Here is a 62,092-nt window from a genome sequence, read left to right on the forward strand (position 1 = left end):
CTTTTGTGGAAGTACTTTATCTATATTTTTTCTAGCATGTTATAGTGATGATTGTATTTTTGTACTGCACATTTTAGTAAAGAAATAAACTTATATAATAATGATAATTGTCAAGTTCGGACGGAACGCCGGTGGCACGAAGCCTACACGTTATACACTCAGGGCTCGGTCACGAAAAAACCGGGAACCGAGCCCAAACACCCCTGCACTATCCACTAGCATAGTGTTGGCATACACAGCACGGCCCCGGCCATGCGTTATAGACCCCTAGGTGATCGTTAACAGAACGACCCAGTAAAAATTGCAATTAATCGCGAAGGAAATATACATAGAGTCGCGCAATCACGAAGCCAAGAAAAAACTTAAAGCATCGCAACACCGTAACCCACCGTCAAAAATCCGAACCCCGAACCCCACTATAAGACCACCGGAATGATTCATTCCATGATAACGGCCTTCAGCGGGAAAGCGAAAACTCGGACCTCCAACAATATGCTCCAACATCGCCTCGAGCCCCTGGCCCCGCAATGGTGGGACGTATATTTGACAAAAGGACCCAGTTTAACTCCAGAATAGGTCAAAATAGTTCCATCGTGGATGGTTTTCTTAAATGAGGTGAGTGGTCCGGTTTTAAATTGCCGACAGAAACCTGATATTCGACCAGTTTTCACGTCGACAATCGGCAATCAGAAACCTGATTGTCGACAATTTTTTGAGTAGACAATCGGCAATCAGAAACGGCCGATTGTCGACCAGCTTTCTATTCGACAATCGGCAACCATAAACCAGATTGTCGTCCACACAATCAAAATCGCAGCGTAAGAATCCAAGAATTCTTACACTCTTGGAAGAATTCTTACTTTCTTACTCGTACGTCTAGTACATAGATATATAATTTAGTTTTTATAATTTGAATTATATAATGTTTCAAATTTTATTTCATAAATTTATAAAATTGATAAAATAACTTAAAATCAAACTCGTACTGTTTTTTTCAATAAAAAACATATATAAATTATATATTATCACACCCGTACCATTCGTACACTCATACACTTATACACATTCTAAATTCTAACATATTCATATTTTTTAACTAATATATTTCTTATTTTCAGCTAATGTAATTTATATTTTCTACCAATATATTTTATATTTCAACACTGGAAATGTATAAATTATATTCAAATATGTATTTATTTTCATAGTAATATATAAAATCTATCAGATGAATATCATATTCATTACACAGCACTAGAATATGATATTTATCTTTAAAATGATACTAGTTATTGTTTCTAATTGCTAACTGGGTTAAATAATATTTTGAATAGATTCAATAAGAAAAACAATAACTTAAATAATTAAGTTTTAGTTATAGAAACCTATTGTTTTTCTAATGTTTTTCTATTAATTCTTATTAATACTAAATTTCTTTACATTTGACTAAAATAATACTAGAAAAACAATAAACTAACTAACTAAGTATCACTCATATTATTCTAGTACTGCCTAAATATACTACCAATATCATATTTGAATTAATTACTTCTGAGACTTCAATATTTCAGAAATAAAGCGTAATTTGTATAAGGTACGTATTTAATACGTATTAGATACCATTAATACCTATAACCCCTTTTTAATGAAATATTATTTTTACACTATTCTATACATTTTCGCCCAATATATTTTATTTTTTCAACCAATTTAACAGTCTATTTCTTATTTTGATTCATATAATTCATCATTAAGTTCGTGAATATATTTATTATTTCTTAATGTTTTTTTTCATTTTTATACTTTTTATTACAAATTTCACAACACTTAATATTATTCAATCTATCTGATAGATAAAATTTATATTATCTTTCAATTATGTATATTTAATCTTGCAATTATCATAGAAATCCAATAACTGTTTCAAACTATAAACTGAAAATGAAACCATTCCAGAAACCATAATGATTAACTTAATGCGCTCTTGATTACTAATAAAATTTAATAAATTTAATATATTTTCACTCATTTTTATAGTTAAATTTTTGTAGTTAAAATATATAAAATAAATTAAATTAAACGATTCTGTCTTAATCCTCTAAATCATTTTCTAAATTAACTTTTTTATTCTTTTTATTTTTATTATTATTTCCATTTAACTTCTTTAATTTCTTACTTAATATCATATTTTCATTCATTAGATCCTTACTGATATTTTCATAATAAAAGTATAATACGGCCAATATTAAACCTCCAGCAACTAAATAATGTTTCAAATCACTACTTCCGGTTGGAATGAAACCATCCATTTATCTAAGAAAAAAAATGAAAAAATAAAAAAAATATTTACTAGTTTTTGATTTAATATTTTATAACCATTTTTGAAGTATTAAACTTTAAGATGATTAAATCTAATAACAATTAAACAGTTATTCGTTAACTAATTTCACAATATTTTAACTATTATATATTTGAAACATACAGCTTAATCTTATTTCAATATATAATTATTATTCTTTTCATATTTGATATGTTTATTGGTTTGATAATGTTTTGATTTATGTGATTTTTAAATATTTACCTCCGCAATAACAATATATTTTTTCATTAGGATTGAATTTTCTAAAATGTTCATTTTATAACAAAACTGTTATTAAAACTCATTCAAATATAAATATTCAATGTTAAAATATGAATTATTTCTCACACTTTACTCACACTTTTATGTTAAAAAATCTAATTTTAATCAACTCGTTAATTACTCGTTAATTTCACACTTTACTCACACTTTGCTCACATTTTCATGATTAATACAAAAATAATTTATAATTTATTTTAAAATATATGAAATTCATGTAAATAATGTTCATATATATATGAATATTATTAGAGTAATAGGGAATAAGTTGTTTCATATCAAAGGTTGAAGGGGAGAGTGAGCTCGACCCTTCGACCTTTGGTATGAAACAACTTATTCCCTATTACTTATTGCATCTTTTTTCTATTTCATGGTCGACTATCAGGTTTCTGATTGCCGATTGCCGATTTCTCAATTCACTTCACCGTCTATCGATCAGCGCGTAGTAATTCTTTTCTCGGTGAAATGATGAGCCCGCATATCTACCTTAACCTGTTCTGGGGCCAGTTGCTCAAAGTTTGGTTAAAGATAACCGGCCGTTAAATACCATAGTAACAATGAAATTTCAATTGTCACCATATCAACTATCCACTGGTTGCTCTAACCAACCTTTGAGCAACTGGCCCCTGGAGTTGAGCCATTTCGTTTATAAACGAAGAAACGGACACGTCCCCCTGAGTAGGGTAATCGGTCCACCCACGGGGTGTAGTTTGGTCACGGTTTTGGTTTCGAATAATGATGGTTCAAGGCAACCAAGGATGTCGCACGATGTTGGTCTACAATTTACGCACTGACCTGCAGTCCGGTTACACAATGACCCCAACGCAAGACTTGGGCGCGCGATATAGCTAGAAGTCAGTGGGGAAAACAACTAATTATCGATATTCGGCTGATGACAAATCGTGCACAGGGCCAGTAATGTGCATTTACCAGTTTTCAATCAACGACTAGATGTGATCACGTGCTCGAACGAAATGGCTCGGAAAAACAAACTGATATTACTAGAAATTACCGAGAACAATAATCGTTATAACCGTGCGTCAATTATCGTGCGTCATTATAGGTATATGATACATGCATGATATTGGAGGAGTTTAGAAGTATGCGTCTTCATCGGTCTTCATCTCTGTGACGTAACGCGTAGGATTAGCAGATAAAAATACCAATCACACCCAGTCCCCTGATCGTGCGCTGATATGAGCGGGCGTAGGTTTAGCCAGCCCGATTTGGAGCTCATGGACGCATAAACAATATTTACCAACGTACTTTTTCTGTACACGGCCCCGTAGTGAGTAAATGCCGACCTAGAAAAGTAATCCATTAAAAAAAAACTAGAACCATGGAACCAGATCTCGGTTCCTTTCTTCTGCGATAGGGTTTACTTCTAGAGTTACACCGACCATTCGTGAAGCTCGATGTCCGTGTTGTAATGATTATATAAACTCCCAGAGTAAGAATGAACAAGAAGTCTATGGAGCATGAGATTTCGTCGAAAAATCGGAAGTTCCGCCGATGGATTTGATCGATTTCCAAATAACTTTTGTGATACACTTGAATTAATCAATGATACCGGACGGCAATGGTTATAATGAATTCGATCGCAAATTATCGTTTATGCGACAGAGATTATAGGAGAAAATTGTGTTGCGACCATCCAAATACACGTCTAAACTAGCATGATACAAGATACTGCACGATTACACGTCATCACCGATGAGAGCAACATAATACCGATTGTTTTGTTTGTTTATTATTACTACGTTATAATTGGAATGTTTTGCGTAAATAGTATCTCAATATTTCATCTATTTTCTACCTCAACCCACTGAGCGTCAAACATTAACGGGAGCGATATTTCTTTTTCCCAACTTATTAGGGAGAGACCAGAGAAGAATCGTCGACCAAGAACCAGGATTCGAGCACATAAACACTGGATTGGCGAAATGCTTCCTCTTTGATTGGTAAAGATTTAAAAGGCAATGATCGCGCAATAGAAATTTCACGGTACACAAGAATATCGATACCCACCATTTTGTGTGCAAGTTATTTCTGCACAGGTCTGTAAGGAAGTCATATTAGAGTTCGAAAGGTTTCCTAGAAACTGGTACCAATTCAAAGTTTCAATGTACCCTATAAAATCGGAAATGATATCGTTGTAACAAAATGGTCAAAACAATATAATTAGTTTTGTTACAACATAATCATTCCTTAACTTAAGATGACTATTAGAATAAAGTGTAAACGTTGAATGAACGTTTAGGAAATATTTCAGATTCGATTTTCATTCATGGTGGGAGTTTTTATTTCAATAATTGCTTGATGAAGTGTGTATAGTAAAGTTTTAACTCAAAACTGTACGTACTGGATCAGATATTCCAAGACTTATCTATGTTTCTTAAATAAGAGTTAAATGTGACACTAGAATTTGGCAATTGGGTTCCGTCGATCAGCGAATTGCGTAAAAGGGGCTCATTTCCTATTTCTCATTTCACTTTTTACGCTCACGATGAAACGTTTGTCAGAATTAGCATATAATAATTGCACCGAATATTCTGCGAAAATAAATAGACTATTTCACTGACGATGTCGCTGGCCTTTACCCAATGAAGTTAATTAATTTTATCTTTCCAAAGCGGAAAGGTCAGTAATAATCAAGTGAGATCCGTGAGCCGTATATGAAATAAAAAGTATGTAGGCCTTCTCTCCCTGACGCTCTGATTATTTGAATGCGTCGGAAAGATTCTTCCCAACAAACTATGCAGATATTTGAGCTGTGTTGAATTTGACTGATAATTATTCCAGGGTACCGAAATCAGTTATTGTAATTTTGTTTGATGTTACAGCATCAGTTCCACAAACGTGTATCTTTACATGTCGAACATTGAGAATGCGATTCTGGTTAGTATGATATAATTCCGATATTTCGACGATCGTGTGAATCCCGGCTATTTGCTCGTTAAATCTAAAGAACGTCTGCAAGTGCGACCCTTCCCTGTATTTATCCTGAATACTTTTAAATCATACTAGGGGATATACTTGCAACACAGCTTTTGCTCCGAAAACTCTCCCAGATCTTACTATTGAGGTTCGACAGTACCATAAAGCAGGATTAAGTGGGTGAAGTTTGGTTAAAAAGGCGTTACTATTGTAAACTAATTGAAACCGAATATCAGTTAGTCAGAAAATAGCGAACCATTCGATTGTGAACGGCCGCTAGATTTTGGACCAAATTCCAAGATGGCTGTTATACTGCGAAATACGTAAGGCCGAATATTATAGTGCGTTCCATTGTAAGATCCGACCACTAGTCGACTACTTCAGAAAACCAAAGTTTGCCCTAGGTGAAAATCGATCGACTATTAGCGGATAAGTGAAACCGAATGTCATTATAGTTCGAAAATGGTCACGCAATATTGTGTGCGGTCATTCTAGTTCAGACGTGGTTCATAGTTTCGGGCACTGGGGGAAATTTACATGATAACATATGTATACGTATAATAACTATAGTGCGTCGATGAACACTAGTCAACTATCCACGAAATGCCGATGTTAATTTAACAACACTAAATGTCCATGATAATTGTTGTATACATTTCATCTATATTCTAAATTCCTTTAATGTTTAAATGTTTACGTGTAATAGCTCTTTGTTTCTTGAGACAGTTTGTCTGTGTCTAACGCGTTAATTGTTGTTTGTCTCACTGTCATGTCACTACTCGTCACCTTTGTTTTTGTATCATTTTCCAAGTCTCCACCTGTCTCGTATCTCAATGTATATAAATAGTTTGTGTGTAAAAATAAATCAGTTCCAGTTTCGGTATTCCAAATTGATAGTTCGCTCGTTACTCTTTCGCTCTGTTCCGGATTTCTGACGTCGACCTTTCTTCGAGAATAGGACAGAATATAGCTTTGCTAATTTAACTCGCTGATCCTGAAAAATGATAGTGGTTAGAATCCTGCAGTTTTAAAGAGGAAAGGATGTTTACGTTGAACGGATAGTTTTACTGGAAGGCTTGTGGACTGTAAACCTGTTCGGTTGAGGGTCTGATGATGCTCACATGCAGTGAATATCCTAATATCAAATTTCAAGCACCAATCACATCCATAAATGCGTATGATGCAAATACGCATTTAGCCATTTATTTACAATATTGTTATCAATACGGCAGTCATACGAGAATGGAACCTCGCCCAATCGCGAGTGCAGTAGACAGTTAAACTGTCATTTACATGAACTGAATACACCCTACGCAAACTCACTTCGCAACCAAATCCAAACGGTATTGAATTCCCTCTTGACAGCCGTCACCGTTGGTGTCAGCAAAGAATTTGTACGCCTCGGTGATTATCTGAACTTGTCCCCGTCTCGTCTCTGATTACTGATCAGAATTTTAATAGCCGAATGCATTAATATTTAAACAGAATCCCTGAGGGGTTTTCGTTAAAAATTGCTCATTAAAAATTGAAGATTGCCTTTGAAATGCTTTTGTTTCTAATGTATATGGAATGAAAGGTGATGGTTTAATAGATCGAGCATATAGAACTGAGCTTATAGAATAGAAATGATGGTACTCCGTATTTACACCAAATTCCCCCATCACTAAAAGTCTGGCTCTGAACGGTTCAGTTACCGACCCCGAATTGTCCCACCAGGTCAGAATTTCGCATTCACAGGCATGTTCGGAGAAGAGAAGGGAATCTAATGTTTCTAATCTGAGGAAAAAGACACCTGATGTTTGTGTCTTCTAAGAATAATTTCAAACTCTCAAACCGTGCCACACGCAAACGTGAAAATACAGCGTGGGGGAAAATTGGGGATTCTGATCCAGTCCCCTCTTAACACGTCCACCGCCCAGAGCTGCCTTTAACAACACACACAAATCCAAAAAAAATCTAAAAACTACTTAAAGCTAACCAAAACGGAACCCAAAACACTAAAAATCTATCTTTCATCCAGCTGTAGATAACTATTTAGATTTTTAACACGACGTAACTTTCTTCTTGACTAGTGCTCTTAGTGCTCTGTATTTCTTACAACGGTAGAAAATAAAGGCACGCAAATGACAATAGATAATAGAACATAGAAAAACTTTGCCGTAGATATACTGTAAATTATGACATCATTTTGACACGCCACACCATTTACTTGAAACTATCTTTAACGTGTCAAATGTTTCCTTAAACTATTTCCCGTTTTGACAAAATAGTTCGACGGTTCGACGCGCCAAAACTAAAAAACAGTTTCAGGCGGCAAGAATGCTAGCGTGGATATAGGCCTGCTGTTGAAACCGAATATAATTTTTCACCTGTTGTCAACATGAAAGCTCCCATTGTCCTTCGGACAGGAAAACAATCAAAGGCTTCGGATATTCAGTCATGCAAATCAATGTTGTCTTTTCATTCACTAAATAGTCATTCATAGGCCTATAACGCGTCAAATTTGATGTGACGCAGGCATACTCTTTCATTCTATTCCGTTGCAGGTGATGCATGTACAAGCGTATGCCTGCGGGATGCTTCGAAACCCAAACCCGATGAACATCAGTTTGTTAAGGGGCTGTCCATAAAAGAAGCCTATAAAAACCCTCTCCCATTGTCCTTCGGACAGGAAAACAATCAAAGGCTTCGAATATTCAGTCATGCAAATCAATGTTGTCTTTTCATTCACTTAATCATTTACATGTATTATACATTCTGGACTACAGTTTCCAGGCCACAAATGATACCATTCTCAAAATCCCTGAAAATGACCAAGCAGACAGGTATTTATCCTTATCTATTAAAAAAACATGATTCTTTGGAAATATTGACTAGGCGGGAAGCATTTTTATTTTCAATGAAAATATATGGGCTCAACCTATGTTTGTTTTTTCTTAAAGACTAATATACCCAGCTTTTACAAGTAAAATGTGTCGTAAAAAGGTCAACCGAAAATCACTACAAATACTCCCACTGAATGAAAACATTGTCAAAAATATCTTTTACAGTTTTCAACATGCCTTGAATATCATATTGATTTATTGGCATGAAGGGAGCGCTTGTAAAAACGACTGTGGAATTTCCCGTAAAATGGACCAATCGCCGAACATTTCAGCAAGCAAGGAAGTATTTCGCAAATTGATGTATGACTTGAGCGAAGTCCACAGTACTGACTTTACTATGCCCAGTAATAAAGTCACAAAGCACCTTGTTCGAGGTATTTTTGTGTGAACTGGTATATACTCACGCATATAAGGGGATTCAAGCAGATGGATATGGAGCAATATCATTACGTTGGTGCTACGATAGCAATACAATGGACTGAAGAATTAGTCGCACCTACGAGCAATTATCTCAATCGTTGAGATGATTGCTCGTTGGTCGCACACACGCAAGTGTCGATTGTCTGTTCGGTCACCAAGAAGTGAGTTGCATTTCGCTCGCTGGTAAAATCAGTTGAATCTTACTGTAGATGCACCTAACGATATGCGAAGATTCACATTCTGGAGAACCAGGACCGACTTCCCATTATGATTAAATAAATGGTTTTCAACGCCGTCAAAACAATCACCATTCATCTTGATTTAGCATTACATCAAAGCAAGTTGCACAGTCGTGACTATAAGTATGGTATCAAATCTTGGAACAGGTATGAAGTTACCCCATTTCTATCGACCCATATATATTAGTATTGCCTGAACGATATAACTTAGCTGTGCCATGGATGTATAAACTAGATTATAGTTTGTACGTCCATGGTTTTACATGCTTGATCATCGGCATGGCATACGTGGCGACATTTTCAAATCGAGTGAATTACGTATCTATTGATACAGAGAGATAGCAAGGCGAGGAGCGGACGTTTTTGTTTATATCGGTCTCTCAGAAGTGGTGGTGGCGAATCCGTATAACTTTTTCTTCGATCGTATGTTACAAGAGGATATCAAAGGTCATCAGTTAAATGAACCATACTGTCGCGTTAATTAAACTATTGCGACTGTCGTAAAAGAAGACTTTAAACGACCGGTTTACGGTACATGTCGTTAATTGCCTAGTTACTCAGGTAATATCCGGTTCAATTATCGTTTAGTTGCAGCAATGCGCCGCAGACGGAATTTTCCGAAAAAAGACTTTCTCCTTGATCCCGAATTCACCCGATCTTTTCGCTTGCTTGAATTAAACTGAATTCAACCTACACTAGTTCTTATTCGTATTACGGTGTCTGTTTGAACGTATAACTATGATTATATGGACCTTCTTTACTTAACTAAACCAAACCAATGTCAACTCAACGAGGGAAATCAATATTAACGTTAACATTAAGTACATGTAACACAAATTAGATCCCTAATGAACATATCCAGTCCCCTCCCTCCATAACCTATAATAATACTAATAATAATAATACTAATAATAATAATAATAATAATATGATAATACAGCACGGGTATCTTATCATCAATGTCAGATCAAGCTACTCGACGATAAAAAATCAGAAATGTATTAATCATAACGGCAACGTACGATATCGACACCGAATACGAGAATAACATAACCAAATACCAAAATAGGAACAGTTGACGAGTTTTTTAAGAGGCCGTCATCGAACAGTAAGACCGTGACTTTCCTCGACAATTTATTTGCATTTTGTCGAAGCATGAATTAAGCGACTTTAAGACTTCCATAAACATTCTGTCGTAGGTTGAAAAGACATTTTGTGGATTTACGTGTTTTAACGATTACAAAATTCACTGCATACTGAAATACATGTAGTTTACTTTAAAATTGTAAAGGCAACAGATCGATTGGAGGATTCAAATTCTGTGCGTCGTCAAACGTTAATTTCATAAACCCAAGTGACACATCTGAATCGTCGAAAAACAGACTCATAACAGAATATGATCTGGAGCAACAGGTTTCCGGGCGCGTGTACCTAGTTCTTAAACCACATTCGTGGTATCCGTAACGATAGTAAACCTGTCTCCAAGAAAATCTCGCCTTTTTAACGTTTCTTCACGCATAGGAAGACTGTTCCCTTCTTTATATCCGGACACATTTCTGAATGATTAGAATCGTTATCGATATGAAATGCTCGATAGAAAATATAACTTAGAAGTGAAAATCGATGTCGCTCAGTTTTACGACATTGTACCCGAATTCACACGAGAATCGCTCTAATTCCGTAGGAGGATGTAAAATAAGTGGCATTCGTTCGTATAAAACAAACGTTAAATCTAATACACAATAAAAAATGTCTAGGGTTTAAAAACAGGCAGCATAGTTATTAAAATTAAAGAAATCAGCAAAATGCGGAGGTTGACACTAGAGACTATGTTGGTAAAATAAATCTTTTCAACTGCTTGTGGGTTCTAAAATGTGCCAACCCATGATTTGGTGATTTTGGTAATAGGTTAAAATGAAATTGATTTTATAGAAATAAACATTTCTATTATATAGTATAGGATCATTCATTTATTACGTACGCATAAAATTTGAATTGTTCAACCCCCCCTTCCCTTGTGTACGCAAAATCGGCCATTTTTTCATATACATTAATCATTACAGTACGCTGACCCTTCCCCTCCCACCGTTGTATTGACAACAGCCCCAGGGACGTCACACGCATGAAAATTAAACAATCGTCTCATTGGACACGCGAAAGGCCATGGGTCAACTCCAGAATAGGTCAATATAGTTCCATCGTAAAGGGTTTTCTTTAATGAAGTGAGCGGTTCGGTTTCAAATTGCCGACCTTATTTTACTTGTCGACAATTCCAACGATTTCAAATTACTGACCAATTCTAATTGTCGACAATTCCGACGATTTCAAATTGTTGAAGGGAAGATACATTTTCAAGCAAAGACACGGCCCCTCGATCCCACCATCCACTTTGAATCTATAATCTACGGACACACCCGGCCCCTCGATTCCAGCCACTTCATATAGAGGTAATCTACGGAAAAACACAGCCCCTTTAGGGTAATCCACACACACACCCCCTCGATCCCTGCAGCCACTTTATATAAGGGTAATACACGCAAACACACAGCCCCTCGATCCCAACCACTTCATTTAAGGGTAATACACGCAAACACACAGCCCCTCGATCCCAGCCACTTTATCTAAGGGTAATACACGCAAACACACAGCCCCTCGATCCCAGCCACTTTATATCAGGGTAAATCTAAATCGACGATCTAAATATAAGGGTAATCCACGCACACACACAGCCCTCGATCCCAGCCACTTCATTTAAGGGTAATACACGCACACACACAGCCCCTCGATCCCAGCCACTTTATTTAAGGGTAATACACGCAAACACACAGCCCCTCGATCCCAGCCACTTTATTTAAGGGTAATACACGCAAACACACAGCCCCTCGATCCCAGCCACTTTATCTAAGGGTAATACACGCAAACACACAGCCCCTCGATCCCAGCCACTTTATTTAAGGGTAATACACGCAAACACACAGCCCCTCGATCCCAGCCACTTTATATCAGGGTAAATCTAAATCGACGATCTAAATATAAGGGTAATCCACGCACACACACAGCCCTCGATCCCAGCCACTTCATTTAAGGGTAATACACGCACACACACAGCCCCTCGATCCCAGCCACTTTATTTAAGGGTAATACACGCAAACACACAGCCCCTCGATCCCAGCCACTTTATTTAAGGGTAATACACGCAAACACACAGCCCCTCGATCCCAGCCACTTTATTTAAGGGTAATACACGCAAACACACAGCCCCTCGATCCCAGCCACTTTATTTAAGGGTAATACACGCAAACACACAGCCCCTCGATCCCAGCCACTTTATTTAAGGGTAATACACGCAAACACACAGCCCCTCGATCCCAGCCACTTTATTTAAGGGTAATACACGCGCACACACACACGGTCCCTCGATCCCAGCCACTTTATATCAGGGTAAATCTAAATCGTCGGAATTGTCGACAAGTAAAACAGGGCGGCTACGCTCATTGATTTCCCTACTCGCGGAAGAATACGTGTTATGTACTCAGCCTGGATGGATCTACTTTTACCTGTTCTGGAGTTCGAACCGTCTTGGAAATGGGGTGGCATACATAACTGAATTCATTGTTGGCTTGGGAAAGGAAATCACAATGGCGTCGTACATTTGGCCCTACTTGTTTGGTACTTCCGACTCGGTGTCTACCACGCATCAAAATCAAGCTCGTATAGCAGCAGACAGAACAGCAACTAAGCCTTACTTCATATGTTTTACGTACAGTGATGGCGGTTACGAAGAACACGTTTTTCCAGTGATAAATATGTGTTTACTTGGCCGACAAAATGAGAGGTCATGCAGTTTGAATGCGAGATTAGTTTACTTCGAATTTGATAGAAACGGCCGCGAAATTCGGAGGCGATACAAACTACTTGCGGAGACAAGCGGTAAAAGAAGCGAAAACGAGAATGAGACTTTCCCAATCTACGACAAACTCCTGACTGCTGTCGTCAATGATTGTGGTAAATCTCGATATCTCGGGCCATCGCTTAACGCGAACGACAAACGACCTCTTGTAAACTACACCCTCCGGTGTTTTCATTTCTACATACAACATCTAGTAATCAGAAGAACCTGGCCGCCACATGGGCTACGTACAAGCGGCGAAGAGAATATAAGTCATTTCAAAAAGTCCACGCGCATAAAATCGAGTCGACGATTTTGTCGTAAGCATCGGAAAGTGGAAACTAAAAAATCAAACAGTGATGAAATGCTTCGACGTCGAACAGGCAGTGGCACATACATCCCCGTAACAGAAAATGTTTCGAAACTAGTTTCTCTAGAAAGATTTGAATTCCAAAAATGTCGGGAAAGTGTAGTCGGGGCAGTTTTAAAAGATCCGCAGTTTCGTTTAGATATTGTGATCGAACGTCAGTCAGACGACTCTCCGGAATTACGCGCATTGAAGTCTGACTTCGTCGGTCATGCGTTAGAGATATTTTTCTTTCCCTGGTCACAAGTGCGCGTATCTTGGGTAGAATCGATCGGTCCCGAAGTCGCTCGAACTTTCACCTGCTACGATGCGTTTACAATTGATCACGGCAACATCTTCGACGCCAAGGCCGTTTTGACGTCGTCCGTCGACGCAAGTGGTTTACTACGTCACGGGAACATGTGCTTCTACGAAATCATAGCTTCCACGTTAGAATTACGCCGCGAACAACTATTGGTGATACAAATGTCTGAATAGCGAAACAATCTGACTGGCGATCGACATTTTTCGACACAAAATACCGTACTGCAATAATTGATTTTAAACTAAGGTACACCGTACGTACCTTGACAGAATATACAATTCGGTAGTTGTATTTTCATCTTTGAATAAAAAACTAGTTTACACCCTTTAAGATATTTTTTTTCTTATTTTTCATACGCATCCATATTGCTATTATGAATTCTACCTTCTGGTCTCACTACTTCCATCAAATTTGTCAATGTTGCCTACAACAATTCACCCAGTTTATGGTAGGCCTAGTTGGATCCGATGATATTTGTGGCACCAAAGGTACCACGGTAAGTGGTTTTTTGGTACTTCCTAAACACGATTGAAATGACGCGCACCCGACACTTGACTTCAACGGTATGCAGTGCGAGTCATGTGGTCTCCATTGTGACCAACCAACCCAGGCCAAAAACTGAATTCAAAGCCAGGCTCAAACGATATTTGAATTTTCACTCTGATTTGATTCGTTGTCATAAATGATAGAGTTGTTACCCGATAAATTCATCCAGGAATGAAGCTTCATTGAAAATCACTGATACGTACCTTAAGGCAACAGAACCAGTCATCCAAGAAATGTCAAATTGGTCAAAGCCAAATCGAACTTTAATTATGAATAAAGTCGCAGACTGGGGATATACCATACGTTGAAACTTAAACGATTATATTCCAAATCTTAAGTACTAAAATAATTACCGGCCTTCATTTTGGACACATAATTCAGAGTGTAACCATCAGCCATTGGCATTGCCTTGCAGTATCATTGTCTATTTAGCTGAAATGCCATTACTATCTCGTCTCTAAGATCCAAATGAGGGTTTTTGAAAGCTAAGTTGGCGATTATAAATCTATGTACTATTTGTTGTGAAGTTTCGAAAATAAAAGATGGTAAAGATTCGTGGGTGTGTAACGTATGGTTTGTTTCAATCGGTGACTCTTTTCAAGTGCAAGTCGGTCAAATGACCAATAAGACTGGTTTTGTTCCCTTTATGCATCAGTGATTTTTCATGAAAGTTTAACAGTACCGTATGAATGAAATATCCAATTGCTTCACTTTAAAGAAATATATGAAATGAGTGACATTTTTTCGGGAAACCCTAGGCCTTGGAGATCTACCACTAAGCATGTCATGTTGACAATGTTATGGTCTCTAACCTCATGGATCTCTAGAGACATTTAGCATCGTTTGAACTTAAGGCCAAAAATTATCCTTCGTAACGAGACTTCAGATGTTCTACACATGCACGGTATATGACTTATGGTAATAACACGACTTTTCTGTTTTTTGAAGCTCGTGTTTTTACCAGATCCCACAATTATAGACCGACGCTTGAAAACCAATTTCTTTTTAGAAATTAACGTTTAATTGAAATAATATACCATTAGCCTAACAAACATCTCAAAAATTTCATAAATAAATTATCACACATTCTCTCAAATAACAACTAAGACTGAAAACATTTTCAGAAAATTGCCTTATTTAGAAACTCATTCGTTACAAGCGGTTACACGATGTAGAAAGTTATCCATACGTTTGTTAGAGATTTCAATTTCTCTAGTCTCTCACTCGTCGAGTTTTAATTAATGATTAACTAAGGCTTCGTGTTTTCCGTCGTAAGACCCGCGACCTTGAACTACGAGTTTGACGGGACTTTCACCTAGCATTCCTCGAATAACGAACGTACTAGAATAATCTTCGTTATGTCTAAAAAATAAGAATATCACACGATAGGAACCATTGGAATCTAAAAAACAATTCACGCGAAAAGTTCATTGTGAAGCAAATAAAAGTATGATTTGTGCAAATAATTAGTCGATAATGAAGTACTTACTTTGCAGTGAAATATATCTTGATCAAGACATTACTGTTTGAAACGTGTGTGATGTAGGCATCCAGTAGACCACTACTGGGAATGAGTCTAAATGTCTCGGGTGTACATGTATCGCTCATTACTTCTGTAATTAGTTAATTAATGAGCGTTATTTCATGATACCAATTATAACCATTTCTTTTCTGCCATTTAAAACTGACCGACAGTTGTCGTCCAATAGCTGTTGGATGAAGTGCGGTTTGACAATTCCACTTCAAGCGAACGTTCCTGTCCAACTAGACACGTTCCAAAATCCAAATGTGATTTCGTCAGTTGCAAACTAGGTATCGTCAATAATGCCTCTAATGGAACGATCTGTGAATACAAAAATAGAAATTAATATAAAACTTCATAAAACATTCAAATATTGTCAAAACTAGGGGTTCAGGGAAATCATGAGCAGTTTTTGAAAATGGCCCATAGAATCGATTTGAATTGAATTATTGTGTGTATCGTAGAAGATAGGGATTGTCTGACAATCATTCCAAACGTTCCTTCGCCTGCCCTCATGACACTGTATCACCTTAAAACTCAGTACTGGCACTAGATATATCAAAATCAATATTGAGATTATGACGAGGTGCATCTTTTATTTGATTACGACAAAATGTTTCGTCCTTCAAGCCTTCATCATTTGAGAAATAAATTCGACGGTTGCAGCAACAATACCTTGTTGATAAGGAGACATTAATGTTTAATGTCTTGAAGGCCAAAACGTTTTGTAGTAATCATATAAAAGATTCACCTCCTCACATCTCTATATTCATTTTAATACATCTTAGCGGAGGCGAAGGGAACAAGATAATTATCACATCATCAAACTGGCACTAGATATTCGACTTTGGATGAATCGTGTTAGAAATTTTGGAAATACAGTTCTCACGAGGAAAAGAATGCTGGGCATAATTTTCGTTATTTGGCCATTGAAAAAAACTTATATAACAGTACCTGCTCAGTGCCGTTGTTAAATTTAATTTCTAGATTCTGTTTAAACTGTAACTGACGACATCCATCATCACCAGCTCTCAGCAGAGATACACCTTCAACCTCAGCTTCGTTGTGTTCTTCAGATTCCAATAATTCTACATACTTCAGTAAATCTAACGTCATATAGAAACCAAGCTCGACCTGTGAATAAGAATTGATGATTAAAAATTAAACTAGGGGTCTAGGGATACCATGGTAGCTCGAAATGCCCAACAATCAAATTACAATGTTCAATGTCCCTGGTGAACATATGAAAAAACAATGACCTTGAAACTCACCAAAATCATAGAACATGTCATGAGCTACAGCCTCGCATTTGATAGCGGTTACAGAATATCAACATGTAACAATATAAACAGACAATTTGTACATATAATTTAATATCTAACTCCCCTGGTATTGATGTATTAGATGCATGGTTACTGTGAGTACTCAGTACAACTGGAAGTTGTCATGATGTGGTATTATGTGGCATTGTTTATGAATACTATGGCTATTGAATAAGAGTTCAATTCTCATCCGTGCAAATCAACTGTGTTTTGTACGCCATCTCCTGATTCTAAGGACATCCTCAACATGGTGGCAGCGGTATTCAAGGACTGCACATTCTAAATTCAACGGTGAGCTATTGATTGATTGATTGAATGATGAAAAATGGCTGAAAACGTAGACGTGTCACTAAGGCCATCGCTGGGTGTGTTTTGCTCACCGCCGCAGCTGAATCTAGCAGACGGCGATGTCGCAGATAATTTCAGAAGATGGAAACGTCAAATGGAGATTTACCCGAGTATTGCAGTGGCACCGGGTATGAGTGACGAAACGAAGGTAGCGATTATATTGCACTGTGCTGAGCCGAAGGTAATCGAGATTTATGATCAAGTTCAGTGGAACGAGGACCATGATGATAAAAAGTCGGACAAGCTGCTTGAGAAATTGGAGAAGTAGCTTACTATGACGCAGGAAAAGATCTTGTGCTACAAGCCGATAGTTTGCGTACTGGGATGGGCGATGTATTACTCCAAGATGGTCGACCGATCGAGTATGCGTCACGTACGCTGACCAGTTCGAAGTGAAACTGGGCGCAGATAGCATATCGAGCGAAATTAGACAAATGACAGATACGCGTGAACCATGCCAAGATCTGAGGCCGCAGAACCAGCGAGAAACGTTGTGACAGCATCCCGATGGAAGCGAACCATTCGAAAAGATTGCCTATGACTTTTTCGAGATCGAGGGGTCCAACTACCTTGTTACAGTAGATTATTTCTCGAGCTGGATAGAAATTGCATATGCCTACTACGAAATGTGTATCAGTCCTCAAACAGCAATTTGAGCGTTATGGGATTCCGAAGCAAATCGTGACCGATCCGGGTAATCAGTTCACTAGTCGTGAATGCAAGGAATTCTTGCACGTATGGAGAATTAACCATATTGAAGCGTCTCCATTTCACCATAGTGCGAATGGCAAAGCCGAAACCGCTGTAAAAACAATCAGACATCTGATCATTAAATCGATGAAAAGTGGTACCGATTTGCTACAGGCTCTACTAGAGCGCTGCAATACACCACGTCAGGATACCGGTTTGAGCCCGGCCGAACTGATGCTCGGAGGTAATGCGCTCATTCATCCCGATGCAAAACCACGCGAAACGCCTGACAGATGTTTGTCGAAAAATTACAATTTTTGGAACTAAAATTTGTATTTCCGAGTAGTACTTACCCTTTCCTATGGTTTTTGCCAATATTTTCTAAATTTGGATTTATCGCCAATGGTTTTTCTATACGACCCGGCCCTGCGGTATTGCATTTAGCCACCGGCGAAATCCGCCATCTTTTTTCGTCATAGCAGACCAAAAAAAAAAACAGCTATGCGGGGCAGGTGGGCGGGATTCCCACCATAGGAAAGGGTAAGTACTACTCGGAAATACAAATTTTAGTTCCAAAAATTGTAATATTTCCATCGAGTACTGTACCCTTTCCTATGGTTTTTGCTAGACTAGCCTAGCACAAGGATGGTGGGAAAGGTAGATAGAAAAACCACCGCTCAAACGCAAGGTAAGAGGGAAAAAGAGAGCACTTACCCAAGCACGGAATGGAGCACTGTAGCACAGGGAAGACCGGTTGGCCACAGTGAGTCCGTCCAGCTCAGGAGCCCCCCCAGAATTTTGCGAAATTAATACTTGCAGATATGAGCCCAAACTATGTACAAGGATACACCCCCTGTGATCCTGATAATGCTACATAAATATTCTACACTAAAGGGTCCGATCGGAAAGAACGGACACCTTGAGCCATGACAACAGGACCAAGTGAAGCTAATGAGCCTAACTGGCCTGAAACATCCCGTAAATAAAATGACGTGAATGTCGACGGTGAATTCCAAAAGGCGGCCCGACAGACTTCCTCCAACGGAGCACCCGAAAAGGCTGCGCAGGAAGTAGCCATAGACCTCACTTGATGAGAAACGACTCCCTCCGAGGAAAGATTCTCCTTCAATAAAATGTCCTTGATCATTGAAGAGACCCATCGGGCTACTGTGTCCCGCGAAATATCACCCTTTAGGTGATCCAGCAGCGGAATAAATAACCGCTCCCGTGAACCCCTCCGTGAAGCAGAGCGATCTAAATAGAAACACAACGCCCGCACAGGACATAAAGTCCTGTCCGGGATGCCCGGTTCCACTCGATGTTTTAGGGCTTCAATTCGCCATTGACGCCCAACCGAGCCTGGTCGTTGGTTCTTTGCCAAAAATTCCAAAGCAGGCCGCAGCGAAACAAATTCATTCGCTGGCCCAAAGACAATGTGACCTTGTCGGACTGAAAGCGCATGAATCTCAGAGCGACGGGCCGAGCAAGCCAAGAACAGCAAAAATACAGTCTTTTTTGACAAATTTGCAAAAGACGCTGCCGAAAGAGGTTCAAATGGAGCCTCCATTAACTTCTTCAAAATTACAGACAGATCCCATGGTGGAACTGTCCTTGTTACCCGAGGCCGGGAAATAGAAAACCCAGCAACCAGCTGGGAGATCCCCTGCTACATTTGGCCATCCAGAAGCACGCAATGTATGAGAAATCGCGGAGCGGTAACCTTTAATAGTTATGACCTGTAAACCTTTTGCTACAAATAGGTGCAGTAAAAAATCTGCCAATTGAGCTACAGAGGGTGAGCATGGATCAATTTCCCCTGCAGCACACCAATCCGCAAAATGACTCCATTTGGCATCGTAAATGGTACTTGTTGATGGCCGCTTAGATCCTGCGATAAAGGAGGCAGCCTGTTCTGAAAAGCCTGAAGCTGACAAGGATCGCTGGACAATGGCCAGGCGAGCAGATTTAACCACTGGCTGTTTGGATGATGCCGAAAGATCCCCTGAGACAGAAGCGATGGGAAATTCGGAAGAATCCTGGGGTTGTCGCACAGTAGGTTGAGAAGTGGTAGGAACCATTTCTGAGCCGGCCAACATGGTGCTACCAGAACTATGTTGCAATTGACTGATCTCTCTATTTGATCCAGTAGGCGCGGCAGGACTGGTGTGGGCGGGAACGCATACGCATGCATCCCCGACCAGTCCAGAGAGAAGGCATCGACCCCCCACGCTTCCGCGTCTGGAAACGGGGACACAAACAGAGGACACCTCCGATTGAACCGGGTGGCAAACAGATCCAGCAGCGGATTGCCAAAAATGCCCCGAACCCGATCGGCTACTTCTTGGTGGAGAACCCATTCTGTCGCAATAGCCTGACCTCGACGAGACAGAGCATCGGCCATCACGTTCCTTTTCCCTGCTAAATGTGCCACAGTCAGGGACACGCCCTTTGTCTGGCACCAAAGAAGAATTTTGGCCGACAGACCTGTGAGGGTTTCTGAGTGAGTGCCCCCTTGGTTCTGAAGGTAAGCCCTCACTGTTGAATTGTCTGTGGCTAACCAAACGTGGTGGCCCTCCACTCTCCTGTGAAAGAACTTCAGGGCCTTCCACACGGCCAGCATTTCTAGGAAATTTATGTGGTTGGTGGCCTCGTAGCGAGACCATTTCCCGGCTTTGACTCGGTTCTCCAGATGTGCCCCCCAACCTTGGTGACTGGCATCCGTGAATACACGAACTGGAGCCTCTAACGGGGCTAGTGACACCCCGAGCCGAAGATTCGTAGTGGCCGCCCACCACTGAAGATCCGAACTTAGATCGGTTGGAGGTACGGGAATCAAGGCCTCCCAGTTGCCCTTCGACTGAGACCAGAAGACCTTCCAATATTGTTGCAAGCGCCTGCTTCTGAGGCGGCCTAAGGGCACCACCAGACCCATGGAGCTGATGGAGCCTAGAAGCCGTGACCAGTAACGAGCTGTTCTCGGGGTTGTGGACACTCCCGCTACAGCTTCTTGAAGTTTGGCCACTCGAACCATAGACGGAAAGACTTTGCCGATTCGGAGATCGAAGTCCATGCCGAGATAAGTGAACTGTTGGGCCGGCGTCAACTGAGATTTTTCCCTGTTTACGCGGAACCCTAGCTGATGGACTAAGTCCAAGACTGAGGTCATTGCCTCCCGACATTCCTGAGCCGAATTCGCGACTATTAACCAGTCGTCGAGGTAAACGAACAGTCGAACACCCCTTGACTGAAGTACCTTCTGAACTGACTTGACCAACTTGGTGAAAACCCACGGGGCCGTACTGAGGCCAAATGGAAGAGACCTGAATTGGAACTGGCGGCCTTTCCACTTTATCCTGAGAAATCGCCGAGATTTTGGGTGAATTGGAACCTGAAAGTAAGCATCCTTCAGGTCCAATGAAGCCGCCCATTGACCCGGACGGAGCCCTTGAATCACGTCCTTGGGCTTGGTCATCCGGAACCTTGGAATGTCTAGGTGCCGATTGAGGGATGACAGATCTATCACTGTCCGTTGACCCCCTGTGGCCTTTGGTACCATGAATATTCGAGAAAACCAGCCGGGAGAAGTTTCGTTGCAAACTGGTTCTATCGCTCCCTTCTCTGCCAGTTCCTTGAGAGCCGGAGAGATTAAGGCCTCCTGACCTGGTTTTGGCCGCATGTCGGGAGGTGACCTCATCAGGCGCGGTCGCCTTAGGAAACGGAGACGGTAGCCCCGAGAGACGACCCGGGAGGGCCAACCGTCTCCAAAGAGGTCGGACCAGTGGGTTGCTGCCTGCTGCAGACAACCTCCCACTGGTCCCAAGAATTCATTTCGAGTTTTTCCGAAAGGAAGAGCCCCTTTTTGGAGCCTTCCCCTTGCCTCGATACGAACCGGAACTGTTACGACCGGACGAGGCTTGACACGATTGTTGAAGTTGCGCGCTAGTTCTCCAACCGGCATCCGAAGCCGCCTGAGAAAGCGCTGAAGTTTGAGATGGTCCTGTTTGCATCCGTGCCGAACCTTGCGCCGCCGGCGTCGGACCAGAACGCTTTTTCCACGGAGTTCGGGGGTTGGACTTGGCCTGAACCTCCCGAATCTTCCTCAGCTCTGCGGAAACCGGAGCGCACCAACCGGAGAAGAGACGTGAAGACATCCCCAATGGGGCTCTCAGCAAAGCATTGGACACCATATCCGGTAGACGAGTTTTGGCACTGGAGTCCATCACTGACTGACGGGAGGCTAACACCAGATTAGCCTGACCCCGAACCGACAACGGAATTACATGCGAAACAGACCGAGCCAAAGATTGGATAATCCGGTCCATTCCCTCCAGTTTTAGGGCAACTGACTCTGGGTCGGAGCCCGCATGAACGGCGGCGTGAGTCTCGCGAAGCTCACCCGTCAACACCTTAAGTGCCATATCTTGAAACGAACCAACCCTGGAAAGATTGTCCAGGATTGACGTCATGGCCACCAAACCGGACTTAGGCAAACGAATACCCGACTGTGCTGTAACAGTATCCGAGCTGATCAAAGTATAATCAGCATCCAGGCAGTTATGACTGTGATCCACAGCACCTGGAGTTGCGTAATACGCCGAGCGAAATGCGCCTAAAGGTGGATCGGTTGAACTAAAATATTTCCCAGATTTCATACCCCGTTCTGGAGGGGGTAATGAAAAAGTTCCAGGCCGACATTCACCCCATAATTGCGTATCCAATCGAGCCCATTCTCTTGAAACCGCTGACGATTCCCGTAAAACGTTAAGATCGGAGTCCGGAGGGCGATAAGCTTCCATCGACCAGAGGAGCTGCTGTGGGCTTAGCGCGAGTTGCCCCGTGCTTGACAAAGAACTCACTTATCATCGCTCTAAATGGCATGTCCCCCGCTGGTTCGGATAAAACTGAACGGGACGGAGATACATTGCGAGCCAGGGAAGCCCCCATCGTCTGGGGCAACCCACAATTGCTTGCGACAGGAACGACCCCAGAAGGAATTGCCGCCTCTGGGACCGGATCCTCATTGAAATCAGTCAGAATTCCGAAAAACTGAGTGGGCTGGTGAACTTCTAACCGGACAATCAGGAATAGGCTTACCTGTTGTAGAAGTTGCAGCGACTTGTTGCGACGAAGATAACAAGTTTAAAATTTTCTCCTCAAATACATGGAAATCCTTCTGAGTCAGGTATTTTCCAGTATCCCGACGATCATGCCGACTTCGGTGACGGTCCCTCGAACGGGATCGCGACCTACTAGAAGAATCGCTTTCATCGCTAACCGACGTCGACCAACGATGAGAAGACCGACGGCGAAACTTCCGACAATAACGATCGTAGTCCCTCTCGCGATCAAACCTTGATCTGCGAGAAGGAGATCTTGCTCGTTTATTACGCTCACGGCGTCTAAATCTAGTGGGAGAGCGAGCTCTATCCCCGGAGCGACGATCAGAATCAGACGATGAACGTACCGGATGTTTTGAACCGGACGTCTGGACCGGACCGGTGGCCGAACCGGACCCATGCCCGACCCGGACCGGACCGGTACCGACCGAACCGGTGCGGGCCGTTTGCGACTACCGCGGCGCGCGCTCGGTTCCGAACATGTAGTCTGAACCGGCCGAACCGGTGAACGACCAGAGACCGGTGAATGACCGGAGACCGGTGCCGGTGAACGACCAGAGACCGGTGAATGACCGGAGACCGGTGCCGGTGAACCAGCGTTCCTCCCCGGTGAACGGAGTTGGGAAGCCGATCGTACCTGAACGACCGGCGACCGCTCCGCTTTACGATAAGAAACAGGATTAGAAACGTCGGTTGGCACATCGGCCGAAACCGACGAATCCCTGCTAACTCGACGACGATCTCTTAGTTTAAGAGCCTTATCGGCCCGAAACCAAAGGTCCTCGGACCACACGACGCAAATATTGCAAGGATTGCTCCTTGCACATATTTGACCGGATTTGCGCCTGCACGACGCACATGAATCGTGGTTGTCCCAGGCGCCAAACAAATGCCCGCATCCCTCCCCGCCACGATGCTGACCCTTAGGAGGGGGTGGCATAATTATCCTGTTACAAATCAAAACAATTCAATTCAATTCAATCAAATTATATTTGTAAATAAAATTCTTACGGAAAAAAAGAAATCAGGGATAACCCCCAAACCGAACGGACTCACCGTTACGAGAGTGAAAACTCCCTAATATCCTAATTCCCAGATTTTTACGGCGAAAAAATCCAACGCGTTCTACTGCGAGAACGCCAAGAAAAAAGATGTCGGATTTCGCCGGTGGCTAAATGCAATACCGCAGGGCCGGGTCGTATAGAAAAACCATTGGCGATAAATCCAAATTTAGAAAATATTGGCATAAACCATAGGAAAGGGTACAGTACTCGATGGAAATACATCAGAGGCAAAAGGGATCCGTACAAAGGTGCGTTAATCGAAGAATGCTGGATTTACGGAAACTAATGACTGGAGAACGTGTTTATTTCGAACATTACGAGAAACGACCGTGGATAAAAGGCGATGTTGTCGATATCCTGGGAATTCATGGGGATAAGGCCTTTTTTTTAAAATTAGTTGGAGTACGGATTTTTTTGGGGGAAAGTGGAAGGGCAAAGGGAAAAAAAAATTTTTTTTTTAAACCAGTGCCAGGATCTTCGAAGGGCAAAGGACAAAATATAAAAAATAAATTTTCTTTTTGTTTGTTTCGATTTTGTACTTATTTTAGGAAAGGCAAAAAATGTTTTTGCATAAATTTTCTAAAGGATTAGAAATAAAAAAATAATTTTCTTACATTTCAAGCGCCTTTCACATTGATTTTCCTATTTAAATGACTGTTCGAAAGAAATTAAGTTATAGGGATGCAATTTGTAAGGTACAAGTAGATTCGGTTCCGATTAGAGAAATGAGCCGAATCGTGGACCCAAGACAGAGCCTCGATACCACGCCAGCCACTTTACCGACGATTCCATCGCGCATACCAAGCTTGGTCAATATCAGATAATAATACCAAATTTCGTCAAGATTGGATAATAATTGTAGGACAAGTTGGGATTTGAAGATTATACAAGCGCCACCCGTACAGCGCCCCCTAGAGATTAAATTTGGAAAACCGCTCTATTAGTTTTTAGTCCTTGGCCCATAGTATCTACATAGTATCTACATAAGTTTTGTCAACATCCGACTAGAATTGTAGGACGAATAGCGATTCAAAGATTTTACAAGTGTGGCCTGCACAGCGCCTCCTAAAGGTCAAATTGGGAAAACGGCTCTATTTCATTTTGTCTTTTGGCCTGTAGTATTTATATACCAAGTTTTGTCAAGATTGGTTATAATTTTAGGGCAAGTTGCGATTTAAAGATTTTACAAGCACCACCCGTACAGCGCCCCCCAGAGATCAAATTGGAAAACGTCTCTATAACTTTTTAGCCCTTGGCCCATAGTATCTACATGCCAAGTTTCGTCAACATCTGACAATAATTGTAGGACAAGTAGCGATTTAAAGATGTTACAAGCGCCACCCGTACAGTGCCCCCTAGAGATCAAATTGGGAAAAACGGCTCTATAACTTTTTAGCCCTTGGCTTGTAGTATCTACATACTAAGTTTCGTCAACATCGGATAATAATTGTAGGACAAGTAGCGATTTAAAGATTTTGCAAGCGCCACCCGTACAGCGCCCCTAGCAATCAAATTGGGAAAACGGCTCTATATCTTTTTAGCCCTTGGCCCATATTGGCTTCACACCAAGTCTGGTCAAGATTAGAAAAGAACTGTAGCACTAGTAGCAAATTGAAGCAAAAGTTGGCGGACGGACGGACACTATGACAGACGACGACGGATAATCACTCTCACCCATCAGCTCCGCTGACCTCCAGTCACAGCGGAGCTAAAAATGTCACGAGCTACAAGACATGAATGCAATAGCTTGCTGGGACTTGAGTCCCAAGTGGGCTAAAAACTTGGTCACTGATAAATATACTTACAAATATACTTTTATGCATTTGCAGTAAAAGCGATTGTGAAGTTTGATCTCCACTGAATCCATTTTGAGCAGGCGGACTAACCAGAATAAATGGACCGTCTGTCTGTAGTTTAAATGAGATCGCTGTCTCATTGAAATTGCTGAGCTTTACTCTACGAATCTGAACTGATTCAGCTAATACCTGCCAATTGATAAACAAATCAAATAAATTGATAATCAAATCAAAAACAATTCGATGAATGATTGATGAATTATATCAATTGGTAAGTGAATCAAAATAATCCAATGACTTTGTACTTTGTGTAGTAGCTATGGCACATACATTTTTAACCCATTAGCACTCAGGAGTTTCACTATGCAGTGTCAATTACTCCTCAGAAAAATTAAGGGAAAATCCAAGTTCATCGCGATACTGAATAGCTCATTTGCTGTTTATTTTCATGCATTACAAGTTTGCGTTATTTTGGAGTAAATAGTCAAGGCTTTCATATGATGTAAGATTTGATGAGGTGGGCCACCAAAATCGTGTCCTTTTTGCCCCCTGAAATTCACCCAAACTTAGTTGGATTTTAAGTGAGCGCTCAGATCTGTCAAGTTCTTACTCCTACTACTGGAGAATTTCAAGTAGGAAGATATTGATTCCTGTATGGTATTTTGAGGACATGGGTGTCTAGTTTATCATAAGATATCGGGTTCGAATCCCGCTATAGGGCCTAACCATTTATGTGCAGCATACGAAAAAAGTGTCAGGGCAGATTCCGGCGGCTTGAGGAGTAATAGGCAGTGCGGATACGGGCGGCATGAGTGCTAAATGGGGTAATATCAAATCTACACTATAATACCCATAGAATAAAAATTAGTCCCATGGATAAATCCCAATAGTGGTCTAGTCCCAATGGATCAATACAACTTTCTAGAAACGATGCAGAAAGAGCTTCAGTCTCCATAAATCTCGATATGACATCATCAAATCATTCAATCTAAAGCCAGGTGGACACTAGGCAATTTTTAGTTGCCAATAGAAAGATTTTATATCGACGGCAATTTTTACAAAATCGGAGTCCGTCATCAGCGACCACACATTAGACAGTTTCTATCACCGAATCGCTGACATCCTTGCTTGCCAGGGCTTGATTCCCGTCCACTGAACCTCACGCTAACACAAACCCTGGCCGCAAACCCTTCATATGGTCTATTACATTGCCCATTTCTTGGCCAGATAGCATCCACCAGTCTGTATTTCAGTCCACCAATCAGATGCGTGGTAATTATGTAGTTAACAAACCTGCCGGCAAAAATCAATGCATCTGTTTGGCTAGATATATAGACTGGTGGGCATTGAGTGTTAACCTGTCCACCCAAGAAATCTTGGCCTTTGTTACCATTATTATGAAGGGTGGCGGTCAGTGTTTGTGTTGACGTGAGCCCCGACAAGTGGCAATCTAACCTTGGCAATCGAGGATGAATCGCAGGTCGCGAAGTGGTGCCACATGATTACGAAATGGCCGCATTTCATTTTCGGCTGTGGGGGTCGCCATTTTGTGAATGCACATGATTTCTACATTGGAGCTGATTGGCTGTTTTTGATTGGATTCAAAGCGATTCGTCGCTAGTAGCCGCACACTAGGCGATTTGCTGCCGATCCTCTGCCATCTTGTCGCCGAAAATCTAGCACGCCAGATACTGAGCGATCTTGTCGCCGGCAATGATTTGTCGGCCGACAATGGTCACCAGTGACCGCACAATACGTGATATCCCAGCCATTTTGTCGCTTGCAATGAAAATCGCCAAGAAATTGCCCAGTGTGCGCCCGGCTTTAGTCATGGCCTCCACTGAAGGTAGTGATATGTGAGCTAACCACTATGGCTAATTTAGGCACATGAATACAATTCATAAGATTCATATATACCTATTCCGAAAGTGGATTAAATCATCCTTCCGAGATATGAACATATATCTAGGAAACCTATAACAAGGAAATAGATTGCCCATGTTATTGCTAGTCAAAGCAAAGACATGTCATTCGCTCAAGACTTCAAAATTAAAAACATGTCAAATTCCAATTTATTTGCGGTTGCTTTCTCTTTACCCACGAGCCAAAACTTTGACTATTGTAATTGAGAATACAATGCAGTGATTTTACTAATGGGAGAAATTTTGGGATGGTTTGATGGGAAAAAAAGAATTTTGATACAACTAAGCTACATGTATCTTCAATCATTGTTCTCGCAGCTTCTTACAGTATTTGGAACCAAGCCTCTCAATTTGCATAATAAAGGGTCATGGTTTTGATGATTTTGTAGTGAGATCAATGATTATCTGATCTTATTCATCAACTAAGCAAGTTACAAATAACAATGTTTTCATGCACATATTCGTTGCAAGAAAAACAGATTATGGGTAAAATTGGAGAATCAGTAGAAGCAAATTTTAATCTTTACCTGAGGATCTCCAGATTTCGATATGTGAAGTAATTCGCTGAGAGCATTTTGAAACATCATGTTGTCATCATCCAGGCATTCAATAGTTAAACAAGCTGGTTTAACACGAGTTGTAAAATCTATCGATAATTGATCAACATCATATGTCTGTTTACGTCTTACATAACCAGGCAACAATGCATCCTACAATATAAACAGTTCTTATACATCTTTTATGTTAGAATTTTGACGCCACCCTTTAAAGACAATCTAGAAGTGTCATCTTTTCATTTTCAGTCGTAGGGGCACATATATATAGCTAACTAGAAACAAAAATGGTTCATGTTCCCCTGATACACATCCTATTGCGTACACATTTTCTTGCGCAAATTCAAAACTAAACTAAACATACATGTATTAGATTTCAACACATTTTGATATATATAATGTGAAACCAAATGCACTTCCTGGCTGTGCCATACTGCCTCAAGACATTCACAATCTTTGAAAATGTTGGCATAATAGCTTATGGTTCATTTGTTAGTTCATTTATAATTGAAGTTCTTAACAAGCAGCCTGTCGGCTGATATAGCTCTGCTGTTTTATAAGATTTTACAAGGACCACATACACCTCGTACTCAAGTGTTCAAATCCATAAAACAGCTCAATAACTTTATAGCCCTCAGCCCAAAGTATCTACATACCAAGCTTTGTCAAGATCGGATAATGATTGTACCACTAGTAGCAATTGAAATATTTTACAAGTGTGAACTGTACAGCACCTCCTAGAGGTCAAATTGTGAAAACGGCTCAATCACATGTTAGCCCTTGGCCCATAATATTGAAACAACAATTTTCTTCAAGATTGGACAATAGTTCTAGGAACGAGTAGCGATTTGAAGATTTTACAAGCGCCATGCGTACAGCACCCCCTAACGGTCAAATTTTGAAAACGGCGTTATAACTTTTTTCCCTTGGCCCATGGTATCTACATACCAAGTTTCGTCAACGTCGGACTGTAATTGTAGGCCAGGTAGCAAGTTCAAGATTTTACAAGTGTGACCTGTACAGCGGTCGAATTAGGATAACGGCCCTATAACATTTTGTCCCTTGGCCTGTACTATCTATATAACAAGTTTTCGTCAAGATCGGATTATAATTGTAGGAAAAGTAGCTATTTAAAGAACTTACAAGCACCACTCGTACAACGCCCCTAGAGATTAAATTTGGAAAGCCGTTCTATAACTTTTTAGCCCATAGTATCTACAAACCATATTTTGTCAACAGCAGACTATAATTGTAAGACTATTGATGGCGTTCCATAGACTAGTAACGATTAAAAAATTCTACCAATGTGGCCTGTACAGCACCCCCTAAAGGTCAAATTGGGAAACGGCTCAATAAAATTTCATCCCTTGGCCTGTAGAATCTAAAAACCATGTTGTCTCAAGATCAGATTATAATTAGGACAAGTAGCGATTTAAAGATTTTATAAGCGCCACCTGTACAGCGCCCAGTGTATTCGGAAAACCGCTCTATAACCTTTTAGCCTTTGGCCCATAGTAACTAATTCCAAGTTTCGTCAACATTGGACTACAACCGTACGACAAGTAGCCATTTAAACATTTTACAAGTGTGACCTGTACAGCGCCCCCTAATGGTCAAATAAGGAAGATGGCTCTATAACATTTCGTCCCTATATCTATAAACCAAGTTTTGTCAAGATCGGATTATAATTTTAGGAAAAGTAGCGATTTAAAGATTTTAAAAGCGCCACCCACACAGCGCCCCCTTGAGATCAAATTGGGAAAACGGCTCTATAAAATTTTAGCCCTTGGCCCATATTAGCTTCATACCAAGTTTGGTCAAGATTAGAATAGAACTGTAGCACTAGTAGCAAATTGAACCAAAAGTTGACGGACAGACGACGACGGACATCACTCTAACCCGTCAGCCCCGCGGACCTTCGGTCACAGCGGAGCTAATAAATGTGAAGATTAGACAATCAAAAGATATTTACTTTATCTTCTAAACTCAAAAATCCAAGGGCATAACCAATCAAATCCATATCCTCCATTACACTTTCGTTGTCAGGTGGGGTGAAGGTTACTGTAACTAACGAATACCCCCTAGCAGGAACATGCTGTAATATATAAACAAATCATTAAATATATTTCAATATTTGTTTCAGACAAATTGCAGTTAAGCTCGAGGGATTAATTCATCTGAATTGTTAATCTTTTTGCCCTCAACCAGCAGAGCGTCCCACAGGCATTATTAGCGCTCTGAAATTTCTTTTCTTTCTGATAAAAGGGGTCAGTGGGTACACTGATCACTAGAGGCAAAGAGTATCTCCTATAATAGTCGTCATAATTCTAATTACCACTTGGTTTGGAGAAATCGAAAATGGAGATGATGATTCAATCCCTTCATGAAGCCGATAATTCACAGAAATAAGTTTATTAACAGTCGTCGAAGCTTTCTCACAGTCGTCATCATCGTCTATGTCAACCGATGCAGCAGATGACGCCGGAGGACAGATCGACCCGACAGCTTTTTGACTGACTGTATCTGGTGAATCGGGAATGAAACCAGTCGGTGCTCGCTCTATTTTCTCTGGTTCCGCTGAAATCCATCAAAAGACCATCAGTCAAAGAATGACGATTTGGAAAATTTATGAATACAGGCACTTTTTAATCAATGACACAATTAATGATCATAAATATCTATTTCATATCGAAATGTTCATAATATTTCATAGTCCATCAAAAGAAATCCATCAGTCAAAGAATGACGATTTGGAAAATTTATGAATACAGGCACTTTTTAATCAATGACACAATTAATGATAATAGATATCTATTTCATATCGGATTGTTCATAATATTTCATATCTCTTACTACATGAAATACTTAATAATAATCACAATAATAATAATGATTTGATATAATTCATGGGAGGTTGAGGAGGTTTTTTGGTTACTTACGTGTATTTGATGGAATAATTTCGTTGCCGTCTTCATCAATGGGAGGAAATGGTCTGCCATATGTAACGATTAAATCAATAATTTGATGATCGTCAGCTTGCATATTGTACATCTGCCAGTCAAGTCGGATGTCGCAAGGACTTGTATTATTCACTCGAATCTGCCGTGAAATAGCTTTAACTCCTGAAACGTGTGTGCCAAATCGAATGATCGGACGTTGGCCTGGACTCGCTGCAGTCAGCTGGAAATTTAACGGGTTACCCATGACACCCATTGTAACAGGAATAACCTGATTGAGGTCGTCAATCGTACAGATAATTTTATCCGCATACATCCCCCACATGTCACAGTAAGCCTTTACTTCAACTTTTAGTTCACCTGAAAGGAATAGAAAAAAAAAATTTTCGGCTGAGTTCAATCCCCAAATTATCCACCTAAGAATGAGATCAAGTTTATGTTTAGGTGATAGGGTGGTTCAGGTGGTTCATGTTTGAGTTCGGAATGAGCCTTTGAAAAAGAAAATGGTCAAAATTCAGATATACAGTAGAGTATGCTGATATACACACATTTAGAAGTCCATGTGCATTTAGGTGCCAGTAAATTTACATATTATTATGACTGCCCGATGATTTGGATTTCATGAGTTGGACTCAAATAAAATGTGCTGGCCACTCACCGAAAGGTTGTAAAGTAGAATTTGCAGGAGTTATCACAAATGCTGCTCCTAAACCTGCCGATAAGATCGCTCTAGAAATCTCTGCCTGAGCACGGGCCTCGGATTTACTGCTTGGATCAGTGATATTTGCAGTTTTACGCAACAGTCCACGACTAAAACACAGAAGACAGCCAGGAAAAACTATAAAATTCTTGATAAACTTTTTTTAATGAATATTATGGATATTCATGTGTATCCTAAAAAATCTCAAGGTGATGGTAATAAGCCATAACAATGGTAACACTACATTTTTGGTAAGCATGCAATAGGCAATGTGCATTTCTATGATTTTTTATTATAATTCCTGTAGATGGAAAAAACAAGGTTTACTTTCAGTCTAACTTACGTTTTGTTTGGCGAGTCTCGCTTCTCCCCTCGACTAGTGGATGGCGGTGTCGGTGGTTTACCGGAGAAATGTTCGACTCGAGTGGAAAATGAGGCTGCTATCGCGGAATTATTTCTAATGATGATATTTCGAGTAACGACTGAATTCAATGCGACTGAATCTCCAAAATCTACAGTCAAATCATCCCTTATACTGAAAAAACGAGGGAACAAGATTTTTGAAAGAAAATTCTAGTAATGACCTTTTTCAAGATGTAAGAAATTATTGCAGTTTTGACTTCTGCATACAAAAAACACATTTAACATCAGCATCGGAACTGATCTTCAATGTGGCTCACAATTCAGATGATTCCCAGCCAAAAAAAATTGTAACGATATACAAATTGAAAGAAAAGGTCAGTGCGCATCATTTCAAGACAAATTTTTTTGGGGTTTTAGAATGCTGGTTTCAGCTAGGAGCCTAGTGTCTGATGTCCATGATGATGAGGGTCCAGAGGGTTACATTTGGAAACCGAAAAATCCCTGATCACAGTACCTGGAATCTTCATTGAGACTAATATAGCTGACATCTAAACCTCTGACATCAGCTGTTAGGGCAAGAACCAATGGATTGTCCATGCCACCAATTGAACATGGGATTTTAACATTCGAAATCTCCATCACTGAGAGACCAGTAAAATTAACTTGGATGCTACGTTTTTCCCTTGGTCCAAGATTTCCCTGGCTCTCAGCTAACTCCACAGTACATTGATCACTATGAGTCCCTTCAACCTACAAAACAAATAAGTTAACCCTTTGGTTACTGGATGAATTACCACAACGCACAACATACTTTTTTGGACCAGATTAACACTGGGTAAAATGCACCAATAGAGGTCCAACTTTTAAACTGCTGTAAATTTTACTCAATAAAGATATCTCTACACTGTAAAAGACTAGAGGTCCATAAACACCATGCCATTTAAAGTAGTTTGAAATGCTCAATAATCTGACAATTTCAATATTTATTGCCCCCTCATGACCACAAGGACCTATCACATCATTTGGACTGCGATTAGAAGCATAGAAAAGGTTAATATGATGGACATAGTAATCTACGGTGTCTTTATGAATATCAACAATGAAACACAAAATTGTATTCTGACTTTCCGGGCGGTCATTTTGCACTGGACCTCCAAAAATTTACCCACCCAGTGGACCCCTCCTTTTTCAGCACCATTCTATGTCTATAGCAATAAACTACTGCTTAGTGAAGTTCAAATGCCCTACATCCAATAGTTTGTTAGTATTAAAGTTATTAACCCATTAGCACTCAGGAATTCCACTATGTACCGTCTAATTCAAGGGAAAATCCAAGTTTATCACGATACCGAATTTCATTTACTGTTTGCTGTTTATTTTCATGCATTATTTCATGTTATTTTAGAGCAAATAATCGAGGCTTTCATACGATATAAGATTTAATGAGGTGGGTCACCGAAATTGTGTCCTTTTGAATATTCAAAAATATGCAAGGTGCCTCTTTTGCAGAAGAATAGTGGGTACTTATGTCTGTCATCTTGATTCCTATAGACTATAGGTCTACATCACACCGTATCAGAAATTTCCCTTGTGGAAGAAAACTAAATTCTGTCTGCAGATGGACGGTCAAACAGGGGACAAAAAGTGAACGCAATAGTGCGCTGGAACTAAAGTTCCAAGTGGGTAAAGAAGAAGATTTGACAGGGAGAAGAGAACATAAGGGAGAAAAAGGATAAAGTTGGTGGGGTTCACTATACCTGCAGCCATTTAAAGTTGGTTTCAAGAAGCGTTTGATTGAACAAAATAACTTCCTGTGTAACAGTCACTCCAACATAGACATCCCTTAGATCCAACTGACAAGACTGTAAACAAACTTTTGGGACTTGAACCTCAGCAAACGTAGCCAAATGTCTGAAAATTGAGAATTTGAAAATTCTTACCCTGTAAAACTTAGATACATTGGATTATGAGTAAATATAGAAGGTCTAGATAAACATATCCGCTGTAGTCTTCATCTTCTTTAGGAGAGGCAACCATTGACATAAGACCCTATAGCCTATGACCTAACTAGCATTTGGCACTATTTTCAGCCAGGTATACGTGTAGATAGTAACAACAAGCAGTGTTCTCCATTAGGGGTCCCATTAGGACAGCCTGCCCCTTTAATTTTCATGTCCACCCCATGAAAAGATTAGCCGCCCCTGTAGCCGACATAGGTTGAAAATCTGTCAGTGACAATCTTCGATCAGATAGCATTACACATTTAACAGATATTTCTGCGATCAGATTTTCGCGAAAGAGCTCATACAAATTTTAACGAGGCCCTCTTTCAAAATTCAGCTTCGTAGGGGTTGGAGAATAGATAATGCTCTGATGAATGATTTGTATGAATATATACTTTGCATATAGTCGCATGGTCAAATAGCCTTAGCTCTGGAAACCATGTCATTTAAATTTGCTCCATTTGTATAGTAATAGGCTCAGCCTATGGCTGGCCTAATAAATAAATGCTTGCTGAGCTTTATTGACAAATCTAGTTATATGAATGGAAGAACATCGAACTATTTTATGAATGTAGGACTGCCAATCTCCATCAGAAAAGTGCTTCAAGCAAACTGCCAATGATCGCTTTCTAGCCAAAGGCTATAAAAATTACAGAACTTACACTAGTTTATTATGACCCCAAATGCTGGGAAAGTACATCTGAGCACCTAATACAAAATTTTTACAGGAGAGGGCCTCAGACCCCCGTTCCCGATTATTGAAAGGGGTCATCCTCTCCTACCTCCAATGTATCATGGTTGTGCTAACATTTGTATTGGAGAAAATCAATTGGAGCCATAGAGACCTTTGAGGTTTCAATGCCAAAATCAATAAGGGTTTATCTTCCCACAGGTACAACCTGCACATCATGGTTGTGCTTCAATCCAGGAAGAAAGACACTAAATATTTGGATGGATTTATGAAAGCTGTGGGTACTGGAGTGTGTAATGGGTAGTGTAGTGTGATCTGTGTGCATTTGTGGCCAGCACACAGATAACCTTGTTCATTGGGGTTTGGTCCAGGACTCGCGAGATTTTCAACAACACGGAAGTAACGTGTAATTAATGATGACTTGAATTGCATGACTACCTACCACCCCTCATTATTGTTGGAAAACTAAACGTTCCGCACAGACTAAAAATTAGTAATAACATTTTAGAAATGGCCAAAATTTTAACTTAGGTTCTATCTCATTTTTATTTTACAATTGCGATTGATATAATTTTTTTTTAAACGGCTGTTAAGGCTTCATGTTTCGTCTGTAATTCACTGCAAATAGTTACGCAACTACGCACATTTCAGTGTTTTTGGCAGCTGTACACTCAATCGGCACCGTTCGTGACTAGCTTCACTGCGGCATTATCATTAATTAACATCGCCATATCACATCATCAACTTATATTGTGCCTTATAACCCTAACAGCCGAAATAATTGAAATGCACACACGATTTCTATCATTGAAAATTGAGAGAGTGGCCATGTTTGTGTTTGCTGTTTCGCGCAAATCCCGCACGGTGGCGCAACCGCGCGGAGTGGGGCCGATACGTCTAGAAATATAATCATAACTAGGGGTCCAAGGACACCATGCCCACTTGGGTCTTAAGTTCCAAGTGGGCTAAAAGCTAAAGGGAACAGTTGGGATTGCTACCGTGGAGTGGGGAATGAATGATAATAGTAGTAATCATTGATCTGTTTGTATACTACTTATCAGACCCTGTTTGTGATTTCTCTCTCTCTTTTGACTTTAATGATTATAGAATTACAATTATCATTCATCATTTCTATTCATCACATAATTTAATTATTCATTATCATTATCATCATAATCATTATTATTCAATCTATCTATCATCTTTAACTAGCAAATTTACTTAAAATTTAATATCATTGGCCATTGTATCTGATTACTAATTATGACTATCCTGATGATTGTTTTATATTAGTGTATATCACCTTCTTACTTTCTCATTTGCTCATTTCTAATATCATTACTGCTGTCGTTATCGTTTTTGAATCTTTTTCCCCCTTTTTGCCCATAATCTTTGTTTTGAAAAAATGTGTTTAAAAAGAGACAAATAAATATCATTATATGTCCTAGAGCAACAGTAAAATGTTCGAAATTACTCACACCTCATTTCCATCGTCGACTGAAAGTTCAAACACAGTATTCACCGTTTTAACGCTCGTTGGTTGGAATCGAACTTCAATCATTTTCTCCTCCAAGGGGCGCAGTTCACCAGCGCTTGGATCAAACTTGAATTCACTTTCAGCCATCGGGTCGAGCAGAGCAGCACAGGCTGGTGATTCTTGTAATGTCCATTTCGCTTGTAAACTCGACAGATTTCTAATCGTGAATGTTTGACCAACGGTTTCTCCTAATCTGACCAGACCAAAATTCAAATCGGGCACGTCAATTACAACCTCTGGACCCTTTGAAAAAGAAAACAAAATTGGATATCATAACGGCTAAGCCTGTTCAAATGATTGTGGTTGCCAACTTCTTGTCAAAACTGGACCCTGTGAAACATCGATAGCCTCATCTACACGAGAGCAATGGTCTCAGTATAACTAAACCTGAGACTAGCCTCGACACTACAAGTATGTAGAGTCTACACGACGATCAATAGCGCTTGATAATTTTTCGATTATGAATAAATTACTCGCATCAGTAAGCAAGTGTTGTTTGTTCACTTCTGGGTTTGGAAAAGTACAATCAGTATATGAATGGAATCATGCCTGCAGATCCCCAGAGCTCCAAACATTGAGTAAAGCCTTCGTTTCAATGTATTCCCTAAAAGACCCTGTTTAGTCGTGATGAAGAATTGTAATTAGATTGGAAATGATATGAATCAACCACGTGGAGAAGCAACTGGACATAAACAAAACCAGTGGAGGCATCTATCATGGAGTTCAAACACTAACAAATACCAGTAAACCTGAAACTGCCGTCTGTATGGTCTTGAGAGTAGACTCCCTATAGGCTCTAGTCTCAAAATCCAGAGACAAAAAGGCTTACAAGTTATCATTAGTGCACTGGACCCAGTTGTACAGTTAGAATTAACTCTTGAGTAAAGATAAGGTAATTAACTCTTGAGTAAAGATAAGGTCATTTTCAATGTAGTAAAACTCTAGTACAGCTAAATGTAACCATAGCTGTGGAAGCAGGTAGGGGAGTTCACCCATAAGGAAGTAATCAGCACAGTTAGATGAATGCATGCATACCTTCATTTCAGCTTCAATCTTTAAGTAAATTGGTTCCTCCAGGTTTTCCACAAAACATGTCAAAGTTTCTGAAATCTTACCAGGTTCTGTTCCAGACACTATCACCTCCAAAAAACAACTTGTCATTCCATCTGTAAAACAAGATAATACCAGTTTTTTTACACTCAAAGCTTATCAATCATTCAATGTCTTTAAAGTAGTGTTTTTTGTAAACCAGTTCCTACTTAAACCACTTGGTTAATGCATCTCATGGCAATATTGAATAAATTCCGAGGTCTGAAGTTTGATCCGGTACATTTTATCACCATTTCCACAATTTTTGACAACACAAATGCTACTTACCTAATTCACCAATAGGTGGCTCTACGAATGCAAGATTTGTACCATTAGTAAAATCCCATTGGAATAGTATTGGTGACATGCTGTGATTGTTGAATTGAAATATTCGTCTAGCGGTCGATCCGATTGTCAACTTGCCAGGGAATATAACAGCAGATGGATTTATAGTGACACTCAGTGGAACGCATTTACCAACCACTTCTACTTCTAGAACGGTGGCATCTTGGATTGATGTTTGAAGAGGACCGGCTGAAAATGACACAGACAACTTTATCAATCCCTATTTATTTCAAGACTGTGTTATTTGTCAAAAAATTAGATATTTAGAACCCATAGGCCTATATACAGTATGATAATATTTAATCTAGTTCATTTTGCTTGAAGAACCCAGATGAATTGGGTGTTACATTCGTGCATTTTGTTCATACCTAATTTATTGTTCTCATCAGTTGATGCTTCATGAATCATCGGAATTTCGTGTAAGACCAGGTGTAAAACACTGTGGAAATCTCTCACTTCTGGTGGAGCAAACACGACCAAGAACTCCGCCTCCATACCCGCTGCTAAAACACCCTCCGCTGGCTCAACCATGAAACTATGATCGATGAATCGTTCGACTGGAAGTTCGAGATCACCGGTTTCGCGAGCGGACGGAGAAACCAAGTGTGGCTTCGTCACTTTCCAACTGAATGGTAAATCGATATTTGCCGCGTTGCGAATTTTCATTCGTCGTTGAAGGTAAGTGAAAGGGTTCAAATCATCGAACACATAATAATGCTGGGCAGCAACGTCCCGCCACGCTCCTGGTAATGGTGATTTCAGTCCACCTTCGATATCAACTAATTCAACTCTAGCAATTTGTCCAATGCCTCTTATGGTATAATTTCGAACCTGACAGTTATCACAGATCATGCAGATATTTCGCTGGTAGGTTTCAATGCCTGTCGGCTGAAAGACTACTTCCAATAGTGTGCTTTCTCCGCTCTTCAAATCAAAAACAGATGGAGAGATTGAAAATGGGGCCACCTGTAGGCATTCCGGATTCACAGCAGTCTGAAAAATGAAAAAAATATAGTAAATTGAAACAGAATTTCATAGAATCTGAGGGCAACATGATGGAACAGATATAGTTAAGTAACTGAATTCAGCCCTCATCACGTGTTAGTTTTGAATGCATTCAAAACTCAAGCGCGAGGAAATACATCATTCGTCCAAAATTGAGAACGACATGATAATGATCTCCAATGAATGTCAGATCCATTAAGTACAATGCTTTAGACTGAGTCATGAATCTGATGATAGTTATTTCTCAAGAACATAATGAAAGCATCTAATATTATATTCATCTAATACTATATTTCATACTCCGATTTGCGATTCCAGAGAAGAAATATTAGACCAAACACTTTAGGCTTGAGCCAAATGAGATGACAGCATGAAATGTTTTAGCAAAATTTACACCCCCTTCTAGGAAGCCAGTAGAACATACCAAACATACGTGTCCCCTTCATCACTTAACATCAAGTTATGATGTTAGTACTCAAACCCTATTGCTTTTGAACGCTTCCTGGTGGTAATAAACCTCTACTAGGTGGTGCTCCGGTAGATTTTATGAGAGAATATGAAGGCTTCATAAACTTATGACAAGTCTTGTGATAAAACACATGCCTAGTGACCTAGATACATAGGCCTATTGGATTATCAATTAGGATTTTATTCAAAATAAATGATGCAGAAATAATATTCTCAATATTTTCATGGAGTCTGTGGAAGAGAAAACGAAGGTAACATCTGTGCAGTCCTAAGTGCACAGGAGTCACCCGAACGCAACATTACCCACTAGTACAATATTGTTCAAGATCAGGTTCTATGATTTCATATTTCTGTGGAAAATATGGTTAAAATAAATTTTGTTATGTCATCATATCAATGAAAACAAGCTATCTATGTCAGCATGGAAATTGGCTCTTTTTGAGGATTACAATTTTTTAAGGTTTAGATTCCAGAAAACTTCCGAGGCAATTTCGATTCCAAGATGGCTGACATTGGTCACATGACCTCAATGCACCAATCTTAACCAACGAAAATTAACCCGAAAAGTAGCTCTATGTCATATCTTAATTGTTGGTGTATAGTTTGTTTATTAAGGTTGAGTAGATTCTGAATAATGCAAAATTAACTAATACACTTGTTTACCCAATAATCATCTCAGTATTATATAATGTAATGTAAAATGGCCAGCATGGAAAGGGTTGATATTTTCATGCTGTAGGTGATGTGTAGAGATAGATAACTAGTTGCTTTGCGGTATGGTGTACTGTATGAGGACATGAAACTTTCTAAGAAATTCTTATATGGAATCCCCATATCATGCATGGCCTGATAAATCGTTTGCTTGCAGTATGGGGTTCTCGCCAACAAAGGGTTAACAAACCTTGAAATTAGTTGCAGGCCAGGATTCTTCATTGAGTAAACAGAATCGACCATCTCCTCCAGAATTCTTAACAGTAATGTGGGAAACTCGACACGCACCGGTCAAACAAAATCCAACATCTATTACTTCAGGGACTGAAAAATTTAAGACGATTAAGCTGATTTGCCAATTATCGTGAGTTGAAAATGTCAAGGAAGTTTTCATATTCAACCAGAAAGAAACTTTCCATGATGGGTTTCGGTATTGACTTTAAAAGTGAATGGAAATAACCGTGTTGATGCGGTGCATGTTTAATCCATACTATCAAGGTAAAACGTTAGTGAGTATACTTACCATGACCACTGGTTACAGTCTGCTCTCACCACAGGTATAGAATACATGCAATATACCTCCTCGGCACAATCGCCGAGAACCCATGGCATAGGCCAATGACCATGCAGTCCATGGGGTACAAGCTTCACATCGATGATTCAACACGAGTGTTTTGAAGCTGTTCACAGACTGAACCTTAAGGCCAATTACTAGCTGTACCCTGAGGGGCTATGGCTTACGATTGACCAAGTGGAACACGAAAACAATATTCACCAGCGGAAGAACGACAATTACGCAAGACTAATTATGGGCATTTTGGACTTAACAATTTTGATCCCGTGAGACAATGACATAAAACAACTAAAACGACAAACAAAATCAGAAGCTGCTATATAAGTTTTTCAAATTTCAGGTCAGTACAGTTTAAACCAGGACGGCCAGTTACAGTTGAAATCAAGTTCATCAACTGAGTGAATGTGGCTTTCAATAGTTTCATTCATCAGATAGGATATCTTTTAATAGTAAAGCAATTTAGGCCCAAGCTTAAAACGGTTTTAAATGTGACGCCATGTCTTCGCATGACCATTCGACAATTAAAATATGGGTCCGTTGATGCACGTCTGTGTGCACGCGGTAAAAACACTTATCTTCTCTGTGGGAAACGTTATCTATTACTATACGTAATTGATACATATATGGTTGACGGATAAAGCGTTATTGCAGACAATGCAATCGACTCGCGTCGTGCACTAAGTATTAAGAATATCAAAATCATCAATGTTGCAAACTTAATACAAGATACGGGCTCCAACGATTGCTAACGTAAGGGCATAAAAGATGACGGGTTCAATTGATGACACTTAATACCAACTTTAATTACTTAAGATTAGTTCTCAGTGTTGATCAAAACACGGATCTCGGGCGTATACTGCGTGTGGTGTTATCACTGCAGAAAATAGTGGATGCACGCTACCTGCAGTGATATTATCGGGGCAGAAATCTCAGCTGGCCAATTAATTTACGCTGGTTTTTACGTAGAGAGTGGCGACTGCCTGAAACAGCAAAGAATGATCCGGTCTTATCCGAATTCCAAAAGTTCTCACTGCTTAGTTGTGTCCGGAGCACTCCCAATTCGCTCGGCATTAGGGGTGAATATCGCGCGTGCTGTGCGATCAATATCTTCATGTACAAACGTGTTCTGTGTTACACACACACAGCCAGTGTATTGAGCGTCGCCGTAGTAAATCACTACAGCGGCTTGAACTAACGAGAACCGTTGACTATTTTAAAACCAAATTTGAGCACTTATAAATATCAGAATCAAATATAAACCAAGCTGCGCCATCTACACCAAGTACAGAATATATGTGCCAATTTACAGCACAGAATTATCGGTCCACACAAACAGTTTAAATCGACCGACCGACTGACCGACCGACCGACAGACAGACAGACAGACAGTGAAACAGTCTGACGATGAAACCCATCAAAAATCAAATAAAAAACAGTATGCAGTAGCTAGGCCTACAATTTCTATATCGCTTAAAACTAACAATGTTACAGCCGCGCACAGCATAACATTTGTTTCACCAAAACAGAAAACACGTTTTTCACAAAACATTTTGAGTGAAAGTTTTGAAAGTTCAAAGCAAAATGGAATCCATGGAGACAAAAATGAACTCAGTTATTTACATAACTTTTTTGTAATGCCATGTGATGCATTTTCTGAAATTACGTCCAAATCAATAAGCCTACAATTTACACTAGTAGCTGTTGGAATCCCTACTACGGGAAGCTGATCATTTGACAGCCCGTGAATAGGGGTATCCGTGGTTTATCTGACAGAGATACTGCGAAACAGGGATATCACTAGATTCTAAGATAAGAGTCCTTTTCATGAATCTGAGAATGAGCATGTCCTACCATGCACCCAACTGTGGTCAAATATGGGCATTAACTAACTTTCCTTATGAACAGATGACAGCATATATCAAACATTGTGAACTAAGACACTAATGATACACTGTACCATGGAGAAAACTCAGTAATCATAGATGTTACACCGCACTACAATGGACAGTGAATTTCTGAATTTACTCCCAGCATTGTCAGGGTAAGAATGCATTAGCACTGAGATATGCTAATACGATACATCAGAATGAATAAATAACTTACGAGTGAGAATCGGCGCATTTCGTTTCGCAACTAGTGCAACTTTAATCGCTTCAGATGATTGAGTCTGTACTAGAATCTCGTCGGCGAAATCTCCAAGAGAATCAGCTATAAATCTGACGGTAAACTGACAACTCATTCCTGGAGCGACTAACCCACTATCACCCGGGAACTGTCCTAATCCAACTGAGAAATAATTCGACTTGGGTGGCACAACACGACATGGTTGTAAAACAGAGCTCACATTTTTCAACTCGAGAGTTTGTTCATAGGCTTGTCCAACTTTATACTCATTGAATCGAATAATCGGGGGCGATGCCAGAAATATCGGTATTTTTTTATCAACGGTTTTCGTCGTTTTTGGTTTGATGCCGATTTCTTTCGGTGGTTTATTGCGCGGTTTCAGTAGGCTTCGCGTTTCACCAATCTCAGCACGTGACACCTGATGGCGAGGATTTTTCAAGAAGTTTGTTCGCGCTTCGAGATTCGCGAGATCGATACGGTTTTGTTCACGTTGAAACTCGCTTGTGTGTTCCTGCCATAAGTTATTCATCGGTTTCTGAAATAACACAAAATTTAGCGATCAGAATTAAAGATCCTCTATTAGCAGAAAATTCTCAAGTGATGGGAGATGGGAGGAGATGGGAATAAAATGAAGTGATCAAATTTCCAATAGCTGCGAATCCTAAGGCGATACCTGAATTTGGGTATGATATCGAGCTTAAACGTATGTACGTAGTAGGTTTTTTTTTACACCCTCAACCCGGTAAGCGCCACGCAGGGCATTTTAAGCGGCTTCAATGTTTCTTTTTCCCATTGGGGGTGAGACCAGAGAAGAACCTTTCGACCAAGAAACTTTGTCGCCACCAGGTTTGAACCCATAAACCCAGGATTGACGAGACCAGTGACTGGCGGCTTTAACCAACAAATTACGGTATAAAGACTTAAAGCTCTAACTTATGTGGAAGGCTGTAGTACATGCTTCTTTGTCAGCCTTGCTAAATTGTATGGTGCCAGTATTGTGGCGTGTTTTATCATCCATCACCTATTTGGCGGTTCTGGCGTTTGAGTTGCCATATTCGCTGATAGTGGGAAGCAATAAATCACTGATACTTGTCGATCATTTATTTCTTCAGTCTCATAGGCCCTACGTTGTGGATTTGGCTTGCAGATGGGGTAACAAGACGAAAATCAAATTCAGAGCAGTTCAAGAACTTGTGACAGCCACCTTTATGTTTGAGAAGTGCATTAAATCCAGAATCTATCTAAATCTAATAGGCATTTCCGGCCATTCAACCTATAGTCATCAAATATAGGAACCAGATACGCACCAACATTGATCGATCAAAGTAGGAATTATCAGTTTCAGTGTCCGAACATTCACTGTGGCCGTGAAAATCTTGTTCCTCCGCAACATCAAACTCAACAGATGCCTCATAATCATTTGTCACATGACTTTTGTTGCTATATGATGTGGACTGTCGATTCAAAACAGATGAAGTGTCTCGAGCGTAATCAGGGACAGAGGGGGCTGCAATAAAAGAACAATGATCCATGTACATTATGAAATTTACTGGTTCTAGATGACAGTACATCCTAGTCGAGGTAACTTAATTCCAAATTTGTCTCCGAGTTAAGTTTTCTATAGTTCAAAATGGTTTGAAATCCGATTCATTTTCAATTTCATTTTACGCAATCAGCACTTGCCAGGTAGACAGAACAGTAGGCTAATCCAAAATATACATAACACGGTCAGGACACATTTCAGGGAAAAAACCCATCCCCATCTATTCTACTTATGTATGGATCTTTATTGCATTTTGTCAAAAAACTGAAATGAAAAGATGGTGATCTCAGGATGAACCCAGACGTATTATGCATTAAGCTAATTCCAGGCTGCAGCGTATAGGTATTCATTGAAATCATCTGGGTCCAGTTCCACAGTTCTGAGTTAAGATTTGACTTTGGGTTAAAACATTCAAAATGAACTAATTTTAACTCTAACTCACAACTGTGGAACTGGGTCCTGTATTTTGTTGTAAAAACCAGCAAAAATAAAGAATTAAACTAAATTAGTAGGCCTATTTGACCTATCGACCCAATTCTATGGGTCATTTTCAAAAAACTGATCGTGGAACATCCACATAGTAATTGTTCTATTTCATTCAGATCCCTCCATATCCAACACTGTTGTGGCTGTTTTGATGCAGAGTTCCTATCACATACTAGGCCTAGAAAATATCATTCCCATGAAAACTAGATTGGCTCAGTTCCTACTGGTAGTGGGGTGGGAGTGATAGACTGATACATACCACTAGGAGGAGGCACTGTTGGTATCTGTTCTGAGGTATAATCATTTGGAGTAATTAGGTTATGCTTCCTGAGAAGTTCATTGTTGATACACGACCTGAAATGAGTTGGAGGAGGGGGTAATCCAATTGGGTAACCTCGACAGGTGCTGTTGAGTTTGTCTAATTCACGTTCATCAGCGACCATTGCCCGAGCCTGAGATTCCATTATGTGCCGTTCCAACATTGTAGCTTCTAACATTCTTCTTTCATGTTCCTCGTGAACCTGATAAAAGAAATAAGTATTAGGCCTACCGGTATTAACAGTGATTAACCGTTACGTCAAGCAACTGTTACCCCCAAAAAACTTAACAATCATCAAGCAATTATTGATAAAAACGAAGTAAAAAATGTTAAAATTAGTCAACTTTACTCATGGAACTCTGATTGATTGATTACTACTAGCAAGAGAGAAATCAAGATGAATGTAATCAATTTATTTGGATAATTTTGTGACTGTCTCACAACATAATAAATCCCGTAATACACGCAAACCAAAGCACACAGCGCGCTCGGTTGGCACAAGTTTTAATTGGCAATCGTAAGCCCGAAAAATTTTGTAATTCATGCTTCTGAAGACGCGTTCTGTGGACTTCTCAGGGCCTCAATAAATAAAACTTCAACTGCCTAAACTGAAAGCTAAAGTTGACCTTCTTTGCAATTAAATCATGGCATCAGCAACCGCTTCTTTCCTAGCTGTGGTTAGCTGTACTGGTATGGTTGACTGTCACCCGTGCCACTTGGAAGACTAGGTAAAATTATTTTTGCATTTTCATTGAAGAAGGATGTATTGGAGAACCAGGGGCCGGTTATACAAAAATGTATACATGCAACTTTATCCGCCGTATAACTTTATCCAGGCTAGTTAATTTTCCAATAAGTTATCCATCCGGATTAGAGTTATACGCCGGATAAGAGTAATCCACCTTTTAAACAAGTTTAACTGGCCCCAGGTATAAAGAAAAATACCGCGTAATATAAAAATAACGCAGCGTATATAATTAGACGAAAACAATGACGGTATAAAGAAAAATACCAACGCAGCGTATATAATTAGACAAAAACAACGACGTGAGAAGGTTATTGCGCATGAGTCTGATATCTATAGGATCAATGTGAACTAAACCTTTGTCTTTATATATGCTTGTAGTTTTTTTGGCAACTTTTTAATTTTTCGAAGCAGCTTTAACTGTCGCACGTGCGGCAATTGCGATAGCGTGGATGAGTCAGCTGAGAATGGCAAAAATGGCGCTAACTGGAAGAATATCCACTTCCAAAAGATATAGGCCTGGAGCATTTCACCGACTTACCCTTTGTAAAGCAGCCACATATCGCTGATGGAAGGCGCTAGCACCGCCCCTAGACACGTTCAGGTTTCGTATGGTATCCGATTCAACACGATCACGTGTGAAAACGTCACGAAATTGTTGAGCTAAAATATGACTGACATGTTGCGACCTGCCAGATGAGGGTCTCTGCAGATACATAGGAGGCTCATGGCTGCTGGGATTTGTGGTGGCAACAGTTGCTTCCATTTTGAAAATCCTTCAACTTTTACTGGAATTGAAAAGGAAAATGTCCAACGAGATCAGACCATTATTCCATTATCTTCTCTATCCAGTCGTAGAAATGAGTAATTTGAGCGTTCGGTCCATGTATAGGGTAGTCTAGTACCTAGCTGTCGTTCCCCAAACAACGTCTAGGGCGGCAGTGCTCATGAGCACTTTCAAAATGAGGGACGAAAATTAATCTTGAAAGGTTAATTTTCGTCCCTCACTTTGAGGGACGAGGCTTTGAGCGTCTATTTCACCCCTTAAAACACCATTAACTTTCCTCAAACTGATTGTCCTGTAATCCGATGGAAATTAACTATTGTCTGCGAGCATAAATTGATAGGCCTAATCCAAAGTAGCTTTTCATGATCGCAGTATCTCAAAACTTTTGACTAGTCGCCTCAAAAAATAGTTGAAGTGAAGCAACATAACAAATATGGCGGCTTTTTGTGTTGCATGATCAGAGTGTAAGTTACGGATTGGACTTGAACTTGGACTGATATTGATGCCAATGCAGATACATTATAACCTCTCTATAGTGAACGCTTGGGGTTCCGGAAGAAATGTTCACTATAGAGAGGCGTTCACTAAATAGAGGTAGCAGATATTTGCATCACGCCACCTACCAGCAGTTTGAGTAACTACTCCCAATATGAAGCATTAATCCAAAACCAAGTAAAACACAGACTTCATTACTTTTAAAGCATTATATATTTTGGATTAGGCCTATCAATGACACCTGACGATGATCTTTAGGGTGAGATCGAAATGTCGTGTCTTTATATATTCTAGATTTAATAAATTAAGTCTGGTTTTTAAATTCTTTTAATCTGTAAATAGTGGGATTTTATCTTATTATCCGTTCACCACGTTTGAGTACACTTATTTAGTCAATACATTGCTACATATGATCCAAGGATTGTTATCATAATTCAGTTTAACAAACATTCAGAGTAAAGTATTCATTTAACAATAACAACTGCCCATTCATAAATACAGTCACAAATTAACCTTAGTAACTGCCTAAGGACTATTCGCGACAATTAGCCCTTGAATGACCATGAGTTATGAACATATGGTATATGATGAACACCTATACTGATAACAATGAGTCTACTTGCAAATTTTGACTGTCTAGACATTCTGGGATGGGGCCACTGTTCACTATAGAGAGGGATAATGCTCATTTTGTACCAGAAAAAGTGTTCACTATAGAGAGGTGTTCACTAAATGGAGGTTCTGTTTAATTGAAAATGAATAGGGAAAATTTGGTTCCGGGCAAAAAGTGTTCACTAAGGGAGGTGTTCACTAAATAGAGGTGTTCACTAAGGGAGGTTTTACTCTATTATTCTTGTTTCAAATTCCTAAGGTGAAATTCACCAAAATTAATGCGTTTTATCAACAAAAAATAATATTTAGAGTAGGCCTAATTTTAGAGAGACATACTAAATTTATACATTTTATCAATTTAGTCCGAAATGAAAATCCCATCTGCGGCAATAAATTCAATTCAAATCAAATCAATAAATTCTCCTGTTCCGATTTAAATCATAAAAAATATTATTATAAAACACGTTTTCAAAGTCAACAAGGTAACTAATTAATTCATTTGAGTACAAAGGTTTGATTTGACACTAAAATCCGTTGTTGCATTGCAATAAACAGGAGTTAACCGTCCTCTATATGACAGTTTAGCGTCAGATGTTGTAGGGAACCCGTAACAATGACTGGTATTCAGATTATGTAGACCTAGGGTAACATTGTTCCTACAGATTGGTCTTTCCAGAATTTTAGGGGTTTTTTAGGGAATGTTTACCTAAATTTTAGGAGTCAATTATCCGAGACGAGTGCTTATCTATTGTGTCATTTAGACCGGTTTAATCAATGTTGTGTGAACGCACCTATTTGGACTGACCTAAAAAAGAGCGAATTGGGTCCGTTCCAAATTTTGGGGCACACTAAATCGGTCTTAGTTGGAGAGAAACTTGTGCCAGGTCTGGTCTTAATCATACTCTGCAGTTATACTGTGGTTTGTGAAAATATCCGATCGTGAGTGAAACTAAACCACACAGTCACACACGCACACGCACACGCACACACACACACACACACACACAGATTACTACTGTCGTACTGATGACGGCTAAACTCCAGAACAGGTAAAAGTAGATCTGTGGGTCCAACATTTTCACTGAGAAAAGTATTAATACGCGCAGATCGATAGAAGGAGGCACGTGAAGTAATTTTCAGAAGTCAACAATCGGCAATCAGAAACCTGATAGTCGACCGTTTCTCGGGTAGACAATCGGCAATCAGAAACCTGATAGTCGACAATTTCTCGGGTCGACAATCAGCAATCAGAAACCTGATAGTCGACCATTTCTAGATTCGACAATCGGCAATAAGATGATATAGGCCTAGATGCTGTGATTTTGAGGGTGAAATAGATGCTGTGATTGTGAGGGTGAAATAGATGCTGTGACTGGTCGACTATCGGGTTTTTGACGGCAATTTGAAACCAAACCACTCACCTCATTTAGCCTAAGATGGAACTAGGCCTATATTACCTATTAGGCTATGGAGTTGAACCCTGACGACGATATTTCCGACTTCGTCTCAGGTAGTCAGTAACCTGACTGTGGTTTAGTTTGACGATCAGATATTTTCACAAAAGCCCATCCGATTTTAAAACGCTTACCACCAATGATCTAATGTCTATTTCAACCTGACTTGAGAGCATTCCGGGTGGCCTAGCTCAGTCAGTTTTAGTATCGATGGCAGATCATTTCACATCTAGGCCTATAATATCACTCAACAGTGAACTTCTATTTAGATAAAAGTCTTATTAGGACAGGCAGATGACCTAAAATATTGCTTTTTAATCCACTTTAAACTGTATTGAAGGATATCCAAAAAATCTGCATTAAGTCTGAAATTAAGAGGGGTTCATATAAGAGAAAAGAGACTCCATGATTTGAAAGTTCAACAATATTCTCCATGCCTACCGTACCAACTGAAGTTTGGTATGTGGGCATGGAAACATATTGTTAAACTTTCATTTTCAAATCATGGAGTTTTCTCTTCATTTGACCCCTTTCTATCAGTGAAGAATTTTTGGATATCCTTTAATACAGTTTCAAATGGATTAAAAATAATATCTAGGTCGACTGCCCGTCCTTTCAGGTCCTATTAAGACCTTTATCAGGTATGTACTACCAAAAATTAGCGAGCTAATATTAGGCCACCCCGGAATGCTCTCAAGTAGAAGTCACTGTCAGGTTGGAGAGATAGAGACATTGAATTTGTAGGTAACAACTAACTTTACATCTCAGGGACGGAGCCTGGATATCATATTGATAACCGTAATTCGTTAGCAGAACTATTCAGGCCTTGTCTTCGCATCTTGGAGCTACTAACCTGCATACTAACCGTTAGGCCTACTTCCATAATACGGCGGCCGCCATATTGACTATTGTTTACGAGTAACCATAGAGCTTTATAACAAACTGTAGTAGGCTAGATGGCGCTTATGGGAGGCCCATTCCCGCTCCGATAATAGAACGTTTCGTCTATTAATCTGTACTTTGATAAAATGGCATAGTCTAACTACTAGTGACGTCAAAATGTCGCGAAGAATGTCAAAGTTTAACGGTAAAATAGTGTAATTAATGTCGGCTAACTGACACAAGGCGTACTCAGTACTGAATTGAGCCGTCGAATGCCGTCACTGTTTAGTTAGGGTAGGCCTCTGTTCTAAAATCATTTTTTTAGCTATTTCGTGATAAAACCCTCGGAAAATGGGCGGTTTAGCCGTCGGTAGATCGTCGAAATACTGCATCGTTTTCCGACGTTTTATCGACATTTTTTAACCGTCTTCGATAATTCGTAGGAACTGTAAATTTTGCGACGATAAACCGATGATTAACCGCGGCTGGTGGCGCCTTCACCCAGTCCTGAGAATGGCCGGTTCGCGAAGCTCCGTATACTTATACTAAAGAGCTCGCGTGAACCACCCACCCAGTCACGTAGTCGTTATTTTAGGCCTACTCGAAATTGCCGACTGGCGCTCAGTCGGCACTTTAACCACTCGGTCCTCGGCAACTACTCATCCGATTTCAATAAATAAACTACCTACACTGACCTTATGTTGTTATCTTTTCATTGTTTACACCCCAAAGAATATATTTGAAGTTCAAGTGGCTGGAAATTAAATATTTTAGTACCGCTTTTGTTTTACTAAAAAACGGTTCCTCGCGAGACTCACCCGCATGAAAAAATCAATATCTTAGCAACACAACAATAGATACCGCTTTGCGCGACTCGTGGATATTTGACAAGTCATGAAAAATCGTTTCATACACAAAATACGATGACAAAATGACTAAATAAACACAACAGTAAGAACAAGAAAGATCAGAGGTTTGCAATGATGGTTTATTTTTTGAAATCGGATGAATGAGAGCTGAGTAGTGATGATATAATTAGAGTTGAATTAAAAAGAATTTAAAATCACCGCGTATATGGCTTCCGCGACTTAGTGTCCGGGGTGGTTCAAGTCCAGTATAGCGTGGAATAGTTCCCCGCTCAAGGATACATTTTTAGAAAAGGAGTAATTCGGCTGCGTACTTTTCAAGACAAACCGACATACCAACAAACCGACGAACCGACAAACCGACGAACCGACAAACCGACGAACCGACAAACCGACATACCGTTAAACCGACAAACTCGTATTCCCTCGATCCAGCCACGGGTAATCCACGGAAAAACCCTGTCCGTCGATCCTAGCCACATTATATAAGGGTAATCCACGCAACCACACAGCCCCTCGATCCCGGCCACTTTATAAAAGGGTAATCCACGCACCACACAGCCCCTCGATCCCAGCCACTTTATATAAGGGTAATCCACGCAACCACGCAGCCCCTCGATCCCAGCCACTTTATATAAGGGTAATCAACGCAACCACACAGCCCCTCGATCCCAGCCACTTTATAAAAGGGTAATCCACGCGCCACACAGCCCCTCGATCCCAGCCACTTTATATAAGGGTAATCCATTATAGCACTAAATAGGCTACCACTGACACTAAGGTTCTCAGTGAAGTGGCGCCACGGTTATGACCCCAGGTAGCAAATAAACGTTAAATGGACGTTATAAGAAGGTTTAATTACAACATTGTAACGTTTGAATAAAACGTTACCAGAACGTTTGTATAACATCCATTTGTTAAGTTTTTTAGCTGTTAAATCAACGTTTCACTACAACGTTAAATGAACGTTGTCAAAGGAATCTTTATAACATTTCCAGAACGATTATCGAAATCCAAATAAAACCTTTCCTACACATAAAATGGACGCTGAAAATGTCAAATTATATATATATAAGAAAATTTATTTCATTTTTCTTTTACAATAATTATAAGTTTTTTGTTGAATACATTTAAATCATCTCGAATCTTGAATAACGAATTAGAATGAACCCATACACTTTTTGAATATGAATGCATTTAAATAATCTAAATCAATAACGACCACATACACTTTTTAAGTATAGTGTAAATACATAAAAATGACATTACTAAATTTGTAAAACTCAAAAATTTACGCGTGCACTCTTATTACGTCCAGTTATTGCATTTAATGTTCCTATTAATTATCCTACAGTAGACTCCGCTTAACTCATTTTCAATTATTGCTGATTAACGTCAGGTTCATCAATATCAGATTCAAACACATGACGATCTACTACCAAAGCAGCTGCTGCAGGGTTCTACAACACAATCATGACAAAGATGTAGAATTATGGCAATACTGATGAGTAAGAGAAGGAAGAACCTAGAATACTCGGGCCAGTTGCACAGTCGTGACTCAAGTCCACAAGTGGTCTTATATCTTAAGACTAGTCTTAAGTTGTTAGATTGGCTATAGAACTAAATTGGTCTTAGACTGGTCTTAAATATAAGCAATGACTGTGCAACTGGCCCCTGGTCACTGGGTTGATGGCATACTAGTAATGGAACAGGCTTGTACTTGATAAAACTTTTAATTAAACTTATTTGATGCCAACACTTAAAATCTACCAAAGAATTGAAAAAAAATAAATAATAACACGTTCTTCATAAAATCTTCCTAGTCTGTCGAAAAAATCAGATCTCAGGACCTGCTAGACTAGGGGTTCAGGGACACCATGCCCGCTTGGGAAGTGTTTGAAATGCTCAACAATCAGAAAATTTCAATATTCAACGCCCCCTGGTGAATATATACTGAAACCAATGAAATTGAAACTCACCACATGTCATGAGCTACAATTTTGCAATTGATTTTGGTGACAAAATATGCTTACGTATAAGTTATTCCGCTATTCAACGCCCCTGGTGACCATACAAAAACCAATGACATAGAAACTAACTACAATCATAGATGTCATGAGCTACAACTTTGCAATTGATTGTGGTTACAAAATATGCATAGGCGTAGGTACTAATATAAATAGATCAAATTGTATATGATTCAAAATTCACAAACCCGTTAATATTTTCATCATTTCATGTTCATATTTTCCTCTATTTTCCACCTACGAATAAGGAACCCTCCAATTGTGAGATAATTAAACCAAATATCAACACAATCCAGTGAATCGTCTTTAAAACTTCCCAAAATAATTTGATGAAAAGTGAACGCAATAGCCCGCAAACGACGTACATTTCGGAGCCTTCAGGCAGGAGGGCATATTTAATTCTTTTGGCTATTTTGCTGGCTAATTTTCTGATGCGGGTGGGATTTGAAAGTGATATGAAATAAAGTATCTATAAAGTTTTGTCTAAACACAGCAGAGCTTAAACATTCGGTATTTAATAAACAACTTGTCGGTTAATAGCTTTGATTTCATACCTTGTATTTTGATCCACCTGGCTGAAAGGGGCAACTTTTCAAAAAATCAGCTATTCCACCATACATTTTCTCGCCATCAATGTTTTTATACATCTTTCGTAGTCTCTCTGGAAAAATTGTAAGGAACAGTTTAACAACATGGACACGCACGTTCGATGCTAAATTTAGGCTAGCAATATCTATTCATACCAAATGCCAAAAGATAACTTTGATTATGGATTTCATCTAGTAAGAGAAGTGATTTGTACAGATAGCCTATCTGTACTATCATAGGTAAACGAGCGAAAGGTACATCCTGCTCCTTTGAAAAGTATGTATATTCATGACTGATTTATTTTGTATACTAAACAAGAAGCCCAAGGGCTTTGACGTTGCAGTTATGAATATTATCACTACAGGGGCTCCTGACTGTTTTAGTTACCCTCAGCATTCTAAGTACTTAAATGAAGTGTTTTAAGGCCCATCTACACGAGAGGAAAATCCTTTATTTTCAATCTACACAAGAAAAGAATTTCCAAAAAGCCGCCTTTATCGGAGCCGTTTACTCGCGAGAGGCCCCAACGGAGGCGGCTTTTCATCCGTGTAGATGCACGATATTTATTTTTTACATGACTGCAAACTTATCACAATAAAATACATAATATTTAATCAGGAGCAACTCATCGATAATTAGAACCAAACAACAATGGCTGATTTGCAAGAATTGTTATAATGAACTGAAATCGTGAGAGTAATGACATTATATGCATGTGCAGTGGTTAGTAAGTGATAAACACATAATCGTGCGAAAAGGTGTTTCTGAATAAGTGATTTTCACGAATGGAAAATCTTGATTTCCAAGTGAAATCACAATTGTTTTTCTTCCTATGAAAAATTAAAGATGACTTTGAGAGGACTTACTAAGGATGATTTTGCATACAGCAGTATCTACAAATGCAAATTTTCCTTTCTTCCCGTACAAACTCCATGAGCTCCACATTTTATTGGTGCCAATATTTCTCATGATCTGCCTTATTTTTGCATTATGTTCCGCTCCTCTAATAGTGAGTAACCACGCAGTCTGTCAAAAAATAAAACAAAATCATGCCTTTTTCAAAATATTATGTGGGACTCTGTTTAGGACTATGACTTCATGAATTGAAGGGACTACTATCTGAAGACTGAGCTATTAAAGTCTTAATTAATGTAGTCCAATATTGAAGACAGATAATCTTCGACTTCAGTAAGGAATATTTGATATGATGTTCAGAATAGAAAATGCCATTTCATAGAATTATATTCAAGTAGAATGAGTTCATACTTGTAACAAGATGTACAATTTTATTCAATTTTTAAGGGCTGTTATGGGAATGCATAAATGAAAAGGAAAAACAGACAAAAAGTGAAATTTAGGAAACATTAGCAAAGGGAATTAAACACATGAGCAACTTACAAATTTCTTACGAAATTCAGGATTATTCACTAATTTTTCTTCCAGAGCTGCAAATTCCTCCTGGGTATTCAGTGGTTTATTTATTGGATCTTCATCATCGTTATCATCTGGTCTTAGAGCCACTTGGTTTCGCATTATACTAATAATTTCTTCCTGGTTATCAATAATCGTGTTTGCACATTTTACAATTGCTTCAAACCCCTGCAATTATGTACGTGATAAAAATAACTTAACAAGTGACAAAGCTTCAACTTGCGAAATGTTCTGGACAAGATCTGACATGACTGTAATACAGGATCCTATTTAATTTAAAACAAGAATAAAATTACTTAAAAACTTAATACTCGATTTTGGTCTGCGTCAACTTTGGATGCAATTGTCATTCAGTTGAGCGAAAGTTCCTATAAGACATCTTGGGAAAGATTGATTGGGACTCAACAAAATATAATGTTTATAATTCTAATAGATCCTGAGGAAAAATGACATTAAACAAGTTAAAACAAGCAGAAAGAGCTGATTAACATCAGTAAACAAACTTGTTATGAACTTGGTACTATGCTATAACTTCAACGCCAAAGTTGTGAAAATGGCTTAACAAAACAAACTAAAACCTTTCGAAATTAACACTTAAAGTACTATCGTTTAAACCTGAGTAGAATTTGGTATTTTCAAATTCAATTATCTGATGAAAAAAGTCTTTGAACAATGCTCTTACCTTGATCAAAATATCTGTTGATGAACCAACGAGACTCCTTACTGGTACTCTTGTTTGTTGCTGGACTGGAGTTGATTGATTTTCCCTTGAAGTAGATGATGGAGTCATAGGAGGGAATCTTTGTGGCTGCACTGGTGCGGAGATCAATGAATTGCTCATTGAAGGCCTGCGTTGTGGAAGTGGGGTCGGAAGAACATTCTTTTGATGCGAGTAGGATGCAGAGTTCCTTGAAGGCACTGGTGAAAAAATGTGATTCTATGTCACAAGCAGAACTACAATATAATATTGATTTTAACCCTCTCCCTGTACTTATTTATATACACTTTGTGCTCAAGATCAATTCTGCAAAAATCATTATAAATTTTGCAGACCTTTGAATTTGATTTCGAAATCGAAAATGCATCATTAATAAACCACACTTTTTCTGACTGTGAATACACTAGCACAGGCTTATTTCTATTAGATCTAGAATTGTTAAGCTGCAAAATGATGTTTAGCTGTACCTTGACTCATTAAAGAATCAGAGTTCTCCGATTCATCATCACTCCATCTAACAGGTCTTGTTCGTCGTCGTTTTTTTGGTTGCTCATCTTCTTCATCTGACGAAACATGAGAGGTTTCCTCACTTTTGAGCATCTTGGCGTGTGCTTCGCTATATGTTGCTTCAATGATATACAGTAAGACATTGCTTACGTTAATTGCTTTTAGATTATACAAAATGAAAAAGTCGAGTTCACTAGATGTTGAACTTCTAAAATGGTATAGTGGCAAATTATTGTCGGTCATTTTGTTCTAGAATCACTCTAGATGCTCAGAAAATGATCACTCAGAGTATAAAGCTTCATGCCTACACCGCTCGTGGTCATGTAACAAGTACGCCTCTGATATTTCGATATGGTAATATCGTATGGATATCGCCAGTCCCAGCCGATATGTTTTAAGCGTAGTTGACTAGTAGTTCAGTCATTTCACTACACGATTCAGCAACCATCCCCAGTGAAAAACACATAGTGCAGCCAATAATATACTTACTACAGTACGATATAATTTTGACTTCATATTTCGGCCATCCGTCAGGCTTAGCTTTCCTCTGACACAATTTTACTGGATTCTTTATCGGCCAATAACAATACCAGATCTAGTAAAAAAAAAAAGTACAAAATGGATGAATTGGTATCACAAAATGTTCATGTCTTGTTGAGGATCTTTCCGACGTAAGGCAGCTGGAATTGGCGGGATGATCTTGACAACCTTAAGAAGACTTATAGACAAATATTACTTCCATTTCAATTTTCCATTAACATATTTTCAAATGTTGAACAGTTGTTGAACAGTTAGAAGCATTTCAAACTTTCAAGCATTTGTCATTGATTCCAAGGACAATTATTGGGAGATCTGGAGGGACTGTATAAATCCATGTTTTAGCAAAAAACACTGAGTATACAATGCAGTGTGAACTTACCGCTGAATTATTATCATCTTTTTTTTCAAGCCAAGAAACGTGACTTACTCCGACTGTATCATCCCTCGTAAAATGTACCACCACGTATTCCATCCTGAAAAAGGTAATGGGTCATTTCATGTAATATCAACCAAAACAGCATTCATACACCCATAGTCTTAGATTAAATGAACTTAATTTTTTGTCTATTGGTACCTTTAGAGGTTTAGAGATGCAAACACCCTCAAACAGCATCCTTCCAAATATTTGAGAGTATGTATTTTGATCCATAATTTTTTTTTCCAATACATTGTATGATTGGCAATCAGTCAGTTCAATTTCCTATTCCATTATCAATCACCCACTCACTCACATAGCCGCAAAGCAGCGATAATGAATATTCTGCGTCAATGTTTACGTTAAATCCTTATTAAATTGATTTGTCTGAATCGTAGTCTGTAGCCCTGTCCTATAATTGCGGAATTCAATCGGTGCTGTCATCTATCCATAATGGTAAGAATATGCCATGATTCATCAGTGGCGGAATAATCAGTGGAGTCAAATTTACGATATTTATGGCTCGAACAGTGATTTTATAACACTGACTCATCAAAATGGAGATGGAGTATTTGTAGATTTAAGACACCTTAAGGATAATCCATGGTCCTTTAAGAACTACCATGTATCAAAGTCATCAATGCAGCAGCTGTATTATCTATAGGAAACATTACTACTCTTTTACTCAGCTTAGAGATATGAACATCCTTTAAGAATGACCTATGCCTATTTATCCTATATATCTGAACCAATCGAGAATCGCAAGGATTTTTGAATAGAGAATCTAGCCCTATGTAAGTCTTACAGGTAATGGTGTTACTTTCACCTGACAAGCTACCAATTATCTCATAACATTTGTTATTATCTATAAAGCAATCAGATTTTTTAAATTTCAATTCTTTATATGTGTATGCAATAGAGTTTTTATCCTCTCTTAATCGCTTAACTATCTGTGACAAGGGAAACCTAGCAGAGCGGACCATACTTTTCAACTGCTGCATATAATTTTCAAATGCAAAGCCACTGTACCCGTCAAGATGACCATGCATTCTTACATCATTACAGATATGTACGAGACTGTGAATATTATACACAAGCATTTCAGGGCCGTATATGTTCCTGGCTTCCTTGACAAAATATATGAGCAACTGCTCGGCATAATCAATTCGTTCTTGGCTGGAGGCTGGTGTTGCTAGAATGCGAATTCCAACAGAGAGACACAAAAAGTGGCGAAACACATCATCACGTAATATATCCTTCAAAACAACAGGTCCAGTATACAATAGGAATTGCCTCAGTTCTGTAGCTTTCCAGAATTTTACTTCCAACAAACTACGTGGCTTTCTCTGGAATATATCGGTGCGTATCGAAGGCTTTAGATGTAACAACCGGTCACTTATGGTAATGATATTTTGAGCAGATATTCTGACTTCAAGTTTTCCATACATCCAAGTTAGAAGCAGTCTCTTCATTACCCCCAAGCATATCTGATGCATATAGTCAATTGGAAACATGCCTATCATGTCAATTTCCAATACGTTTGTGATTGGAGTTTCACCACGATGATGGACAGGCTGGGTTTTTGAGCGGAATGAAAAGTCGGTTCTCAAATTCAAATTTTCCACATCTTGGTACGTGAGTCGCCCATGCCATTCTCCCCGCTGTTCGCACTTATCACACCCAAAGTACCCTGTGTAGCTACTAACATTACAAACGAACACTTTAGCTGGCAAATCACACACAATAAATTTAAGAACAATTCTTATTATCCGTCCATTAAGTTGTATACCCTGCCTAAGAAGGCGGATAATCTCATTTACTGTATCATCAATGAAGTCAAGATCTGCAGGTTTTGAGGTGCCACATGTCAGGGCTACAGGAAACACAAGTGGTCGCTCAAAATTAAGTATAGCACACAGTATGGGCCACAGAGCTACTTTTGTCCTCTTAAACAGTGGTAATCCATCAATGTTTAAAGCAAACTGTATGTCACCCATTGAATTTACTACATCTTCAGGTAATCTCTTGAGAACATCGATGATACCAGACTCTAGGCCAATAAAATAATAATCCATGTTGGATTTTTTCATAGAATTTACATTTCGTTTAGTTTTCAGAAGTGCCCGCGCTGATTTGGGCAATTCTGGGTGGCTCCTCCTTAGAATCCCTAATAAAGCATCCATAGCATTATGCTTAATTTTGTACAAATTAACCCATTCTATCAAATGAGATGATAACATTACATTGCCGTCGTCATCATCACCATCCGAAGAAGAGTCACTCAATGTTGCTTCATTTAATTCATCAATGGCTACCCACCCAATCGTCCAGGTTTCCATGCTCTACTGCTGGCACATCCAAATTAACTGCCTCATTAGAAGATTCATCAGAAAATTGAATGTCAGATTCACTAGATTCTTTTAACTGTTCAGTGGCATTATGTGTTTGGACAATTTCATTATCCTGATTATCATCACTGCTCATTTCACTGATTGATTCTCTAAGATGCATGTCTACTGTTTTTCTCATTGTACGCCTAGCTCTCATATAGTTTCGACTGTACTTTCTCTTTCTCTCCATTTTGAAATACCAGGTATTCCACTGATCGACCACAGAAGCCTACCTATCAGAATAACAAGGATGCTAATAAGACATTTGTTCACAAGCATGCCACCATAATGCCTTCTGAATGTAGAGCCTCCATTACTTACAGGATTTGACAAGAAACAGAAAATTTTACTGGGCATGATATGTAGTAGGTTATTAAAATTAACTACTTTAACTTATAGGCCCTAGTCAAAACTATCTCTGTTGTACCAACTTTGGTATTGAATGATAAATCAAAGTTATATGGAGGTTCAGTCATTTTGCTAAAATACTACATCAATTGCTCCTCTAGCAGTAGGAAAATGAATTATTTCTATTGATTTGTCAGAATTGCAGTCAAGCCCCACCCTATAATTGCAAGTCCTGTCACTCACGCTTCGATTCATCAAAATGTTATCAGTATCAATCAAGTGCTGCCATCTATTGAACGCATCATGAAACTAGCAGGGATTCCCTTTGAATCGCGTCGAAGCAAAAAATGCCATCAAATCACTTTCATAAAACCTATTTTACGATTTTTAACAACTCTCCACGATCTTAAGATGTTTTGCAAAAAAATGCCTTGTAGTTAATGCTATATCATTCACGTGATAGTGACAAACAGTCAATGAAACAATTGGCGACCGGTAATTTTTATCAGAGAAGTACTATTTTCTGAGAGATTTATTATATAGGCCCTAAGGGAAAAAATATTTTAAGTTGAATGTTAAACATGGTCACCCGACCAACTTATGTTTATGTAACTGTAACCACCCATATATTTTGTTTTGGCCTAAACAGGTTTAAAAAAAATCATGGTCATTCTTACTTCCAGTTTGATGCTGTACAGACGGATTTTGCCAATTTTTTAGTAAGGATTTTGCATTCAGAAATTTTCACAATATTGCGGTTGTTTCGTTAATCCATACGATCTTCCAGCTTTGCAAACGCAAATTTTCTGATTTTACGTCAATTCACGAACTCTATGCGCGATCTCAAAATGGCGACGTCGACGTAGTTTCGAATTAGAAAATCGATCTATACGCGACCGATCGAAGCGCGCACGTGCTCATGACAATATTCGGATTTCCCCCAGACACGGTAACCATTTTGTCAAAATCACTAAAATACTCATCAGAACAGACAACTCCTGTTGCTCAAAAGTTGGTTAGAGCTAACCAGTGGATAGTTGATAGGCCTATGGTGACAATTGAAATGTCATTGTTACTATGGTATTTAACGGCCGGTTATCTTTAACCAACTTATGAGCAACTGGCCCCTGCCGAGCTGTGTCTGCAGCTGCACCGGTGTATGCCTCCCGTACGCCCGGCGTCACAGGACGACGCTCAATAAAAATCATCATCATCATCAATTGTGAAGGATCTGTGGTAGGCTCCTTCGAGCCTGTGGTTATCCTCCTCGTTGTTTCTCATTTCGTTGATAGGTTTCCCGGTTTGGGGAAAGACTTCTCTATTGGTTATTCAGTTAACGCGTTGAATTAGTAATTAAAATCAACACGATTGTTGTTAATCGTTAATTTTAGTTATTTTATAGGCCGGTCTACTCATGATTAGTAAAATGGTTTTTTAGCTCCGCTGTGACCGAAGGTCAGCGGAGCTGATGGGTTAGGGGGTTCGTCGTCGTCGTCCGTCCGTCCGTCCGGTGTTCGGTGTCCGGCGTCCGACTTTTTCTTTATATCCCTACTAGTCCTACAGTTATGATGGGATCTTGATGAAACTTGGTATGAATGATCTATGGGGGAGTGCCTACAAAAGTACAGAGCCATAATTTTGATTTTGCATAAATTATGCAAATTAGGGCTATTTTTAGATTTTCACTAAAATCGCTACTCCTCCATCGATTTTCAGCGGATTTCAATCAAACTTGGTATGAATGATCTATGGGGGAGTGCCTACAAAAGTACAGAGCCATATTTTTGATTTTGCATAAATTATGCAAATTAG

At 39.3% G+C, this 62,092-nt stretch overlaps 2 protein-coding genes across 5 annotated transcripts; both read right to left on the minus strand.

Moving 5' to 3' along the window:
* Nucleotides 1–15,273: 15,273 nt before the first annotated feature.
* Nucleotides 15,274–50,544, minus strand: LOC141911504 (deleted in lung and esophageal cancer protein 1-like). 4 transcript variants are annotated; one of them, XM_074802467.1, is made up of 23 exons: nucleotides 50,422–50,492; nucleotides 46,762–47,008; nucleotides 45,416–45,677; nucleotides 44,435–44,634; nucleotides 43,107–43,662; nucleotides 40,620–40,753; nucleotides 38,614–39,238; nucleotides 38,189–38,434; nucleotides 37,847–37,977; nucleotides 36,753–37,054; nucleotides 34,338–34,491; nucleotides 33,095–33,330; nucleotides 32,561–32,752; nucleotides 32,176–32,327; nucleotides 31,500–31,877; nucleotides 30,896–31,137; nucleotides 30,533–30,655; nucleotides 28,534–28,716; nucleotides 26,094–26,273; nucleotides 16,702–16,881; nucleotides 15,915–16,068; nucleotides 15,715–15,838; nucleotides 15,274–15,587 (listed from the first exon to the last, which is right to left on the minus strand). In XM_074802467.1, the coding sequence occupies exons 2-23, from the start codon at nucleotides 46,984–46,986 to the stop codon at nucleotides 15,464–15,466; spliced, it is 5,103 nt and encodes a 1,700-aa protein (XP_074658568.1). In that variant the 5' UTR covers nucleotides 46,987–47,008; nucleotides 50,422–50,492; the 3' UTR covers nucleotides 15,274–15,463. The 4 variants fall into 4 exon arrangements, with proteins under 4 accessions (XP_074658568.1, XP_074658569.1, XP_074658570.1 ...); XM_074802468.1 differs by having other exon boundaries at nucleotides 50,434–50,460; XM_074802469.1 differs by lacking the exon at nucleotides 50,422–50,492 and adding an exon at nucleotides 47,631–47,647.
* A 1,897-nt stretch (nucleotides 50,545–52,441) lies between these two features.
* On the minus strand, nucleotides 52,442–60,538 carry LOC141911957 (uncharacterized). Its single transcript, XM_074803086.1, has 9 exons — nucleotides 57,702–60,538; nucleotides 57,507–57,600; nucleotides 57,077–57,182; nucleotides 56,548–56,706; nucleotides 56,045–56,280; nucleotides 55,330–55,530; nucleotides 54,798–54,957; nucleotides 53,898–54,004; nucleotides 52,442–52,776 (listed from the first exon to the last, which is right to left on the minus strand). Exons 2-9 carry the CDS (start codon nucleotides 57,597–57,599, stop codon nucleotides 52,696–52,698), a joined length of 1,143 nt encoding a protein of 380 aa, XP_074659187.1. The 5' UTR covers nucleotide 57,600; nucleotides 57,702–60,538; the 3' UTR covers nucleotides 52,442–52,695.
* Between the last annotated feature and the right edge of the window lie 1,554 nt (nucleotides 60,539–62,092).

The sequence above is a fragment of the Tubulanus polymorphus genome, chromosome 10 (genome assembly GCF_964204645.1).
Source record: "Tubulanus polymorphus chromosome 10, tnTubPoly1.2, whole genome shotgun sequence".
Lineage (NCBI taxonomy): Eukaryota > Metazoa > Nemertea > Palaeonemertea > Tubulaniformes > Tubulanidae > Tubulanus > Tubulanus polymorphus.

Coding starts and splice junctions, on each gene's coding strand:
- LOC141911957 (XM_074803086.1), bottom strand. CDS start 57,599: ATGGAATACGTGGTGGTACATTTTACGAGGGATGATACAGTCGGAGTA. Junction 56,707..57,076: donor CAAAATTATATCGTACTGTA/GTAAGTATATTA, acceptor ATATCATTGAAG/CAACATATAGCGAAGCACAC. Junction 52,777..53,897: donor CAGGTGGATCAAAATACAAG/GTATGAAATCAA, acceptor ATTGTGTTGTAG/AACCCTGCAGCAGCTGCTTT.
- LOC141911504 (XM_074802467.1), bottom strand. CDS start 46,986: ATGGAAGCAACTGTTGCCACCACAAATCCCAGCAGCCATGAGCCTCCT. Junction 44,635..45,415: donor AACAGTGCCTCCTCCTAGTG/GTATGTATCAGT, acceptor CTTTTATTGCAG/CCCCCTCTGTCCCTGATTAC. Junction 26,274..28,533: donor CGAAATCTGGAGATCCTCAG/GTAAAGATTAAA, acceptor ATCAATTGGCAG/GTATTAGCTGAATCAGTTCA.